At 31.5% G+C, this 72,089-nt stretch overlaps 8 protein-coding genes, 2 long non-coding RNA genes and 1 pseudogene across 13 annotated transcripts; 10 read left to right on the top strand and 1 right to left on the bottom strand.

Annotated features, from left to right (window-relative positions):
• Positions 1–11,388: 11,388 nt before the first annotated feature.
• LOC148614995 (uncharacterized) lies at positions 11,389–12,890 on the top strand. Its single transcript, XM_088589583.1, has 3 exons — positions 11,389–11,549; positions 11,765–12,005; positions 12,233–12,890. Exons 1-3 carry the CDS (start codon positions 11,487–11,489, stop codon positions 12,415–12,417), a joined length of 489 nt encoding a protein of 162 aa, XP_088445709.1. The 5' UTR covers positions 11,389–11,486; the 3' UTR covers positions 12,418–12,890.
• Positions 12,891–15,982: 3,092 nt separating this feature from the next.
• On the bottom strand, positions 15,983–57,035 carry LOC148614996 (uncharacterized). Of its 2 annotated transcripts, none has more exons than XR_015923816.1 (3): positions 56,895–57,035; positions 18,094–18,196; positions 15,983–16,379 (listed from the first exon to the last, which is right to left on the bottom strand). It is a non-coding gene; the product is annotated as an uncharacterized LOC148614996 (long non-coding RNA). The 2 variants fall into 2 exon arrangements; XR_015923817.1 differs by lacking the exon at positions 56,895–57,035 and adding an exon at positions 18,585–19,165.
• On the top strand, positions 21,685–22,723 carry LOC148614997 (uncharacterized). Its single transcript, XM_088589585.1, has 2 exons — positions 21,685–21,843; positions 22,063–22,723. Exons 1-2 carry the CDS (start codon positions 21,781–21,783, stop codon positions 22,420–22,422), a joined length of 423 nt encoding a protein of 140 aa, XP_088445711.1. The 5' UTR covers positions 21,685–21,780; the 3' UTR covers positions 22,423–22,723.
• Positions 24,075–26,773, top strand: LOC148614998 (uncharacterized). The gene is made up of 3 exons (XM_088589586.1): positions 24,075–24,291; positions 24,783–24,987; positions 26,365–26,773. The coding sequence occupies exons 1-3, from the start codon at positions 24,232–24,234 to the stop codon at positions 26,556–26,558; spliced, it is 459 nt and encodes a 152-aa protein (XP_088445712.1). The 5' UTR covers positions 24,075–24,231; the 3' UTR covers positions 26,559–26,773.
• Positions 28,094–56,035, top strand: LOC148614999 (uncharacterized; annotated as a pseudogene). Its single transcript, XR_015923815.1, has 5 exons — positions 28,094–28,221; positions 51,988–52,077; positions 52,412–52,491; positions 53,799–54,063; positions 54,974–56,035. The product of XR_015923815.1 is annotated as an uncharacterized LOC148614999 (transcript).
• LOC148615000 (uncharacterized) lies at positions 29,997–31,076 on the top strand. Its single transcript, XM_088589592.1, has 2 exons — positions 29,997–30,365; positions 30,564–31,076. The coding sequence occupies exons 1-2, from the start codon at positions 30,149–30,151 to the stop codon at positions 30,665–30,667; spliced, it is 321 nt and encodes a 106-aa protein (XP_088445718.1). The 5' UTR covers positions 29,997–30,148; the 3' UTR covers positions 30,668–31,076.
• Positions 32,556–34,236, top strand: LOC148615001 (uncharacterized). Its single transcript, XM_088589593.1, has 2 exons — positions 32,556–32,944; positions 33,154–34,236. Exons 1-2 carry the CDS (start codon positions 32,716–32,718, stop codon positions 33,225–33,227), a joined length of 303 nt encoding a protein of 100 aa, XP_088445719.1. The 5' UTR covers positions 32,556–32,715; the 3' UTR covers positions 33,228–34,236.
• On the top strand, positions 34,996–37,183 carry LOC148615002 (uncharacterized). The gene is made up of 3 exons (XM_088589589.1): positions 34,996–35,272; positions 36,362–36,619; positions 36,819–37,183. Exons 1-3 carry the CDS (start codon positions 35,050–35,052, stop codon positions 36,875–36,877), a joined length of 540 nt encoding a protein of 179 aa, XP_088445715.1. The 5' UTR covers positions 34,996–35,049; the 3' UTR covers positions 36,878–37,183.
• On the top strand, positions 38,645–42,120 carry LOC148615003 (uncharacterized). 2 transcript variants are annotated; one of them, XR_015923814.1, is made up of 3 exons: positions 38,645–38,943; positions 39,145–41,552; positions 41,753–42,120. XR_015923814.1 is itself a non-coding variant. In XM_088589587.1 (2 exons), the coding sequence occupies exons 1-2, from the start codon at positions 41,324–41,326 to the stop codon at positions 41,809–41,811; spliced, it is 288 nt and encodes a 95-aa protein (XP_088445713.1). In that variant the 5' UTR covers positions 41,264–41,323; the 3' UTR covers positions 41,812–42,120. The 2 variants fall into 2 exon arrangements, 1 of the variants encoding a protein (XP_088445713.1); XM_088589587.1 differs by lacking the exon at positions 38,645–38,943 and having other exon boundaries at positions 41,264–41,552.
• On the top strand, positions 43,694–44,573 carry LOC148615004 (uncharacterized). The gene is made up of 2 exons (XR_015923213.1): positions 43,694–44,017; positions 44,209–44,573. It is a non-coding gene; the product is annotated as an uncharacterized LOC148615004 (long non-coding RNA).
• LOC148615005 (uncharacterized) lies at positions 47,683–49,026 on the top strand. The gene is made up of 2 exons (XM_088589590.1): positions 47,683–47,999; positions 48,258–49,026. The coding sequence occupies exons 1-2, from the start codon at positions 47,759–47,761 to the stop codon at positions 48,380–48,382; spliced, it is 366 nt and encodes a 121-aa protein (XP_088445716.1). The 5' UTR covers positions 47,683–47,758; the 3' UTR covers positions 48,383–49,026.
• Positions 57,036–72,089: the final 15,054 nt, after the last annotated feature.

Here is a 72,089-nt window from a genome sequence, read left to right on the forward strand (position 1 = left end):
AAAAACAAAACAAAAAATGTTTCAAGACCCGAATTCCAAAAAGGGATTATCCACGACCAGGAGCACACTCATTTCAATTTTCTTTTTTTTTTCTGAAAGACAATCGGCAGAATTTGTACGTTATTTTTTTCTTCAAAATTTCAAATAAAAATCTTATGAGTAGGGGGTCTAAAGGAGGGTCAGAAGGGTGACCGGAAACATTTTTTAGGCCTAAACGGATGGTCTATAATTAACTACTCCAGTAGTGCTAGAGCTTGCCTGGCAAGCTTTTTACTGACTTGGCTTGGGGTATGAAAGAACGGAATTCCAACCTCTTACATCAATTGTCTAGATATATATAACTAAAGATGCTAAAGAAAAGTCAAATGACAGTGTTGTGTAGTGCTGAATGTACATACACGTTATGTTGGTTCTGAAACCAAATGATACTGGCAGTGCCTCTTGATATATTTTATACGGCTGCAAAACAAGTATACTATTTTTGTCGAAGGAAATATTGTTCAGGCTACAAATGTATGTGACTATTTAAAATTAGATAAACAGTCGTTTGATGCAAGATTTAGTTGGAATATTGATTTTGAAGTGTGAATTTTGAGTCAGTACCGATGGATTTAGCCTTAAAGTCCTTTATATACCGGTATTGTATTTTGGTTTCATAAGAATTTCGAAGGTTTTTCGTTGAGTACATGACTGCAAGTGGGAATTTTTTTCCATTATGCAGTTGTATTCTCCTTTGCTAGAGAACGGTTTAACATTAACTTATGTAAAAACAAAAATATTACAGATGTAAATTCTTAGCAAATCAAGAGTGATTGTTGACTTTTATTTAGGTATGTGTGTGTGTGTGTGTGTGTGTGTGTGTGTGTGTGTGTGTGTGTTAATTTACTTACTTTACTTGCTGACCTATTCCTTCACTCTTATTAGGCTGACTTTATAGCTGATCTGATCAGAAAGAAAGAATATCGTTTGGCTGGATCCTTCAATCCCAGTTTCCGCTATATAGATGACGTATTATCTTTAAACAATCCTAAATTCGGGGATTTGATACATCGCATCTACCCAAAAGAACTTGAGATAAAGAATACTACAGACACTGTAAAGTCGACCTCATATCTTGACCTACATTTAGAAATCGATGGTAAAGGAAAACTATTGACCAAACTTTACGACAAACGTGATGACTTTCCATTCAGAATTGTCAACTTTCCTTTCATCTGTGGCAACATCCCTTCGGCTCCTGCGTATGGAGTGTTCATATCACAACTCATACGTTATGCCAGAGCTTGCCGAAACTACGCAGACTTTTTGTATCTCGCTAGATCTCTAACAAATAGGCTTCTGGAACAGGGTTATGTTGCTACAAGATTGAAGTCATCACTACAGAAGTTTTATGGTCGTCATTATGAACTCGTGGATCGTTATGGTGTATCCATCAGCACCATGAAAACTGATTTATTCAACGGGTCATAGTTTTCCTTTCCTCGTTTGTCTACCCCGGACTTGACCTTTTATGAGCAACTCGGCGGGTGTTTCTAGAAAAGCAGAGGACGCTTATCCTGCCGTTGCACCTGGTCATGCACCCAGTTTTTAGTGGAATCCGAGTTGCTCATTTGATTTTGTTACTTTGTATGTATGATTTTGGTTACTTTAAGTTCTTTGTTTTGTATGTCTGTTTCCCATGTCTGGTCTTTGTCCCTGCATTACATTCGTTTGATTACCGCTATAACCTTGGTTCCCTTGATTACTCTTTGATATAATAGTGTCACCGAAAATAATGCTGACAGCGACGTCATCATCGGCGGCGTCCGTTCGTACGATGATTTAATTGTTATGAAATTTTGATATGATTTTACTAGCTGCTAATTAATGATTGCTCCTATTTATATTTTTAGTTTATGGTCCCTCCTATTCTAAAATTAGGGCCATCCATGTAACTGACAGATACCACACTGTCGGTTTCTGTTAATCTAAAAAAAAAACAAACAAAAAAAAAAACAAAAAACTGAGAGCCCAGAATTTTACCAAGCTAACCTACATAAAGTGAAATGCCTAATCCTTATTAACATGTCATACCAAGTTAAGCTCATTTATTGATATCAGTAGATATTTAGTAGCACATGTTAATATGTATTTATAAACATGTGCATAATTTAATTATTGATTTCAGTAATTGGTGGAGTTTTCTGGACGATGCAAACACGTTCACACTACCGGTGCACCTGGGCCATGCTCTCAGTTTTAAGTGGAATCCGAGTTTCTCATTTTACTTTTGTTTCTTTGTATATATCATTTTAGTTACTTTATGTTCATTGCTGTGTTTGTCTGTTTTCCATGTCTGGTCTTTGTTTCTGAATTACATCCCTTTGATTTCCGCTAGAATCTTAATTCCATTGGTTACTCTATCAAGACAAAACGTATGTATGTTAAAATTTGCTCTTTTGGCAATACCAGTCTGCGTCCATACTTGCCCTTCGGTCAATACCAGTCTGCGTCCATACTTGCCCTTCGGGCAATACCAGTCTGTTTCCACACTTGTTTTTTCATAAATAAAAATAGTGATTGCACATATCTCTCTATTTTACATGTTTATGATCATAATTCATTTCGCCTTAACAATGCTCCGAGTCTTTAATGAATTTAGGGTTGCTTATTTACTTTTGTTTCGTTTTTGTTTTTTTTGTACGTGTTATTTTCGTTATTTCTTGTTCTTTTGGTATTGATGTCTATTTTCCCGGTCTAGTCTTTATCATTGAATTAAATTCTTTTGATTGTCGCTCGAATCTTGATTATCACTATTTTGTTTAAAATCCCTTTGAAATTGTTATACGATAATTTTCAGTCTCACGCCAGTCGAATGAGAAAGAAAATTATCGTATAACTCTTCAACAGACGTGACGTCACGTAGCACTCCTAAGAATAATACTCCCGAAAGGAAATTTTGCAGCGCTTATAAAACTTACATACTTAAGTTAGGAAATTGAAAATAAAAGAAATCTAATAACTTGTACTTCAGCAAAAACAGCGATAAACAGATTATTTGATATTGTTTCAACTCGCGGGGGTTTCTCATGCTCATCTCGTCTCGCAATAAAGCCGCTCGACGAGATAAGAATGAGAAACTTCCCCTCGTTGAAAAAATATTAAATAGTCTAATATTACCTTGATTACTCTTTCATAACCTGTCAATGAAATTGTGTAGTAGTGAGCGAAATTTTCTTTTTTTATTCCAAAATTCATCGAAATAATATTATGATGCGGAATGATGGCTTTCATGCCAAATAAGTAACACCAACCATATTCACCAAAAGCCTTCACATTCTGTACTTATAACGTAGTCATAATTTATTTTACTCGAAACCTAAATATTCAGTTTTAATATTGTATCACGATAATTTGCTTTTAATGTTTCTATAGATCGTAGTGGGATGTTCCATGATAGGAATATTAAACATTAATCACATTATGTAAAAAGAACTCAGAGATTTTAAGGGGATTTTCATGTTTGTTCCATTATTTTGATGGTTTGAATATACGAAATCAACATACCTTTAATTTTGGTAAAAATACCCCTAAAATAGTGATACAAAAAATAAAAAGAAGAACGAACTGAATTTTAATGAGTTGTGCACTGACTTATTACATAACTAAAACGAATGATCCATTATTTGATGTCAGGTTGGTGTCATTAACATTACTATTTCCTACTGTATCTTGTCGCTGCAGTTTGTTATTAAGTAGGTTATGTTTATCGTATGCGGAAAGCCCGTAAAATTTAGTCTCATTATAGTGGGACAAATTTCTGAGGAAAAACATTTAGAAATTCAGTAGTGTATTTGATATATTTATTTAGTCTTGATTTATTTTGAATCTTTGGCCGTGTTTCTTTTTCTTCCTTGAATATTTGGCTTTTATCCGATCACATTTATGTGCGGTTGTATACTGGCACATCACTGCCGGTGCTGTCGTCGTCTGTAGACACGTGGTTTTCCTACGACAACTAGTATTTCTAAAATGGCGTGACACGTTCGAATTGTAAACAAAGGATATTTTTGAATAAAGTAATACCCTGTTCCTACATGCGCAATCATTGTAATAAACGGGTCATTTTTTCATTGTATGCATCGATTGTGATCTTTTACTAATTATAAAAGCAACAAAGTCAATAATAGTTCTTAACAAACGTCTTTATTTTATTACGATCTTAGCGTACTACATAAGCACGCATAAAACTATCAACTAAAAAAGAAAATAATCCAGGGACGAAGATCAGACATAGAAAGCAAACACACACAACAAAGAACATAAACTAACCACAATAATAGATATAAAGTAACAAAAGTAAATGAGCAACTCAGACCCCACTAAAAACTTGGACCATGGATCAGGTGCACTGGTAGGGTTTTGGTACAACACGACTTTGTTTTTGTTTGTTTTTATTTTAAAAAGTATTAGCTATATAACTTAAAGCTGCATTAGCTGCCAAATTTGTTCAGTTTTGATTCTACTGAAATTTGCTGATTCAATGAAATAAGTTTGTAGTAATGCAATTGCAGCAATAAATGTCGATAATACCTACAGAATATTGTGAAAACAACGTTTTTTTTAATCAGAGAAGATCGATAGGTCTGATCTAATTCTTTTTCCGCCATTACTTCCGATCATTGCCGATAGGACATTCACCAGGGTTAAAAATACATTAACCTTTGTAAAAAAAGATAAAATAACGGATACACAGCTAAGCACGTGTCTTGTTTTCATTTCATTTCAACTATTTCTCAATTATTTTTCAAGTAAATAATGATCATATTTGAGTCGCATTATATCACAATACGTAAATTTCAAAATGATCCTTGCGTTATATTCAATCTTTTTTCTTTAACGGCTTGAGCCCGTCGGTCTTCCTTGCCGTTGAATAACCACTTTCCCTTTGCAGTCAGATTTGTTATTAAAGAAGTGACCCTTATAGACATGCCCCTATTAAGGTCACCAGAAGTCACATGCATACGAACTTATCTAGGTCGATTTATTGTCTTGCAAGACAATAAATATATAGGCACCTATTTCATGTATTAAATGCATTTTATTTGTGGATATCAAATGAAATTGTACAAGTAAAGTACAATTTAGTGGTAATAATTAAGTTAAGGCATATTTCAACAGAAATAAAAAATTACGAAAATGACAGCTAATGCATCTTTAAATATTTGTGCATAAATCACCATGCAGTTTCATTAAAAGGTCTATACCAACATAAGTCGGGTTTGATTTTTTTAGTTTGTCGTGCCCATGAAGGCATTAGAGGGCAATAGTCTAGTCTGGTTTCTAGGTAGAAACTAGGATACAAGTCTATGGAGCTCAACCAAATTATACGAATAGATTCTATATCACGGGAAATCCGTTAACGGATAAAAAGGATTATCATGGCTTTAAGAGTAAAGATATTGAAGACAAAAAGTGATCCGAAATACATGTGTTCTTCAACGTTGTTTACTTGTTTTTTTCTAGTGTCTCACTACTAATGTTAAAGTAAATATACATGTATATAGCCTAGTATACACGACTATACAACACAACCTATAGCCTAGCTAGCCGAGTGGTCTAGGGCGATGGACTTTGTGCACACAGATGTCACAGCGGTACAAGTTCGAGTCCCGCGGAGGGAACGATAAAAATTTGACTGTTCTAACATCGACTCCACCGCAATGAAACACGTAAGAGATGGCATGGTGGAATTATACAGGCTAAAAGGATTAAGACATAACATAAAAAAATCAGTTCAACTTTTATACATCTTAAATGTGTTGTTAAAACTCGATTGTCTGAAATTATCCATAACTATCAATTATGTCTTTAAAAGTAAATGTCTGCATTTTGCACAAACACACCTTAAAAATTATTCGATATGAAAGTAAAATCTAATGATAATACATTAAACGGTGTACGTCATGGATACGCCTAGTTTTACCTGAGTTATCAAATCCTTTCAATAAATTTTCCATTCATATCTATCCGGTTATTATCAAGACCATGAGAAAATATCAATGTTTTGAACCTCTATCACCTATTACACAACATCCAACAAGTTAAAAATAAAAACTGTCTTAATATCATAAAGATAACAAAATATAAAACTTTATATATTTATGAGATGTGCGCTGCTTTAATTGTAAAGACCTTGTGATATTGAATATATATAAAAGCATTATAAACATATCAATCAAATATTGCAATGTATGAACGTCAAAATACCAGTTTATTTCTTCTTAAGTAATAATACCACCTACTTTCCAAGGTCACAATATTATTTCTTGGACAAATTTGCATTTGCCATAAAAGTAAATAAGCAACTCGGACTGTGAGCATGGAACAGGTACACCGGTAGGGTAAGCGTCCTATGCTTTTCCAGAAACACCGCCGACTTGCACAAATGTGAGAGCTAAAATAAGAGCTCGATTACTACTTGTGTTTGTATATATTCCTTGTTAATCGTTACTGTGCAATTGTCAAGTATAATACAAATGTAGTTAGCTTTAGCTTGACTATCTTATGTAGTCAAATATAAATGGTTATATACAGGAAAACACCCTTCCATGACTAGATCGAACTGCAACACTTTATGACTTCTTCATATTTAAAACTGTATGAAGACACTGACACTTCTTCAGCTTAAAATACGAACGGGAATAGAGGTTAACAAGGACTAGTTGTGTGAAAAGTACTTCTTATTAAATTAATATAGTTTTGTTAACAGAAGTAATTACATTTATATGTTTAAATTTCTTAATATTGAATATTGAAGTATAATCTCTGACGATAAAGTACAAACTGTTTACTTATTGAGTATACCTAAAACTTAATGTCAATATTGAAAATATTAAGGCTAGTCTACACCATTCCCACGTTACATCATTGTATTAAGTATGAACACGGGGTGCATCAGTGACCCGAAACTTTTCCTTCACTCATGAAAAAGTGACTTGATCACTCGATTTCAAAGTTAAATTTTAAACACAAAAATAAATTATAAAATGAACTAAAGAGTAATCAAGGGAACCAAGGTTAAAACGGTAATAAAAAGAATGCAATCCAGGGACAAAGACCAGACATGGAAAACAGACATACACAACAAAGAACATAAAGTAACTAAAATCATAATACAAAGTAAGAAAAGCAAATGAGCAACTCGGACTCCTCTAAAAGCTGGGAGCATGGAGCGTCGTAAACAACCGCCGAGTTGCTCATAAAAGGTCAAGTCCGGGGTAGAAAAACGAGGAAAAGAAAACTATGACTATAAATCAGTTTTCATGGTGCAGATCGATACACCATAACGATCCACGAGTTCATGATGACGACCATAAAACATCTGTAGTGATGACTTCAATCTTGTAGCAACATAACCCTGTTGTAGAAGCCTATTTGTTAGAGTTCTAGCGTGATACAAAAAGTCTGCGTAGTTCGGCAAGCTCTGGCATCACGTATGAGTTGTGATATGAATACTCCATACGCAGGTGATGAAGGAATGTTGCCACAGAGGAAAGGAAAGTTGACGATTGTAACAACAAACCAAAGTTTCTGGCCACATTCGTAACCGTTGAGCCTGGTGTTAAGTTCATATCACATAATATCCCGTTTGATTTAAGTTAAGACTAGTACGGCCATGGAATAACCATTACACTTATTTAAGTTTCTGTATAATTTGAGAGTTATTACTGTTTTGAAACAATCATTGATTAGAGATGATGCATCTAATGTTTTAATGTAAATATTAATAGATAAGTTTTCGAATAAGTACGTCATTATAAGATAAGATGAAATATTGATCATAATCGGAAGATCCATGTATAGAATATCAAATATATAAATTAGAACTTTAGGGGGAATTTTTTTCTTTATCTATGTTTATTCATGTTTCCATATATTCAATGAGGACAGAGTCATATTATTTGATTAACTCCGAATTTTAATTTGTGGTTGGAATTGGAAGTTTCCAAAGTTTGCAGTCTTCATCCCCTAGCTGTTCTTTGTTTTTCTTGGCTATTTTAAGCCAATTCAAGAATCATGTAAACAAATTCTGTTACAGTACTTAGAAAAAAAACGTTATCCTTGAACGACGTGAACAGCATTTGTATTTTTTGTATTTGTTGAGATTTTTTCCCCACAAAAATGCTATAACTGCGATTATGTTTACCAAAATCGACATTCATAATAATGACCAGCATTTACTTTGGTAAAAGTCATATGCCTATCAAGTTTGAAGTGAAAGAGCATTTTTATGAAAATTGAGCACAGAAAAAAAACCATCTTATTCTAAGCTATCTTTATAAACAAAATAATATGCTCCCGAAGGGAGCGTAAATGGCTATCAACTGGGTTCTGAATACTTATAGCAGAAAAAGCATTAAAATCCGGTTTGAGGCATGTAAAATCGGGAGCTTAAAATCAGTATAATGACAGCTTCATTTTCGTATACTTGGTAAATGTGATTGAGGACCACACCATTTTAGGAAACATAAACTACCTTTGATGATTAAATACCAATAGAATCTGAGCTTTTTCTAAGATAAGGATGATCAAAACATGGCACCCGAATGTGATCGATACCGGACAATTCAACCCAAAGACATTTCGGACCATGACAACCAACCCACTGCTCCTTACCTGGCCCATAGATATTTCAGACCATGACAATAGGAGATTGCATAAGGACAATAAAAACCGAATGCCATCACACATTTACCAATTACAAAAAATCATGACAGGATTTAGGCGTTTGAAGTCATATGTTCTTTCCGGCAGCGTTTCAGGTTCACCTTCCTCATGTTATTTATATGTTGTTTATATATTGGTCATTAAAAAAAACTATATCTTTTTACTATATGTTTATTGATTACATTATTTGTTACATAGATTGTGTCTTTATGAGAGTCTGACGATTACTTTATACTATAAACTATTACATCCACTACCAGATGTCATTATTTGAAATGTCTATACCTTCACACATGTTATTGAGTTGCTCATTTACTATTGTTATTTTGTATGCATTATTTTGGTTATTTTATGTTCTTTGTTGTGTGTGTCTGTTTTCCATGTCTGGTCTTTGTCCCTAGATTACACTCTCTTAATTTCCATAAGAACATTGGTTCTCTTGATTACTCCTTATTCTCAATCTATAATGACCTTGTTGACAAAGTCATACATTGTATACTCAGACACACTACATTTTCTTTCTAAGGTCATGACATCTCATCCTGTTGACATTCAATCCTGGTGTGATAGGATAAGAAAGACTTTACATAACATCTAGTGATTAAACTTTAATATTTCTTTATATTTTTATTACCGGTCATCTTTTGAATCCTTGACATACCGTGGTATCCATAAATTATAGAGTTCCCCTTAATATATTGAAAATGGAAAAGTATAACATATTAAAAGTGTTTACGGTGGTTAAGTAAATTGAGAAAATGGGCTATGTTACTAGACATGAATAAACACTAAGATAATCAAACAGCAAGTTATTTGTAATTTTTTATTCATAAAATATTTGAATGTATAATGAAATTGCTAAATCAAGCCCAGTTCTAATATTTCTTAAAACTGAAAGGCATGTGAAAAAGGTGTTAATACGTGCAACGCACAATACTATTTGTTATTTTTATGTAGTACTGTAAGGCAACCAAACATGAACGGCAACCCACATGAAGAGCTGAATATGAGACCTGAGATCAAGTGACGTCAAGCCCAATTTAACAAAATTAGATTCTAATTGACAACTGAAATTAAAAGACGGGAAAACTGAACTTACTTGAGTGAAATGTTCAATTAAATATAACACATGTACAAATTGTATTTCTGTTTAAAACAATCTGATAGCAATAGCAAAAATGTTGTAGTCGGCATGATAAAAATTACATTGGACAAAATAATGAAACTATCGAAACGGCACTACAATACAGAAATATTTGATGTTCAAGGAACTTTCAACCTTAAATTTAACTTACATAAAAATGTACTACTAATCTTGGAATGAAGACTACATAGAAACACGATAGGGAGATAGCGATGTTCTAAAATTTAAAGATGAAAAAGCTAGAAATTTTGATTTTATCAAAATCAAGTAAATCACTAGTATCTAAAAATAAAGTGCTGGGTTTATTTTTATAATGAATAGTTATTGTAACCCTTCAATTAAGTGATTTAGTAATCGCATTTACGCACATATGAATAATAATATGGTTAATCACTTAAATATGTCACTTATATTTATTTATATCAAATACTTGTAGCCTGCAAGTGTGACTGAGTTTCTCCTGACATACTTACGTTATAGTAATATATACTTAATCACTTAAGGTTAGCATAATCATTGTTTTGTTTTGTTTTGTTTTGTTTTTTTGTTTTTTTTTTTTTTTTGTTGAAATTGGTAGAAACGTGAAGTATGGCACATAGATGTAACACGAGCACTAAAGTACATGAAATCAAAGTCACCCATTTTGTTAGTTTTTATTTTAATTTATCAGAAGCAAGACTAAAGGAGAATGGAAAAACAAAGGCTTCACTCAATATTGTACTACATAATTATGAAACCCTTCAAAGAGTATCAAGTTGTCATTTGACGCGTGCACAGAGAAAAGGTCAAATGCACGACAGAAATGTAGACCATAGTACGGACAGCGAAATACCATTAAACATGTAAGTAGGCTTAACATCGACATACACAACACTTCCATGTATAAAAATTATAACAATGTCCTCTGGAAGAATTATTAAAGGATCATCCAAAATGTTTTAAGTTTTGGAACACCTATAAGTATTAAATTGTTTGAGAAATTTTCTGGATGCAATATATAGACTTCATGAGTTATAAGTTTCAGATATTTTCCTTTATTATTAATGTATAAAATGCATTACTCTTTTATATATCCCGCCTCAGTTTTATCTTTAAATTGGACATATATGAAAAACATTATCACTGTAGTAAGAATAAACATGTCTTAGTAGTGAAATGACATTTGAACTTATGTCTTCTACGTGAAAGTTTGGTAAATGGCCCTTTGACAAAATAGTATTCAGCAAGGAAGAAAGGCAATCAACATTTTATCATGTACACAAGTATAATTGTGTATGATCAGCTTAAAAAGAATGCACAACTAATCTTATTGGATTAAAATAGAAATAACCTGAGGTACATTCTCATAAGAGGAAAAACGTCACCTTTCAACTTTTCTTGGTATCTACAAAGCTAAGATACTAAGATACTACATCCTAGTTAACAATATTACATTTAAGTACAACGTACTTGTAAACTTCTTAGGTGTCAATCTACTATGTTTTGTGCGTGGTGAGACCGGAATTACTCGAGCGATAAATATACTTCACACAATGAATGGTATAAAAGGAGATGGTCGTACCTGATAAGTTTCAGAAGTACGTTTAACTGGATAGGTGAAGTTTATTGTGATATAAAACATTAAGATCAAATCATGGAACAAAATAGTGTTGACGATAGAATTAGTCTGGCTTTAACAACACTTAGAAATGAAATGGTATGTTGACTTAATAAATAATTCAGTTGTATCTAATAGATGTAAAATACAATAGGAATAGAGTAAAATAACTGAAAAGCCTTATCTTATATTTATTTGTTTTACAAAATGAAAGAAAATTAACAAATGGGGTGTAGAATGAAAATGTTTTAATGTAATTGAAAAATAAGATTTGATTTCTTGGAATATTCAGATTTTTTCCATTTATTTTTCAGCTTGAACTCAGAAACCAAGACGTTAAATTGATGAAGCAGCTTTTACAAATTAACAGCACAATAAACAGTTTATCAAAGACCAATACTTATATGGGTCGATCACGGAGAACTATAGTCAATAAAGAGAGACGTTGCATTAGCAGTTGCATGTTACCAATATCACCAATTATTGAGAGTCAGTGTCAGAGACGTCTTAGTGTTCCTATCATTGATACATCTATTTGTTCAGCTAGATCTGAAGGTAAGCTTACTTTTCAAATACTACAATTTTTCTAGATGCAATCATTTCTCCTTTAACAAAAGTTTCTTTTAATCATGTGATCAGTTCCTTGTGTTTGTTTCCCCCTTTATATTTTCATACCAGAAAAATAGAAAACATGACAGCACTAAAATATATAGAATATACTGATAATTTTAAAGCTTCTTCGTATTGATGTTAATAATATCTTTTTCGTTTCTTTTTTTCAGGATCATTGTTCTCCGAACATGAGCTTTCAGAGAGTGATGAAGACATATCTACCCGATCTCCAAATATGTCTAGACGTTCTTCTGTTTTATCAATTAGTGATTGTGATAGTGTAATTTCTGATGAGGACTTATTGAAAACAAACATTAGAGTATGGAAACTTTCACAGTCAGATCTTTCGGTGTGATAATATAACGAGGATATGGGAAAGGTGCAATATCTATAAAGCATGAGGTGATAATCGACGTTCTTCGTAAAGAGTGAACCGTAACTAACTTGAAACGTTCATTGGCAAACGACGTAGCATAAAAAGGACAATGACTTAAGTTGTGTGATTTCGGGTTGACAGAGGATATATGGAATAACACTTAAAACAAACAACCTAAATGCAATAAACAGGGTTACTCAAAAGATATCATATTTAAAAGTGTATTTGTATTGATTACATTGAACGAACTTGTTGACTTCTAAATTTAAAAGAAAATGCATTTATGGACTACAAGATTACATGTAAAAGTCTTAAAGAAGATCAATATGCCATTTTACTGCGATCAATAATTGGCACGAGTCTGTACAACCATGCGTCATTATGTATTCATTAATACCAACTTTTAGCAATTTAACTAATTAAATAAAAAATTGTTTCAATTTGAATATAAACTATTATTTTGCCAAATATGGATTAAGTTTATCCATGCCCTTTTATGTCGGTAATATATTAAGTGATTGACGTATCAGTACGATATACGATATGTTATCTTTTTTTTGATTTACGTTTAGAAATGACTGATGGGATAAGGAAATTGTGTATTTTTGTTTATTTTCAAAGATAAAAAAAATATTTCGAAAGAGATAACAACTTGATTTTCATACAACATATCTTTGTTACTACATTTTATTTGGTCTTTTACCAAAACATAAATTATTTTGTTTACATTAAACAAAAATAGGTATGAACAAAAACAAAACCACAATCCCCAATTAAAAAAGAACAGGTCATTTGAAAGATGTCAAATTGCATTCAAAGTAATTACAGATGGAACAATGTGTGTGCTGTAAATGTGTATCCACTATTTAAAAAAAGACCCATTACGTTGTCTGTACACTCATTCATATAACTAGCCTCTTAGATCCATTAACATGGCTTTTGGTTCTTTAGGATCGACATTTAATGATAGGCGTTTATCACTTATACACACAAAACATCAAACACAAATGCTAATGATAAGGTCTTTGATAGACAGACCTATTACCCTTTACTTTTTACACACCCTTTAGTTCTTTGAAATATATAAATAGTAAACTACATTGAATAATCATTTATTGCGATTTCGAAATTCAACTATTTGTTGTGATCTTAACATTTTCAATGGTTGATAACTTTATAACCAAGTGTAGTTTTATTAGGATCAGAAAAGTTAAAAACTACCAGACATTTTACACATTGTAGTTAATGTTCGGTTTCCACAAGGTCTGGGCGGTTGATATGATGTTTTGAAAGAGCAATCAAGGGAACCAAGAGCAACCAAGAAGTTATTTTATGAAATCTGATGACAAATAAGTAAATAAAATGAAATCCCATTTTTTTCATGTAAAGGAAACAGAGGTTTAATTTTATTTAGCCTGACAGGGTAATGCGGTAATGAATAACGTTTTTGTCGAACGAAGTTTGAAGATATTTGTCGTTGATATTAGCACAAATTTTAAGGTCTTAGGTCACCACGCTGGCAGTAACAAAGTCATATAAGTACAGTACTTAGTAGACTCATAATACCACCCGTCTACTAGCATCAAATCACTCACAAGAGAAGCTTAAAACAATTTAATTATCAATGTTGATATCTGACACATTACCTACAGATATCTTAAAAAGGCAAACTTTAAAAACACTTTGACAGTAAACTTCAGGTTATGAGGTATAAATACTTAAATAATGCAATAAAATCACTGTATTTTTTTCTTCATGTACCACACCTTATACTCATTTTGTCTGATTCTTAGATTCTTAGACGGAGGAGTACTGAATGTTTCGAGTTTTTGATCCTGTAAATCTGTAAAGAGCAATGGTTACTATTTCAATATTACACTATACAAGATGTTATTATTTAACAAAATAAGTGTATTTCATTTCTTCCCCTGGTTAAATGCTATGCTTAATTTAAAAAATAAAGAAGATGTGGAAGGAACTTTTGACAGGACACCCCACAGTCTCCAGTGATAAGCAAAACACATACCATAAAGCAAGCTGTAACATGTCCCAAACTATTCATAAAGGACGAAAATCGACCAATCGATCGAAAAACGTTCAAGGAAAACCACTGGAATACAGATTCCTGGTTTGGGAGAGGCGCATAAAGTATGTGGTGGGGTTAACATGTTTGTGAGCGCTCAGCCCTCCCATTAACCTGTGACAGTGGTAGAAAAACGCAATAATAAAACGAAGGCTGCTTTTGGCAATAGCTTGTCATTGCAGAAAATTTTTTTCAAGATAATTTATCAGCGTTTACACCAAGAAATACATCATCATGTCATAGATTGTTGCAAAGTACTTTTACGAAGATAAAAGAATGACTAAAGTAACAGATGACAGCAAGCTTTTAAAAGGTTGTTTTATATTTCTTCTTGATGTTTTAATACGTACTTTTAGTTGCAAAGATATCTTTGTAATTCTACTAAATACATGTCAAATGTGCTTAGACACAGGGTTATTTATATTGCATTTGTTATTATTCATTTCCTCCTGTTTCCTGCGTTTTTACTCTATCAGGAACACTACTTTTTGAAAAAGCTTCTTTTAACATCCAATTTAAATAAGTACGATAAAAGTACATTAGTTTTCTAGACGGCGGTTTTGATAGGCTTATGTATTATCTATTAAAATTTAAACCCTTGTCTACAAATTAAACAAAATAATCGTGGAAATTCATCTTTGTTTTTATTTCACCCTCAATGTATGACCGACAATCTCGAAATTGGCCAAATTTATGAAAATATAACGCGAAATGTTCCGGAAACAGTATTTTTTTTTTTGCTATAGATTGTCTAAAGTTTCAATCTAACTGAAATTAGACATATTATTGTCCCATTTGGTCACTGCAAGTAGAGTCTAACAACCCTACATTCTACTTTGTGTTCAGATGACATCTTCACAATTCTAAGGTTTTTCCTTTGTATAATGCTTTCAAAATCATGAAAGATGAAATCGGATTGTCTGATCAGAAAGGTCATCAGTACAGAAAGTAAAAGACAGAGTTGTTTAATCATACATGCAATGACTGATATAATTGATGTGTGTTATTTTAATGAAATTGAAACATTGAAACAGTGGCATATTTATTATACCCCCTTAAATTTTCACTACCGTTATGATATATAGACCTAGTGTGATGGAATTGTTATCGCAGATCGGGAATTTTGCAATGATTTTTAGCAATTGTTTTGCAACTGTTAAAATAAGATATGGAACAAATGAATGATTATGTTTTCAAGCAAGTTTGTAAAACAACATTAATGAAATTGTACTTGATATCAATCTGAAGACAGAATAATTGTGACAGAGTAATCAGGGAACTGTCCTTTAGATTCATGATTCTAATATTCATAACCATTGGTTTAATATATATTTAAAATATACTTCATAATTGTTTTAGTGTGTAATAATGAAATTATATTATTTCATATAGTTGTTAATAATCGAAAGAATATGGTGAAAGGCAAAAAAAAAAAATGCACCATTGTATATAAAAAGACAGACTAATCAGATTAATAAGTAAATTTCATTTTGTTTAAAAAAAATAACCACATCAATTTGGTCGATATTCATATAAATGCGTTCGAAACAAAATTTTCGATTTCATTTTAAGAAGTATTTATAAACGTCTGATAATGCGCATTATTGAATGATTTGTATTCAACTTAATTGCAATTTTAGAACTTATTGTGTCGGCTATTAACATGGATGCTTATCAGAACATTGCTGACTGCCACAGAAGCTTCAAAAATGCCGCATCAACTGGTTCACTTGGTTTGTTTGTTTTTCCCATTTCGACGATGACCTATAATTAATCAATGTTATAGTACCCTTTGTCCTCTTTGTAAATATATCATTTTTTCCTTTTTTGACGTCTGCATTTTTGAATTATCAATCATCTGAAATTGAAATTTATGTTTGCTGTAAAATGTTGGTGCAAATTTTAAATTCACTTAAAATGGACAACACTATTGTAAACAGCTAAAGATTAATTACAAAAACAAGAAAAAATGGCATTTTTAATTAAAATCTTAATTTTAATTACAAACATTAAATTAATGCACAGTCGTTACGTTTTGTTTCGTTTCGATTGGTTGCTTTATTTTAATTTTACTCTAGAATCGTTAACCGAGAAAGCTTTCAATGTTTTACTTTATGACTTACTCAAATTGAATCCTAATTTTGTTTTATGCTACCTTTACAGCAAGATTTTAAATTTAATTCTGTGTAGGAATCAACTAGCAATTGGTTTCACGTCATTTTCTAAGAGATTCAATACATCTAGAAAACAACCGGAAAGCTATTTAGATTGATCCTGTGTGAACTGTGCCATATATGTGTTTTGACTGCTTATATTGGAAAAAGTGCGGGAAAGTATCAACAAAATAACAATTGTGACTTGCATAATGATTTATAGATATTAAATCATATAAATGCCGAACGAAATGACGTGCATATTTAATTCAAATTAATGAAACTGATTATCAAAGAAACAATACACATTTATGAAACTCAAAAGCATTTTACTGTTATGATTTATGCGAATATTTAAATGTCAATTTCTAAAACTAAATATGCATATTAAACAATAATTTGAACATTTATTATTGATGTGTCTTGCATACCGGAATGTAGGCGTTCTAATTGATATTCTATTCGCAGAAACTATTTAAGTTTAAAGTGACATTGTACAAGGTATATACTGTACAAATACTTCAATTAAAATTCCAATGCTTTGTATTCGCTCTTATAGAATAACAATTTATTTTTTTAATTTCGTTTATGAACATGATGATATCACTACGAAACACAAAAATGATGACATTTGAAATAAACAGAAAAAGATACAATTATATACAAAAATATCATGCAAACCCATCTTGTCTCCCTTAATTTTAGAAACGATTTAAAATTCAAGGAAATGAGAACCAAATGTTTAGAACACCTTAGTAATCTTGATCATTGTGTTTCTTCATGACATATCTTTTATCAGTACTTCATTACTGTGTCATGCTTTATTCATTGTCTTGTTTAATAGACTCAGAAGATAAATGACGTAAACATGATATCGTGACTCTATAGGAAGAATAAGAAACGCGTGTTCTTTTTGAAGTCTTCCCAAGTGATTGATACCAGCCTGTTTTATATATACCTGATAGTATTTAACAGTTCCTGTAATTTTCGTTAAAGCAGGATTGGTACAAATTTGAAACACCGCTTTACAAATGTCTCCATTAACACATGTCTTCTGTTTTGTTTTATTTTAATTGGTGGTGTAGATGTTTGTACTTGTTTTATTTTATTTGTTTTATGTTTTTTTTTTTGTTTTTTTGTTTTTTTTGTTTTTTTGTTTTTTTGGGTTTTTTTTTTCATCTATCTGTATCATTTGAAACACTTTCTTTCAATGGATTGACAAAAGTAATGTTCAAAGTACGAACAAAATGTGACCGTTGCACGTTACAATGGTCCAATAATGCGGCTGAAATGGTTGTTACGAGTGATTTTAATTAATTCAAAGATAGAATATAATGCCCCAGTCTGTCGTGGTTACATTTGATTAAAAAAAGTGAACAACACATGAAATTCAGACAAGCCATGTCTTTTTTTAATTACCTTATTTTGATAAAATTGCATAAGACACAGTAGGGATATGTTGTTTGATGAAGATCCTCTTAATTAATGTGTAAACGTAACCGATTTTTCGGCTTCTTTAAGCCTGAAACACAAAGAAACTTTAATATTATTTTAGATCTAATTGGTAGTTTATTCCTTAATATCTGTTCAAATTCTTAAAAGAAACATGTTTCAACTTTCTATATTGATTAACATCAAACGTGAAAACGTACATATGCTTATGAAAATGTTTGTCGAACTAATTACAATACTATTTACATGTAGTGATTCATACATTATTCAGATAAATAGTTCGGTATTCAATTGAATATAATGCATGTAAATATTTGGTGTTGGTAAAGAACTTGGTTGTTAGTGTTGTCTCCCTTGTGACTTAAAGGTATAAGAATTTGTCATCAATATGTGGTTTACCGAGAAAGGTTTCTGTAGTACATAGATGATACAAGTACCTATTTGTAGTTGATACTTACTTTTTATATACATACATACATTGTGCTCACAAAGAGTACAGATCAAACTTTCTGTGTTGTTGATAATGTGAATAGAATGCTAGTGAGTTTCGTTGCCCCTACGGTGAAGAATGCATGATTTTTAAAAGAATGGTGGAATTTGTATTTTTATGAAGTGGATGCAACGTGTACTTTACTGAATGTTACGCAGCCGTTTTTATAAACATAGTTGTACATGAAACTTCGTTGTGAAAAGGCAAAATTCCATGAAAATCTGTCTAAACGAATTCTCTTTTGTATTTTATAGTTTGTTCGGTTTGTCAATTAAAAAAAAACATAAGAAAAATATATAGAATGGATAAAATGGTTAGGAAAAATAAAATGAATAAGTGGATTTAAAGAACCTGAATCGATCGCCTGGCTTAATAAACAACATTCTTTTTTGTAAAAGAGGTCAAGTCTTTTTTTTTTTTTTAATATTTTGTTTTTGTTTATTTATAAAAATTCCTAAAAAAACGTCATAAAAGGGCAATAACTCCAACATGGCTTACCACGAACATTTGACCATAGATAGATAACATCATGCTGAACACTTTTCTTTGTCAGTATTTTGGTTTAGGAGATTTATGTGATAAAAAGAAATAAAATTCAAAAATGCAAAACAACGTCGTAAATGGGCAATAACTCCAACATGGTCTAACAAATAAACACAAAAAATTGACCACATTTTACTAAACCTAACGGATTTGGAATTATATACGAAACATTTCTTTCTGACCCCTATGTTCTATCTTTAGTAATTTCGACGGATCAAAATTTCTCAATCAGTTCTGTGCAGGATACCCTAAGAAACATAAACCCTATAATTGATACAGTAGTATCACAACCTTGTAACATGTGCGATCATTATAAAAATGTCGTTTACAAAAAAAAGTGCAAGGTGTTAAAAGAGCAATAAAGGGAACCAAGGTTATAGCGGTAATCAAAAGAAAGTAATCCAGGGACAAAGACCAGACATGGAAAACAGACATACACAACAAAGAACATAAAGTAACTAAAATCATTCATTCAAAGTAACAAAAGCAAATGAGCAACTCGGACTCCACTAAAATCTGGGAGCATGGACCAGGTGCACCGGTAGTGTAAGCGTCCTCTGCGTTTCTATAAACACCCGCCGAGGTGCTCATCAAAATATCAAGTCCGAGGTAGACATACGAGGAATGGAAAATAAAAGAATGTATTTGTGCCCCAAACAAATGATCATCTAATATAAATTTTTAACAGTTCATTCATTTTTATTCGGCCGTTTTTTATCATATTTTGTATTGATCTTCAGTTTCATTATTAAATGGTAATACTATTTTGATTCTAAATTATGTTTAGAATTTATTCTTATAATAAAAAACAATAAAATATCGTATAACATGTTAAGAATGTATATGAATTCATTAAATGTATTCTTATATTAATGACATTTATGTTTTAGTAATAATATGACCCTGTCACCTCATAACATTCGTCAAAACAAATGTATTAATTTCATTCAGTGGTCACGTCGAAGATACTCAATACTTACAAAACATCATAAACAGTAACAATGAAATATGGTATATTTGAGACAACTTTTGACCACTGAAGTGTTATTATTAACCATGCTTAATGACATGTGAAGGACAGAACAATACTAAATGTCTAAAACAGTTATTTTTATACTAATAGTTTTTATTATTTATTTCAAATGCATTTGACATTAATCCTACGAAATGACATGTTTGAGGAAACTTTTTTTTTAAGAAACATGAAATATAATTTGATATATATTTACTTCTTTACATTCGTTTACTTTCTTATGACTATTAATATATAATGAATGTATTTACAAGTTGTTGATTTTTTAAACCACCGTAAAGAATTGCGCCACGAAAAAGAAAAAAAAACAAACCTCTTTTTTTGAAACATTGTCGAAAATTGAAAACGTGAAATCGAAAATTTAAATAGAACGAAAGGGTTTTTTTTAAATTAAAAAATGCTAACATAAACCACAATAAAGAATGCGCCATGAGCCTCTCTTTGTTATGAAACAGTGCCAAAAATTAATAACGGGCAAACAAATCTATATGGAAAACAATATGGAGCCTATTTTATAGTGAATACAAAAAATGCTCATATTTTAGGTATATGCTGAAATCGTCTTTCGGCAAATACCATGCTTTTTTATGACAGATGCCAATCATTCAAAACGTAAAATCGAAAATGACAGGAAGCCTCTGACCATAGGTTCAAAAATGTCCTGTAGTTTCGCGGCCTTTAGTGAACGCGTTAATCAGTTACAGCGCGAAAACGGAAAAAAGCCACAGCGCTTTTTTTAAATACAAAAGTCCTATAACTCAAAATTTATATATGTTGAAATTAGATTTAAATTAAATTTAAATTAAAGGGGTCTTTTAACAATTCAATATGACCAAAGTCTTATTTAAATGGCTCACAGGTTTTCGAGTAATTGTACGAAGTAGTGACGGACAGACGGACTGTTGTATACCTTATTACGTCCGTCAAGGTTGACGGCCATATAAAAACGGATCAAAAGTGTATATCACAAACAGTCTTATTATTGAAAAGGTTTTAAATACATTAAATGAAATATATCAGTTGTGGTTACAATACCAAAAGCACATCAATCTTGAATGAAACTTATTTTGATGGTGCTGTGCTTAAAGCCTTTCTACATAATTGCATATTGATTGAGATGCACGATGCCTGGAGATTAAATACACGGCCTGATTTCTCTCGAATATGTTTAACTTTGAATAACGGCCTTAGACTTGATTTAATATTAAAAAAAAACTTCCAAGCACTATCAAATGCAACAGAACTGGCTAATTTGTACATCGCTACTTGAAAATACCAGAATAAAACGTTTTAACCTTTAGTTGCACTTTTTCACCAAACTCTTACAGCGAATGTCCCTTGCCGAGTAAAAGACAACAGTCTTCTTATAAGACAATAGAAATGAAAAGTGATAGTCTTCGGGGAAACTATTCCTTTTGTTTGAACTGAAAACAATACCATTGCAATATATATAAACAATAAATACCCCATGCAGATTTTGTTAACATTCCAAAAGATATAAATTGGAGAAATTTCTACTTGCTTTTCATACACATCTTATCCTTCTTTGTAGTCGTATCAGAAAGAAGACAAATTTTGAGTGATAACAATGGCATTTGAAATTGCAACAGAAAGAGTCAGCGAAGCTTTGGAAACAGTGAAAAATGACCTGGTAAGTAAAAACGATGTATCCATATTATTTGCATCATTTTTGTTCTCGAAATTTCAATATCATAATTAACTTTGTTTCTCTTGTAAGTTGAAATGGAAGAAGAAAAAGTTACTTGAATTACTTTGATGTGGTAAGATTTTTTTTTCAGAAGTTACATTTGTAATTGAACAACATTTCATCGTGTTGGATGAAATAAAACATTTTTCTTTATTTTTTCAGTTGAAAGTTCAAGAGGAAGATGATCAACTAACAAGACAACTCCTGAACTTGAATGCAACAATCAAACAGCTTACAAATAAAGGGAGGGGAAGAAAGGCTGGCACAAAGTGTTCAAAGATGTTTTGTTCCTGTGGCAAAGTGTATTGTGGAGGGAAACGAATCATTTCAGCATCTGACATGAGAAAAATAGACACACCACTACCACTTTCAAACACATTGGCTGCTTTTCGGCGTCTTTCATTCAGTAGCTCCGGCTCAGAATCTGATATAAATCATTCCGATGATGAAATTTCTGACTGTGATAACGAAGTATATGAAATCATGTCCAAGCAAGATCATGGAGTTTTGGATCATGTATGAGCTTTTAGGAATGACTTCCCATGAGAAGTTGAAATGTCAAACGAGTTTGAGATCACGATTATTAAATCAAATCGAACAATTCGAACAAACTAACTCAATCAATCAGAAAAGCAAAAAAGCAAATGAGTCTTTAAGAAGTGTCACAAAAGAAACACCACACGGAGGAACTATGTGTCAGTTACTTTTAATGAGAGTGTAAAATGAACGCTCATTTGTATAAGTCATATTATACATGGACCTATCAATATACATGTCTGCTGATATTTACGTTACGTATAAATAAAATATACATTTAATTTTAGTTTACGATTGTTTATACATAGCCGTTAGGCCTTTCAAAGAGAACTAAAAATACCCAGTGTATTAAAGCATCTTCTGTAAGAAAAATAAACCAATAACTTAAAAAATCAAACAACAAATAAATATATCCAAAGACTACCACATACAACTTCTGGACGAAAAATAATTATACATCTATATCTAACAATACTTGTGTCTGTATAGGTATAATATTGTAAAATAATGTGCATAAGTACTGGTCGACATTAGTATAGACATTTTTTTCAATCTCTAACATATGACACATAAGAAGATACAAAATGAATGTCAGAATATACATAATTTGTACCATAAAATAAAGGAAATGCCCAATTTCACATGTCTGATATTAAATACCGCGGTTATTGGTCTTAAAATTCCTGTGTGTAATGATGACAACATATGTAGCCTTGTGGTGGTCGTCGCTAATACGACGTTACTACCATAAGGTCGTTCTAGTAGATTATTGATGTGTATATAACTTAATTAACTTTTCATTTTGCTAATTTTCAATGTATTTATTGAACTCTACTAAGACCCTATAATACTACAATATCTTACTATATCTCCTGCAGATATATTGATTTCAGAAAAATTCAATGCTGGGGTCGTGTACGAGTTTTAAACTGTTATATTTAGAACAATCAAAATTAAATACATAATTTGTATTGATCACTATATTTTATCAGAATTAAAATCAAATAACTGCATAAAAAGAAACATTTCTTAATATCGGCACAAACTATAGAAGCGTCAGCAATTGGGTAGTTCAAATACGTCAAAAATCTAAAACATGCCTTTCGATAGTAAAATAAGAATTGGCTTTGCTTTATTTTATATTATATTTTACTGTTGTAACCCAAACATGAATTTAGAGATAATTGTACTACAACATAAGTGTGGTCTTATTAAGTAATAGTAGATGTTGTATTTAAATTGTTTGACATAAGCATACATGTAACAAATATCACGTTGTCTTCAATAATAAGAATAAATGAAATTTCTTATGTCAAATCAAGTATTCCTAATAAACAATTAAGAAGACTTAAAGATATATACAACGTCTCAGAATGTGACGACTCTATTCGCTACACTGCTCCATCGGATTAAATTGATACAGGGAAGATACGTAAACGTATAGAAAGGTCTGAAAATTCCCAACGATGTTAGAACTGTCAAATTTGCGATGCAAATTTTTTGGTCGTTCCCTCCGCGGGAATCGAACTTGTATCGCTGTGACATCTATGGCAACACCGCCTGCACAAAGTCCAGCGCCCTAGACCACCATATACATAGACCTTAGTATCAACAATAAAGAACACGAAGGTGTCATAAATGCTAATCTGAACACCTTTGCAGGAGAGGTAATATGATAAGTGTCGTTGATCGAAGGTCGATAACTTTCAATTTCAATATTAAACACGTGGTAGACCAACGCAAAGGACCTTACTTTACTGGTAATCATTATTAGTTCTAAAGAGAATCTGCAATATGGAAGCAACTTCTACCGAAAGAATGAATCTGGCTATCTCGATGCTTAGGAATGATTTGGTATGATACTTTTTTTTAACTTTGCATTATTGACAAAATATTATCTAAATATACGGAAAAATGTAAAAAAAAAAAAAGGTATGAATGCCATTAATTCATGAAAAACATTGAAGTTATTATTCTAAAATACATATTGTTTTGGCATTAAGTATATGTTTTGATTTAAATTCAAAGTTACACAGCATACTAATGATTACATACCTTTCTAATAGTATTTATTGTGTGTTTGCCCTTATATTAGATACCATGTCTTAAGAACCAACTTTATGGCTCTGGTTTAAACTGTACAAATTATGTTCTTTTGATTTCATTTGAAATATATACTATCAATGCGTACTGGTCTCATGTCAACAGAACATTATAAAATTAACTTATTATTTAAATTTTGAATATGAAGCCGTGAGTTTAAAAATATAGAAGAAATTCTTGGTTTTTCATAATTGTATGAATTTATCATTTTAACCATTACGGTCTTCTTTATTTCCATGCAGACTGAATTGAGAAGCCAGGATATACATTTAATGAAGCAACTTTTCAATATAAACAATGCTATAAGACAGATAACCAAAGATCGGTTGTGTCAGCATGTGAAACCTTGTTTAGGTTACAAAGAACATTTAACTAAACGACAGCTAAGCTTGCCTCAGTATGTTTTACAAGAAAGACAAATTATGGATTCTACCTCTAGCACTGAAGGTTGGTACATGATGCCTATAATTTCATCACGGAAATATATACATCCAGTTTGTTGAAATCTGAACATAATTGTATTTAATAAGTGACATTGTAACGTCCGATAACTTGGTCAGTTAAGGCAAGTTGCGCATATGTATATCCTTTGACAACTGTTTTTGTTCATTGTGAGATTTACGTTGTGCTTATTGGGCTATATCACTATATACAATCTCACAATGAATTAATTTTCCTTGACATAAAGCAGAAATTCTAGTTTGACATAAATTTGAATATAAACCAAAATAAAAGAAAGGAAATAAATGTTATTACAGTACTTGTATGGGGCAAATTTACCATTCTATGGTATATGGGGTGATGGAGAATGAGGAATGGTTGGGTGGGGAATGGGGATGCGGATGGGGATTGTAAATGGGGTGGATGTGAAAATTATGGGGAAATATTTCAAGTAATTTATTGATATGAAAATTTGTCGTAGATTGAGTAAAAATAAAACCTTAAATGTTTAAGAATTTAAAACTACACAATTCAATTTGATAATATATATATATATATATATATATATATATATATATATATATATATATATATATATATATATATATGGGGGATGGTATATGGTATTTATGGGAAGTTTATAGCATTCAAGAGCTGTAGTTTTGCTATTTGAATTTCATAAGGATTACTTGAACCGGTTTTAATGGAAGTGAAAGACCTCAATTATGATAAAACTGTTTTAACATATTAGTCTTTCATTTTAAAAGAACACAACATTAACAAATCAATTCCCTGCATCTCGGTTAAGATTGCACAGTTTTGGGATGTAAACAAATCAGACGTAAAACAAACACAATTAAATAGTTAGTATTTTTATCAATTTGATCATAACTTCAACGCTGATCTGTTGAATGTGGTGTTACTACATATCAACATTATTTATATAGTAATAACTCTCCATTTAAGTTTGAGATAAAGAATGAACCCTTCAAATAATATATCATGGCCGGGTAAATTAATCTTTTTGGTAATAAAATTACAAAAAGCTTTGTTGATCCAGTTAAGGTTATGTTTTGCAGAAAATTATACTTAAGGTAACAAATTACATGCGCCACCGTATTAACAACTCATTCTACTCATTGTACTTTCGAATCATATGATCCATACTTCAACACAGAGATTACCAAATAAGAAGAAACTTCAATTACTAGTGATGACTTTATGACTACGCGTATTACCGTTCAAGGGTGACATTACATCTTATTAATTGTAAGTATCAGTAACGAAAAGCTAAACGTCACTGGCTTCGTTTACCCGCAGTAACAAGACGAAGTGTGGTACGTATATTGAGTTTAATATACGTTTTAATATCATTTACTTCAGAATACTCAGAAGATATAAGTGACTGGTCGGAAACCGACGACGAATTATTCACGAAGTCTGCCTCATCTACAAATTACAACAGTGTGCTCTCAATTATACCACTCACAGACGATGAGAACGAGGAAAGCTCGGATGAAGAAATACTGAAAACGAACATCAAGTTGTGGAAATATTCAAACAATCGTGATAGTTGAGACCTGTCATAGCTTTCCTCTCTAAACGTACACCTTACTGTGTTCAAACTTTAATATATTGAAATACAAACTATGTGAAAAGAATTATAACTCTAAGAAAATTAAATTAATGAACTGGACATGTTTATGTGCCCGCTTTAATATTGACAAGGCTTTTTTGTGTAATTAAGCGCATATTATATACTTATGAAATAAAGAACAGTTACATGATATGATATGATTTTAAAATACTCTCTATTACTGTACCATAATAAATACCATACTATATAAGTATTTGTTAAGGGGTAATCAAGGGAATCAATGTTATAGCGGTCGGTAATCAAAAGAATGTAATCCAGGGACAGACCAGACATGGAAAACAGACACATACAACAAAGAACATAAAGTAACTAAAATCATACATACAAAATAACAAAGTAAATGAGCAACTCGGACTCCCCTAAACACTGGGAGCATGGACCAGGTGCAACTTCAAACTCATCTACAGTATCCCTGTATACATGTATTAGTATGATTAGGTAAAAATTTCATCGAAAACATAATTTGTCAAATCAAGCATTACTTATAGGTGAGTAGTTTGTGTTATTAATATAATTGTTTCCTTCAAATGAAACACGTAGTTTATTTACCTGCCAGGTGTTCAAGTATCTTGTTATCAATAAAAGACCAAGCTTAATATAAAATTTAATTTAATATTTCCGTTAGTGTGTGTGTATACCCTTAATGTACCTTTGGATGTTATAATATTTCGTAATACTACTGAAATTCTGTAAAGCTTTTCATTACAAAACATTACTAAATGCAAGAAGGGGTTACTATCGTAGCCGGTTCATATTTAATATTTTAAAATTAGCAGTCACTGCGTTTCCTTAAGAACGCGCCAAACAAGCTATATATTTCGTCTCGAAAACATGTGATATTTGCAGAAGGACTAAAATTACAACAAAAACAAAAACATTCAACATTTTTTACAACTATAGTGGTCAAATAACTTTTATAAAATTCCAAAATTCATATAAAAAGATTGATTATTGGTGTTCAATGCCCAAGCAGCAATATTTTAGCTATATCGAACATGAACATGAAACGCATGAAAAAATGAACATGAAATGATGAAAGAAAAATAGAATGGGACACAAGGATAATAGGGTTGACGTGTTTCGATTGGCACTAGAACTTGGGAAAAGTAATTATTATCAGGAAATTTAGCCTCCTGTGCCGAAGCCAAGGCTCCTTTTCCTGTCGAATACAATAGCAGGGTTCTTTAGCGTTCGAGGAACTTGGCATATTTTCCAAACACTTTGCACCTCTATGGTTTGCGGTCAGGTTCCGTATTATACCCGCAGCATGCACATTGCCAGCGTTTCCAACAAATAATAATTATACAATTGCATGTAGTTCAATCTATCCTTGTAAACGGCATAGATTAGTCAAATTACAAAACCCACAAACTGTTCATAGTCAGGTATATAAATAAAATAAACTTACTCAGATTTTGAAAAAAAATACACACTTTAAACCTTTTCTCTTCCTTTATAATGTACGGAGTTTAAATCTTGGCTTTCATGATACTGGACCATCTTGTCGATATTCTAGATAGGACTTTGTATTATTTTTTCTTTGTTGATATGGACTTTTAGCGATTCCCTTTGTGCTATAATTGGTAAGTTTGCTCTTGCCATTTCAAAAAATATTCGCATTACATGGGTTGTGCGTTATTGCGCTGGTGATGTGAATACATAAATATATCGTGAAAATCTGACGGTGTTGGATTTTTATTGACAGATATATACCTCTGTATTCAAATTATCATTTTGTCATAAAATATTTAAAAGTATGCTAGTTCACAGACTTGTACTATAGAAACACTGTCGTGTAAGGTTGCAATAGACATTGCCCTAACGTTAGATGGTTGAAGACCTTTTTAAAACTAATTTAACAAAAAATTAGAACTTGAAAACAAATTACACACACATAGCTCAAGAAATAAAACAAATATATAATGATTTATTATATCGCTCCACTTTAAATATAATAACAATTTCCATTTGTTATTGATATCCACTGAACCTTTGATATTCATAAGTAAGATTTGTCCTGTTAATATAGACTTAAATGGACGTCATTAGTATAAGCTTTAGGATAGTTTGAAATGAAATTAAGTAATAAATACCATAAACAGCAATAAACATCTAAGTGTTTACAAAAGACCCCTTATACCCATTTGTGTTTTTTTTTTCTGGTTGTACGTGCCATAGGTCCACACCATTAACGTATTATATGTATTGACATTATGTTTCCACCCTGCATATAATTATACCAGACAGACCAAGAAGTCAAGGCAAAACAAAGTAGTTCGAATAGTGTAAATAACCGCAACACAAATAGTTCAGTTTGTGGACAGAGTAGACCCTTTTCCTCTTTCGAAATGTTCGTTTACATGTTTATACTTGAGAAAAAAAAACTCTAAACAATATCAGACATTAAACGATATATCGATTATGCCATGAAAATCGTCATAATGTTTGTTAGGATTTGTTATTGACAAGTATTGTAGAATCGGGTGAAATTGTTTAAAGTCTTTAGGAGAATGTCGCATTTAAATTTCTTAAATTTGTCTGTTACTATAACTGTAATTTATTTTTAACTACACTCGTTGCCGTTAAGGCCTCTTACATGTCTGACCATAGGTTCTTTCCGAAACTAACATAAGCATAGTATATTGTATATTGCCACCGCATTATTTTATAAGATTATTATCTCAAGTTTTGCACCATATAAAATATAGTAATATTTTCCAAGTATTTACTGCAGTATTGCATTAATGAAAAAAAAATGATTTAATGGTATCATAATCTATACTGATCGTGTCCTTTATGATTAATATTTTATTAACTTAGTACCAACGACGAAATACCCCGGTACATTTTAAATTATTATTATTATTATTATTATTTGTTTTTACTCTCCTCATCATAATGCAGTACCTGTAAAAATTATGATACATGGCTAAAATTGCATATCTCATAGTGCAGTATTATTCAATTACCTAAAAATGATCTTTGTCAAGTCATGTTGCCCTTAAGGGGTCTATTCATTATGACACGATCACACTCTGTGTTTATATCATTTGCTACACTAATTGATAAATATTATATCATACCTATCCTTGGGGGTAAGAAACGGTCACATTGCAGTTATTATACCATTAAATAAACATTAAATAAGGTGTGCGTCAGTACAGAGCATTTCCGTAAACCTGAACTTTTTAAACAAGGCGTATTTGTTCTATGCTATTGTTTACGTTTAAAATCACCGACTTTGAACTTTCATTATGCATCGGTGCAAATTGCTATGGGGGTAAACGAAACAATGTTGCTCCTGTAGGACTGTGAAATTGATAGTCTCTCCGGTGGTATATGTAAGTGGTGACATATTTGTAATTCAATAATTTCACTGTATGAGAATGCCCCTCACGAACCTATTGTTCGAGAACTTATTTAAAGAGGCTTTTTCTTACGTTTTATCAATACACATAAAACTTTTAAAGGTATTAGTTGGAGAAATTAAATTCATAAATATAAACCACTATGACTAGTGAAACTGACAGAATGAACAACGCTCTTGCTACATTAAGGTCAGGGCTGACTGAGATCAGACAACAGGATGTTCAATTGATGAGGCAATTGATGAATATAAGCAGCAGTATCCAACAGCTTACAAAGGAACAGAAATATACAAAAAGAAGCAAAAAGACTAGTATAAAAGATATAATTAGAATATCGACTTTAGGGAAAATTGATGAAGGTATGTATTAAAACCAGTCAAGTATTGAAGCATTTAACGATGATGATTTAACTGTTTGAAAACAATACATTGCATCGTATATATTAAATGAAAATATAAATATTTACTTTTAGCTTATTGTACATTTGTGTTGCCTTTCTGCATTAGCGTTATATGTGTACAAGTTCAAGGCATTTATTTTTACGTTTTCTATTTTAGATGTTTCAAGCTCTTCATCAGAAAGCGACTATGAAAGTGATTCAAGTTCAGATGTTGATATATTTAGGACTAATGTAAAGCTATGGAAATATTCCCATGCATGAAACATGTAAGATTGTTTAGAAAACGAACCGGAAGATACCAACCTACTTTGGTTGACCCTAAGTTATAGCGCAGAAGTAATGAGACCATCGTACTTTGTGGTGTGCTGTATTTTTCACTGCCATTGACAGTATAACAAGATACAACAAAGTATTGCAACCATAATAAGACTACAACTACTGCTACTATGTGCAATATATATAGAGGATGGTGCTTTTTATATGGATGACGTTTACTGTTCTGTGAAGCTGTTACAATACCCGAATTTTGAAATAATAAGGATTTAATTCAGCTTATGTATAAGATAAGTGCTTGTGGTGCTATACAAAATAAATCAACGCGGAGCCAAGTTGCTTTTTGTATGAAGTTTTTACAAATATTAATATTTTATTAAAATATTGTATTAAACTACTAATGTCGTTTTGTAATTTCTAAAACAACGGAAGCATATCGATCAATGCGCATATTATATACACTACTATTTGAAACTGCAAATGCATGTACCGTTATAAATGTATGTTTATTTTACACCAGCCAGTATACTTAAAAAAAAAGTCTGTAAAAAATAATTCCAATTGAAAAATCTCTGGAAATATTCCATATAACTAACTTGAAGTGACTATTAGGTTAACATCAAATAGTTCACTTAAACAATTGGCGAAGGTTGCTTATACAAAAAACCAGCTTGTAAAGATTTGTCATGGTGTTTGACCTCAACACTATATAGAAGTGGAAAGGGACTAATTTGATCATCCGAGTAATCATTCAAGAATTCAAGCTTTCATTTTGTTATAGACATTATCACAAACTTTCGATAACAGAGTTCCATTAGATAATAGATGTCTTCACAACCGTCACCGTTGTGGACCGAATGACCAATACTCTCGTTTCATAGTCTCCGAAAACTAAGACGTTTCACACCTGGCAGTCGCCAATGAATAGAAAAATCATCTGCCAAATTTTGAGTTTTAAAACATTGTTGAAAAGTAGTTTAAATGCGTTCCAAGAGAAATCTGGGGACCAAACATAAGAATACAATAAAAGGATAAAGACAAGACAGGGAAAACAAAAACACACAACAAAGAATACGGAATAGTAAAAAAAAAAACACGTTAAAAACAAAAGTTAATGAGCAAATCGGACTCCATCAAAAACTTGGAGCATCGACAAGGTGTACCGGTAGGGTAAGCGTTCTCTGTTTTTCTAGCTACAACCACAGAATTGCTAAAATAAAAACGGGGTAGACGAAATACGCAGGAAACTATGACACGGTGAACAAATTTTTTTATCGTGTTGTAATTGGATACACAATAACCATCCACGAGTCGTGATGACGACCATAAAAGTTCTGTAGTGATGATTTCAATCTTGTAGCAACATAATCTTGTTCCAGGAGTCAAAAATACTAAAAATCTGATTACATGTTCGGATTCTCAAAATATTAGAATATCAGGTTTATTAGTACATATATGATACAACCTTGCAAGTGAACAAATTATACAATATTCAATATTAACCCGTTTTCATTAGCAATGTCAAATATGTATTCGTTAAGTAAATATTCGAAATATATAGAACGAAAAAATAAAAAAAAACGAACATAAGGAAAGCAATTTTGATGTACGAGACTAAAAATGTGTAAATTGGTACTGGCCAAAATGACGACTTTCTATTTAAAAACCAAATCAAACTCAATCCTAAGAAAAAACAATTGTTCGCAAATCTTGATAGTAATCTAACTGAATGAACCAATTTGTTGAATGCAACGATTATTTTCGTAAATTGACAGATACACAGAAATATGTAACAGTGTTTACATAAAAAGACAATTACAAAGCGAAGAGTAAACTTCCCATTGGCCTATGAAATTGATATTTCAAGTGGTGGTCTCTCACAGGGAGAATGAAATTTTATCAACCCTGTAATTTTTAATAATGCCCATGCAGTTCGTATCTGTACAATAGTATATAAGGCAGCATATTTAAAATATAACCAAACTGCAAATATTTCTCTGAACGTCAACTCGATAGAAAACAAAAATTACTGAAAAATGACAACCTCCTGCGCTGTAAACAGAATGAATAATGCTCTTGCTGTACTAAGATCAGAGTTGAGAGAGATTAGAAGCCATGACATGACCATGATGAAACAGTTGATGACAATGAACAACAGCGTTCACGAACTGACAAAGAGACAAAGGCGAAGCAAATCATCAAAGAACAAGAAAACATCTTTTAAAGATTTAAAGAGAGCTCCAATGATGAAACAAATTGATGAAGGTACATATCCGTATTTTCTTTTTCTTTAGTATATAATTATGCAATTAACAATCAAACTATGAATTGTTATCTATCGATCTGGTATAAACACTTTCAATTGTCCACTTGTCTACTTTTTTGCCTTTTTTTGTAAATATTCCAAACAAACATTTTGTTAGTTATTGTTTTTTTTAAACAGAAAACTTAACATGAATTATTTTATTTTACAGAATCATGCAGCTCATCATCAGAAAGCGAATATGACAGTGACTCAAGCTCATGTTATTCCGTGTTGGAACACTAAAAATGCGTTTTACCGCAGAATATACAAGTGCAGAGTCAACCTGTACGAATTAAACAATATGCTTGGACATTAACATTCTAGTCAAATATTATCTATGGAGATTATAGTGCATTTATAGAAGAGTTGGTGCTAGTAACTTTTTATTCAAGACGGCGATTCAAAATCTTTTAGGATATTGACTTTCAAGGACTACAATTGTAAACAAACGTTAGAAGTATGGCCACTTTTGTCTGTATTTTAAATTGACACTTTTATTTACTTTTTACTGGTAATAAGTTGTTATTGTATTTATAAATGTTGAATAAACTTTTGAAAACAAAATATTGTCAGACTTAAATGTTTTCAAGGCATCAATCACTCCGAATAAAAACTCTACAATTCCAAATAATCAAAAATACTGTGAAACTTACAACTAAGATAATGATCAACGGGTGTGGAAAATGATACAAAAATGTGTCACAAAGTTAAACATTGAAAATGTGAACATCTGAAATGTCCGATATTAAAAAAAAGATGTTGTAATTTTTCCTGGTCGTTCTAAGAAATTAGTTTCGTTCTAAATAATATATAAATCAAAAGAACATGATGAGTTCTATACAGAATTCAAAGAACTGGAATATTTTTTATCATCATGACCTCAAACAGAACATCTAAAATCTAATTGTCTTTTACGTTGAAAGATTAAAAAGAGTTTATTAAAGTTTAATGAGATCATAAGCAAATCATAATATCAAATTTGATACACCACATGTGGTAATTAAAAAAAACGTTTCGGATCTTTGAAAGCTTTGTTTCGTTGTTTGTATACCATAAATAGGTTTTTGCAGGAGAATATCTTTCACGGAACATGCCATTAAGGGCATATTGAAGTTGATTTCATGTTTTCCTTTCTTTGTTGTTTGCATGTAAAAATACAATGTAGATCCATACTGTTCTAATGTTTTGTAGTAAACAAATGCCATGATAAAATGTTATATTTTTTAGTAAATTAAACTACATCACTGACACATGTAGCGTTTTATTATTCTTTTTTTTTGGGATAATAATTTTCTCAATTTTATGGTAATAAAGAGTGATCGTTCTGCATTGCGTAAAAAAATTATAAAATATAGAGAAGGTATGGTCGACAAAATGATCACTATTACACAGTTAACTTGTGTCGATGAGATGCCAGGTTAAGATCTGAACATATATAAAAAGTGTGATATGTCTTACAGATAATGGGAATGAAGATATCAAACAGCCAGTTATTTTATTTGTATATATCTGTTTTCCTTTTTTTTTCTTTTGGTTTGTGTTTTTTTTTTTAATTTTGTTTAGTTTATTACAATGATCCAATGATTCAGTATGTCCATCTGACACTTGAATTTGTAAATTTATTGAACAAAATAGAAAATGCAACCCAAGACATTTTACAAAAGTATGTATAATAGATCCAATCAAGGCGAGGAAATGCCATCTATGTTTTAAATATACAATTCAGTAGTTCAATCTCATAAATAGACGCTAAACCAAATGAACTGTTTTATTGAAGGTAATAATTATTTCCGTAAGTTGATACATTCACTAAAATATATAACATATGTTTACTTATAAAACTAAATACAGAGGGTACAGTAGACTCTCATTGGCCTATGAAATTGATACTTCCAGTGGAGGTCTCTCACTAGGAAAATAAAATTCTATCAACCCTGTAATTTTTACACAGCCCCTTAAATTCCATGTAAGTACGATATTATTTAAGGCGATGTCTTGCGAATATAATCATACTGCTTATATTCTTCTGAAAGACAACTTTATAGACAAAACAAATTATTGAATAATGGCAACTTACAGAGTCATAGACAGAATGAATAATGATCTTACTGTATTGCGATCAGCGTTGAGAGAGATCAGAAGCCATGACATGACCATGATGAAACAATTGATGACAATGAACAACAGCGTTGGGGAATTGACACACACACGGAGCAAATCATCAATGAAAACGAAATCAACACTGAAAGAGTTAATGAGAGCCCCATTGATAAAACAAATTTATGAAGGTAAATATTGGTTCATCCTTAAATAAATTTAAATTTATTCCAATGTGTAAATGGCATTTCATTTACGATGTAGTAAAATGAAAGGGGAAAAAATCTATGAATGAAGTCGAATTAACTTTTATTTAAACGCAGGCATACTAATATAATGCATTCAAAAATGATTATGTTTCAATAAAAATATCATTGGAGTGTACTTGTTTTTTTTTAGAATTGTCCAGTTCTGAATCTGAAAGTGAATATGTTAGTGACGCATGCTCATGCGGATAGAACTTATTACCAAATAAATCATTCTGAATACATTTTAATTACTCTCAGCAGACTAGTCATTGCAACAGCATGAAAACTGTTTACATGTCTTCCGTTGTTTTACAGTTGTTAAATATGAATAAAATGTTAATCAGAAAAGTTCATTGTCTTTCATATTGTCCTGCTAATTTAATTGTATTTGAATAGAAACACCTCAAACAAACCTAAAACGAACTGTGGGTAACAAGAAGTTAATAGTCTTAATAATACAGTTATATTCCAAGATCATTGTGAAAGGTATCTATAAAGTATGGGAACAGATATACTAATTGCAAATAAAACAAATTTCCATCGTTATTATTCAAACTGCATGTGTAATGTTGAGAGGGGGGTCGGAATGAGATATTTATTTGAAATGTTTGTTTTTGTTTATATCAATTAATAAAATAGAATATAAATGTTTAGGAGTTAATTAATAACTTCGCGGGTATTTTTTATCGCCCTGTTCTGCCCAACGACAATTAATGCTCCGCGAAAATTATTACGTTTTCAGTAAAAGAACTGTTCTGTCACAATCTTTCATATGTCATAAAGTTTATTTCCGTAAACTAATACCATTGATGGTTCAAGTTTGTCCATTGTAAATGCATTAAAGAAAAAACTCATAAATACATCTCATTGGCCCTTGAAATTGATATTAGTAGTGGTGGTCTGTCCCAGTGAGAACGAAACTCGATCACCTTTAAAAAAATAGTGATCCAGCCCAATGCAGATCTATTGTCTCAGAGAGAATATAAACCCGAAGTGTCGATAGCATTGTCAAACTTCTTATTTTCTTCACAGCCTTCATACGAAAAGAAATTATAGACAAAAATGGCAACTTACAGCACTGTAGACAGAATGAACAATGCTCTTGCTGCATTGAGATCAGAGTTAAAGAGATCAGAAGCCATGATATGACCATGATGAAACAGTTAATGACAATGAACAACAGTGTTCAAGAATTGACCACGAAACACAGACGGAGTAAATCATCAAAGAACAAGAAATCTGCACTAAAAGATGTAATGAGAGCTACAGCAATGACACAAATCAATGAAGGTAAATATCGACTTTGATTTATATTCAAATAACAAAATTGTATTTCTAAATATGAAACTTTAAACAATTTGCAAACATTTCATATGATAATTTGGAATATAAAATTAAGGATGTATGTCAATACAAAAACAAACGTATTTCCTTTAACATAACCTTTACACCAGATCGATAAATGAATTACTTTATTTGCTTATTTCAGAATCTGCCAGTTCGTCATCAGAAAGTGAATATGAAAGTGACTCAAGCTCAAGTGAATAGAAACCTTTACGAAAGATGGCAAAAATTGTGATTTAGGCTCTCTAGTCATTACAGAAACAAGATACCGTGGTGTATTGCATGGAACAGTTTTACTTTCTAGTCATAGACTCTTTAAAGTAACTGCCGAGGATTTGTGCAATAATACAACATTTGGTGCTGATTGACTCTATTTGAGAAAGATCAAAACCAATTTCTGGAGAAATATGTATAAAGAATCGACGTCGGAGACTAACCGATACGAGTACTGAAACATGTTTTACTTTGTTATATTTACTATTGTTGAATATGAATAAAACTTCGAAATAATCACTCGTTTCGTTAATATTCACTATGCAATTAACAAAATGAGGCTAAAATAAATAAACTAGATATTAGATACAAAGGTCAAAGGTCTCCTTATCACCAATGTAACCATTTAAAAAGTACATTTCGTTTTTAAGACAGATTCCCAAACTGATGTATATAAGCTAATGAGTCGTCACAAATCCCGTTTGCAAGACATATTGTAAAAAAACAGCTACCATAAAAAATGAAACATTAAAACTGGCTCTAAATGTAGGAGAAGACACTTCGCCATTTCAGCACATGTCAATATGTATTAACACATTTCAGTACTCGGCAAAAATCTCTATCAAAACTCTTAAACAATACATTTTTATGGCGTAAAGAATATCTAAGCTGAAATACAAACCTCTGTATGTGGCAATTATAAAGCTAATCGTTACAGAATTATTTTGATGGAACCATGAACACATTGTAATATACATACCATTCTAGATCGGGAACGTATTTGTGACGTATGGAAAAAGTAAAACATACTTTTGTATGTGTTTAACATAACAGATTATATCTTATTTTGTTAAATAATTTTATTGAGTCCAAAATCCAAATAGTTTAATGATAACTAAGGTATAATTAGATGACAATATACTCTTATTATTTCATATCCATCTGCATTTACACAACAAGACCTCCAATCAAGAAACTTGAAAATACTTATGGTAAAATGTTGCTTAAAATGCTTTGTTACTTTTCGATACATACATAAATTTTAATTGGTTTTAATCTATTTGAACTCCACCTTATTATATAAACGATAGATTTTAAATTGTAAACTTTATTTTAAGTTTGTCAATATATGTGATTGCTCGGTAATTTTGACACATGATAAGTTCGCTATATTCAACAGTGAAAACTATATATATATGCAAAATATTTTATGTTTTTAATTTAAAAAATCGACATAATATACAAAATCTACTACACTATTGTCAGTATGTGTATACAGAATGTCCCGGTAATTATTACTCTTGTGCACTTTGCTAATGTTAACACTCAAAGCATGCCAATATAAAATACATTTAGTTTTGAACAAAAACATCCAAAATCGAATGCATAACATGGTAATAATATATCTTTTTAAACTGACCAACGTACAAGAATGTTTATTTTTCAATATTAATATTGAGAAATTTCCTTTTTACACCAATCATACAAACGGGTATTGAACCCTCTTAACTTTATTTAAAGTCAATTTACTTCAAATCTTAAGGTTTCTTTCCGTAAACAAATGCCACCGATGTATCAAATTTTACTTTTGTATTGAAGACTTTTGTCAAAATGTTTAACAGAAATTTTCTATTGGCCTATTAAAGTGATAGTTGTAGTGGTGGTCTCTCCCAGGGCGAACGAAATTCGATCAACTTGAAAATGATTAAACCCTAAGTATTTCTTTTGTGTCTGGAGAGTATAAAAGTGGATTTGACGATAGCTTTGCCATATGACGAATATACTTCTAACCAGTAACAACATTCAGAAATAAGATAAAATACAAACAATGGCAACCTCCTGTGCTTTAGACAGAATGAACAATGCTCTTGCTGCATTAAGATCAGAGTTGAGGGAGATCAGAAGCCATGACATGACAATGATGAAACAGTTGATGACGATGAACAACAGTGTTCAAGAACTGACCAAGAAACACAGACGGAGTAAATCATCAAAGAACAAGAAATCTACACTGAAAGACTTAATGAGAACTCCAACGATGAAGCAAATCGATGAAGGTAAATATTGTCTTTGATTTATATTCAAATAACAAACTTTTATTTTTTAATCTGAGATCTTAAACGTTTGCCAACGTTTCATACGATAGTTTGGAATATAAGATAAAGGATATATGTCAATGCAAAAATAAATCTATTGTAATAAACATTGACATTCTTACCAGATCGAAAACTAAATATTACTTTATTTGCTTATTTCAGAATCTGCCAGTTCTTCATCCGAAAGTGAATATGAAAGTGACTCCAGCTCAAGCGAATAGAAATGGATCAAGAAAATGGAAAAAGTGTTGAAGGCTAACCAGTCATTATAGAACCAAGAATACCGTGGTGTATTGCATGGAACAAAAAACTTTCTAGTCATAGACTTTATAAAGTAGCTGCCGAAGATATGTGCAATAATACAACATTTGGTGCTGATTGACTCTATTTCAGAAAGCTCAAAACCAATTCCTGGAGAAACATTTATTGAGAATCGACGTCGGAGACTTGCTGATACGAGTACTGGAACATTATTAATTTTGTTATATTTACTATTGTTGAATATGAATAAAACTTTGAAGAAATCACTCGTCTCGTTCATATCCACTTTGTTCTTTTCTTCAAAATGAGGCTTAGACAAATAAAAAAAAACCTGTTGGTTGCAAGATGTTAATATTCATGTTAATGCAGTTATTTCCAATACTATTGTACAAGGTATCTAACAAGCAATGGAAACATATATACTAATTACAAATAAAAACAAGTTTCTATTGTTATTGAAACATATCCAAGCTGTTTGCATTGATAGCATTATTTCCTTCCCCGTGTTTTTTTCAGGCACTTTGGGTTTGTATTACCACAAGACATTCCTCGGTACAATAAGCTTCTCAGTTGGATAAAAAGTTAAGTAAAAAAAAAACCTTTTCAACAAAAACATTTAAAAAAATGATGATTATGTATTTTTATTGACATGTTAATATCCAAGGGTTGTCTTGTTTATTTGTTTGTTTATATGTTTGATTTAGTATCATTAAAAATCGTGTTACTGGCCATTGTGGGGGGTTGTGGCTAACTTTTAATATTGTAATACAAACCTCTGCATGTGGCAATTTAAATGTGAAAGTATTTATCATACGGAACAGTGAACATATTTTTAGGTACCTACCAGTTAGGTTGAATATTTGTAGTTAAATAGAGCAACGAAAGTATTTGTACATGCCAGACTATTTCTGTGTTTCCTGTCAGAAAGACATGATATGAATGAGCAAAACATCCTCATATTTGCTGTCACTCTAGACCTACAGCAGATATCTTCTCATTCTTTATTGTGTACATATATCCACATCATCATTACAAATACAAATACGAACCACCACCACTCCCCCTCCCCCCCCCCCAAAAAAAAAAAAACAAAAACAAAAACAAAAACAAAACAAAACAAAACAAAAATCCACATGTGTTTTGGTATACGAACTAATTAATCAAAACATTAGATTTTCCCTAAGTGTTACACGTGCATTTGGGATAATTTGCAATTTAATAACTACAGTCTATTGACAGTCGTTTGCCATTAAATTCAAACTGACGCAAAGAATCAAGGCTAAGTCCTTTGACAGAGTAAGCTTTCCATTCTATTGTATATATATCTGGGAAATTTAGGATAGGGTATACGTATGATACGGGGAACATGACAATCTTTGTGGGAAGGCGTTTGAAATGAAATGACCTTGCAATAACTTGAAATCTATGTCTTTTTTTCATTTGATTAAATCGAACTTTGCAAAGCAATTTTAATAATGATAAAATATAATGATAGTAAAAGCAATAGGTTGCCATTGGGAATCGGGAATAGGAAAGGTACATAATATAGCTTACACCATAGCAAGAGCTGGAGCTTAAGATCCATCAGAATAATTAGAGTGTTAATATGTAAACACTTTTTTCAAATTCTTTCACACTACTCGATACATTTCAACTTACTGCTTCATTTTGTAACATGAAGAGCAGAACGGAAAAAAAATAATATAGAAAAATGTAGACACCGATCATAAAATAAGCAACTAATACAAATAAAGGAAGTGTTCTGTCACAATCTTTCACATATCTTAAAGTTTATTTCCGTAAACTAATACAATTGATGGATCAAGTTTGTCTATGGTAAATGTTTTAGAGAAATCCTTAGATGTATAAAATCTCATAAAAACCTCCTATCGGCCTTTGAAATCGATATTAGTAGTGGTGGTCTCACACAGGGAGACCGAAATTCGATCACCTTTGAAAAACAGTGATCAAGCCCCATGCAGATCTATTGTCTCAGAGAGTATATAAACCCTAAGTATCAATAGCATTTCAAACTGCTTATTTAATTCACAGTCTTCATCAGAAAAGAAATTATAGAAAAATGGCAACTTACAGCGCTGTAGACAGAATGAACAATGCTCTTGCTGCATTGAGATCAGAGTTAAGAGAGATCAGAAGCCATGACATGACAATGATGAAACAGTTGATGACGATGAACAACAGTGTTCAAGAACTGACCAAGAATCACAGACGGAGTAAATCATCAAAGAACAAGAAATCTACACTGAAAGACTTAATGAGAACTCCAACGATGAAACAAATCGATGAAGGTAAATATTGCTCTTGCTCTATTTTCAAATAACAAAATTTTATTTCTTAAACTGAAACATTTAACGATTGCAATACGTTTCATATGATAGTTTTGGAATTTAAAAGAGGAATATTTCAATGCAAAAACAAATTTATTGTAATAAACATTGACATTCTCACCAGATCGAAAACTAAATATTACTTTATTTGCTTATTTCAGAATCTGCCTGTTCTTCATCAGAAAGTGAATATGAAAGTGATTCAAGCTCAAATGAATAGAAACTTTATGAAAGATGACAAAAGCTGACATTGAGGCTAACTAGTCATTATAGAAACAAGATACCGTTGTGTATTGCATGGAACATTTTTACATTCTAGTCATAGACTCTTTAAAGAAACTGCCGAGGATTTGTGCAAGTATAGAACATTTGGTGCTGATTGACTCTATTTGAAAAAAACTTAAACCAATGTCTGGAGAAACATTTATTGAGAATCGACGTCGGAGACTAACCGATACGAGTATTGGAACATTTTTTTACTTTGTTATATTTACTATTGTTGAATACAAATAAAACTTTGAAATAATCACTCGTTTTGTTAATATTCACTATACAATTTACCAAATGAGGCTAAAATAAATAAATAAAAGAAAACAGATATTTGATACACAGGTACAAAAATCTCCTTATATCAAATGATACCATTTTAAAACTACATTCCGTTTTCTTTAGACAGATTCACAAACTGATGTGTCTAAGCTAATGAATCGTCACAAAACCCGTTTGCAAGAAAGTATTATTGTAACAAAATACTGCTACCATGAGACATGAAATTGTACAACATTCTAAAGTAGATTAAACATATGATATAATACACTTGTAGAACGTTTTTTTTTTATATGTTTTTGAATAAGAGTTAGTTACATTAAAGCTGGCCCGGAAACTCTATACGTAGGAGAAGACAAATTGCCATTTCAGCACATGTCAATATATGTAAACACATTTCAGTAGTCGGAATTGCTGGGAAAATTCTCTTTTCTGTATCAATAAAAACACTAAAACATTACATTTATGTTGCTATGGCGTAAAGAACACCTAAGCTGAAATACAAAGCTCTACATGGGACAATCATAACGCTAATCGTTACAGATTTTATTTGATGGAACCATGAACACATTGTAATATACATACCATTCTAGATCGGGAATGTATTTGTGACGTATGTGAAAAGTCAAACACAATTTTGTCTGTGTTTAACATAACGAATTATACCTTATTTTGTAAAAAAAATTTTTGAGTCCAATATCCAAGTATTGTGTTGATAAATAAGTTAAAATCAAATGACAATATATTCTTATTATTTCATGTTTCTGTATTTACACAAATATACCTCAAAACAAGAAACTTGTAAAATACGTATGGTGAAACGTTACTGAAAATGCTTTGTTACTTTTCGATACATAAATAAATTTTAATTAATTTTTTATCGACTTTCACTGAACCTTAACATATAAACGATAGATTTTAAATTGTAAACTTTATTTTAAGTTTGTCAATATATGTGATGGCTAGGTAATTTTGACACGTGATAAGTTCGCTATATTCAACAATCAAAACATCCATCTCCATGCAAAAGAATTTATTGTTTAATTTAAAAAATCAATGTAATTTAAAAATCTACTACAATATTGTCATTATATGTATATAGAATTTCCAGGTAATTCTTACATTTGTCCACTTCGCTACTGTTAAGACTAACAGCATGTCAATATAAAATACATTTAGTTTTGTTCAAAAACATCCACAATCGAATACACAACATGATAATAATATATTATTTTCAACTGGCCCACGTTCAAAAATGTTTATTTTTCAACATTAATATTGAGAAAATTCGATCATACATCCACCATACAAAACGGGTATTGAACACTCTTAACTTTGTTTAAAGTCAATTTACTTCAAATCTTAAGGTTTCATTCCGTAAACAAATACCACCGAGGTATCAAATTTTACTTTTGAATTGGAGGCTTTTCTAAAAATGTACAAAAACTTCCTATTGGCCATAAACTGATAGTTGCACAGGTGGTCTCTCCCAGGGCGAACGAAATTCGATCAACTTGAAAATAATCAAACCCTAAGTATCTTTTTTTTTTGTGTCTGGAGAGTATAAAAATGGACTTGACGATAGCTTTGCCATATGACGAATATACTTCTAACCAGTAACAACATTCAGAAATAAGATATAACACAAACAATGGCAACCTCCTGTGCTTTAGACAGAATGAACAATGCTCTTGCTGCATTGAGATCAGAGTTGAGAGAGATCAGAAGCCATGACATGACAATGATGAAACAGTTGATGACGATGAACAACAGTGTTCAAGAACTGACCAAGAAACACAGACGGAGTAAATCATCAAAAAACAAGAAATCTACACTGAAAGACTTAATGAGAACTCCAACAATGAAACAAATCGATGAAGGTAAATATTGCTCTTGCAATAAAGTAAATTTGATTTATAAAACTGAAGCATTGGACGATTGTAATACGTTTAATATGATAGTTTTGGAATTTAAAAGAGGAATATTTCAATGCAAAAACAAATTTATTGTAATAAACATTGACATTCTCACCAGATCGAAAACTAAATATTACTTTATTTGCTTATTTCAGAATCTGCCTGTTCTTCATCAGAAAGTGAATATGAAAGTGATTCAAGCTCAAATGAATAGAAACTTTATGAAAGATGACAAAAGCTGACATTGAGGCTAACTAGTCATTATAGAAACAAGATACCGTTGTGTATTGCATGGAACATTTTTACATTCTAGTCATAGACTTTATACAGTAACTACCGATGATATGTGCAATAAGAAAACATTTGGTGCTGACTGACTCTATTTGAAAAAGCTTGAACCAATTCTGGAGAAATATTTATAGAGAATCGACGTCGGAGACTATCCGATACCAGTACTGGAACATTTTTTAATTTGTTATATTTACTATTGTTGAATACAAATAAAACTTTGAAGAAATCACTCATGTCGTTAATGTTCATAAAAACAATCATTCTTAGTAAAACAAACTAGATATTTGATACGAAGGTAAAAAAAATCTCCTTGTAAATGGAAACCATATTAAGAAAATATTCCTGTTTTAGACATTTTTCCAAACTGATGCAGCTTTTATTGGATGAAACCACAACCGCATTGTTTTATACATATCATTCTTGATTCGGATGTGTTTGTAACGTACATGAAAGGCAAAACATGATTTCATCCGTGTTTAACAAAATGTCTATGACATTTCTCTATTAATTTAACGCAAAAGTAGTATCCAGTAACTTTGAATTAACTTCATGGGTGAGGTTCATTTTTTATTCAGTGCTGAAATACGAAGCACAACGTATAGCAATTTAATGATTTTGAACTCTGAACAAATACATACAATATTAACTGGAGGTCTTGTCATATATACATTAAAAGCAAAAAATGTTAACTCTTAGTCTTTGCTTTCCGAAATGTTAAATAATTGAACAAAATAGGTAGCATTTTAATCCTTCATATTTTTGACAATCCTTCTGAAAAGAGGAAACTCCTTGAAGCACGCATACAACATAATGATATTTGCAATATATGTATATGACTCTAAGAGGGGAAAACATGTCATTCAAATTCCTGCATTGTATAATTATTGGTATCCTGCTACCTTAAAATGTATTTCATACCCAGTTTAATTTTGTACCAATAAACTATAACCAGCCAGGTTCTTGATAAAAAAAAATAAATTATATACAAGAAGTACTTAAACCCAACAATTATCGAAACAGAAAGCCAAATCCAGTAAGTTATATCATGTCATCTACATTATTGTAGCCTCATGTTTAACACAGGGGACGAAGTTTCGGTATTTTAGCGGATTCGAATATCATGTTAGGGCAAATTCTGGTAAAAATATTTTATTTATTGTTCGTGGTCAGACATTCTGATTGTTGGGCAGTAGATAGATGGTGGAGACGCCTCTGATGTATTAAACCACAATTCTATTTTTAAGGGAAATCTGGATTCACGTAACAAAACAAGTATTCCAAGAATGCTAATCCAAATGACGGTATTAAATGACGAACTATACTCGAATTCACTTCAGCCTGTTTTTTTAGATTAATGTTTTTTATTACTCAAACGTTCCTTTAAAAAAAAACTTGCCATGTTATTTATGTCGCTGGAAATTATGGTATTTCAGCTCTTCAATTGTGAGATAAAAGGGAACATTTCAAAATATCCATAGAAACAAGATGGCAGATAAACAATACGTGCCGTGCAAAATTCTCGTAGACAAAATAAATATGGAAATATTTCGATCTTGGAGGTAAGAACGAGAAATAATTGTATGAAAGTTGTAGTACAGAACGACATGAATTAAATGGCATTTTTTAAAGGAACTTATGAGTAACTTAAAAGATAATTAAAAAAAAACTGCAAACAGGCTGAGGTGAATTCGAGTATACATATTATGTCTTACATGAATTCTACAAATTTGAAGAAAAAAAAAATCCAGCCGTATCAATTAAGTTGAGTCAACAAAGTGTCACTATTTTATTCAATGCAAGAAACGATCTAAGTCACATAACTCTTGTTAAATTGGCTCATCGTTCTGTCCTGTGGTTTTTAAAGAATTGTACCCTCAGGATACGTTTGAAGGATGCAAACCATAACTATATATCTCCGTCGCGTTTCTAGTTTTAAAATTGCATAAACAAGCGCTGCTACATATACGTAATAAATATATTTCACAAAATATGAGGCAGAGTGCAAAAGAATACATGTACACTACATGGAATTAGATCTCGAAGTTAAAGTTGTTTTTGTTTCACTTTGAAAACACATTTATATCCAGTGGTTACTTGTATTATTTAGTGAACACTAAGAGATACCCGAGACAATATATTACCATAAAGCAAGCCCCAAAAATGAAGTAGGTTGGTTTATGATTAACATATGTAAATATGAAAATAATTCAATCAATATTCGTCATTTGTTACATGTAAATTGACAAAATATCGCTTACATGGATCAATCTTATATCAAAGACTTGACATTTTCAATCATCGTAAAAAAATAATACACACATACAAATTAATGCAAAGAAAAACAACTCAGACCCAGATTAAGAAACTTAATTTTCATTGAACGGAAAGATGCATGGGTAATATTGACAATTCATGAGCAAATCTACCTCAGTATTCTTCATACAATTAATTTGAGTATAGCTTGCAGATTGCTATGTCATTCATCAGTATATAAGGGTTTGGCCAAGTATTGCATAGTTGTAAAGATTACAGATAACGTTCCCGTATCTGTATATTATGATTCACATAGGCATGTTATGTATACATTTTAAAGTAAATGATGTCTTGATATAAAACAGTGTATACAATATGTCTCGTAATAATGCATTCAAGCATCCTATTTTATCCAAAACTGCAGGATATGTAGATTTTTTAAAGAGTAACATGCAAACATTTTACTTTATTTTCAAAATAAACTGCATATGTTGTACATAATGATTAATCAATTTAAAAAAAGATAAGTACATTTAATAGATCAATGTATAATGCTGAATGCTATGATTGACTTTATAATAATGCTACCTCATTAAGTCTTTTTTAAATGATGCACCGTACACCACTAACGAATCAAAGTAATAATAATTCATATGTCAATAAAGAGAAAGTGATAATAGTGACATCAAAGAAAAACTATGGGTATTATATTCCCTTCAAATAAATTTTTACTAATTGTTTTCTTTGAATCTCTATTATCAATTATTAATATTGATAAAAGTGTACTTTTATGAATTTTACAAAGATTGTTATAATGTTAAGTATATTCCTCTTATGGAATTTTAAAAGATAAAATCCCCTTGAACATACCTGGTATTATAACAACAGAAACTATCAGTCATCAATTTGGAAGGATTTTGTACTTTAATGATGTTGATTACAAGCTGATTATTTAAGACAAATTTAACGGTATTCAAAACCTGTTTTCAATGCCTAATTCTAAGTTAAATCATGTGATTTAGAAACTTATAGATATATAACATATAGTTTGAATAGCCTTTGTTCTACTTAGGTATATAAACGGTTAATCTGCTTACCCTGTTAGAAACGACACGCAATTGAAATAACGCTCAGGACAAAGTTAGACTTCTAACGACTGCTATGGCTAACGACAATGCAACACAGAGAGTCAATAGTGCTCTTGCGGTGCTGAGAAATGAGCTTGATGAGATGAGAAACCAGGACGTACAACTAATGAAACAGTTGTTAAACATCAATAGCAGCATTCAGCAACTCAGTAAAAGAAATACACACTCCAGGAGAGTTAGAGTTTCCAACAAGAGACGCCGACCTATGTTATCCCAGGTCTTTAGTGAACAGCGATTGAGCAAGATCGATGAATGTAAGTGACGTGACTAAACTATTGTGCAACTAATTATTTATTTTAATCAATAATTAGGTAACGTGTTGTTTTAGATAAGGGACTTTGTCTCATTTTATTCCTTATTTTAAAATTTAGGTAGGAAAACGCACAAAATAGTAAGTGTATACTTTGCTTGTATACAATATAAAGTACTGAAATAATAGAAATTTAGGCAATAGTCATAAAACGGAATGTCTATATCACGAGGAGAGTAATACATTCTCTTGTCTTTTTCAGTTACCAGCAGTTCATCGGATAGCGATGGTGATAATGACATCGATGAATGTAATGACAAAGGACTATTTAGAACGAACGTAAAGTTGTGGAAATATTCACAGAACAGTGATAGTGATAGTGACTAAGCAACTCCTTCTCCGACAAGAATTCGAACGGAATTCGCTTTTCCTCGACAAAGTATTTTTACTGCTTGAACATTTTGACTTATCGTGACATTTTCGACGCTGTCGCAGTCATACCAAAGACGATTTCACATCCGAAATCACTGAAGTTCATTCATTGATGTCAGAGGAGATTTGTATCAACTAGACAACTAGTTCTGCAAACTTTAACATGAACAAGACGTATTTATCTTGTATAATAAACATTCATCGAAAGCTGATCATGGAAAGGCAGACACATACAGATAGACAGAGACATTTTATTTGATATATACAAAAAGATCAATTCACTATTAATTCAAATTAGTTTCAAAATTTATCAAACATTTGGAAGTTCCAAAATACATATATAATTATATTACCTTTCAGTTTCTTTTTCAAAATTTATTTTATAAGTTTATCAAATAATTGTGAACTAACGTTCATTGATTGTTAAGTATTTGAAATTGCCGGCTCATTTGATGTTCTTTACAGAAAAAGAAATACCTCTAAGCTGTTTATAAAAGACAGTCGTGACAAAGAATTAGTCTTTCGTGGATTACATATCTCTTGAGCATTTTGTACTTGTTTTTATACAATTGTTACAGAAAATAAACTTTAAAACTCCATTTCTGTTTTTACTTGAAGATTTAAATAAATAATTTGTTAATACAGACCGCGTGAGAATGAAAGTAAAAGGACAAAGTAGTGTGGGGTTAAACAAATGTCATATGGCTTATGTATTACCTTTTCAATATTGTATTGGCTCCAAATACATGTTTCATTTTTTATAAAACGATTATAGTTACGTTTATGTTAAGCGCATCTTTTAACATACAATAATTAACTGATCTTCAATAACATCTAGCTTTTAATGGGTATTATTTAGGTATATATTTTTTTTGGTATTTATAAAACAAAATTCTATTGACCGGATAATTGCATAGAGAATGATTGAAGATCATGGTTTACATGGGGTTCATGCTACTACATTTCGTTGTGCATGAAATAATTTAGTTATTCATTGATACTTGAAAAGGAAGATATTCGCACTTAACTGTTTCTCTGTTTAGTATAGCAAACGGGATGGGACTATAACTCATTTACGTACTAAAATTGAATAGAAGTTTATAAATATCGCACTTTTGCAACATAAAGGGAATATCGACATAAATTAAGCATCAAAAGAATCCCGCAAGAAAACCCGAATGTCCAATCATTTATATTGCATCATTTCTTTTTATAATCATCTATTTTTCATATTTTGTAACTACTACTGCCTACTTTTACATCGTTGTTCAAATGTCTAAAATAAATTACTTATCCTGAATATTATTGTACATGTAAATAAGAAACAAAGCAACATTGTCATCATCGTCGTATTTAAAGTCTGACAAGAACATACAAAAGACTCGTATTCATACACATTTTTGTGTAGACAAAGCAACATTATTCATTACAAATAATCAACATCCGGGTTAAGTATTGAATACATATTAAAGAACCAAAGAACCATTCAAAAAATAATGCAAATATTTTGCAAAAATATATTTTATTTTAGGTGTGTATCATCTATCTTATATTCTTTGTACATTTTGAACAGATTTAGAAATGTTACTTTATTAGCATTTGCAAAGTTTAACATTTGATGTTTCACTTCGGCCAGTATGACGTGCTTGTAAGGATGACATAAAAAACGGTAAATTAAAAAAAAAAACAATATTTTTATTCACATTTTTGTACAAACTGAACATAAGAAACAAATGGGCAAAATTACAGATTGTGATGATTTATCAGTATCATTGTACTGGACAAATATGGATGGTACATGTACGTAGGATGACTTGGTGTTTTTTACCTATTCAACATCGGGAGAATTTGTCTCTTTTTACCTATTTAACATTATGAAATAAAAATAGTAATACTAATATGAAATATGAAAATAAATGGATCTTTTAATTATTATTATGTACAGTTATGTTCCCGATGTAAGTTGTCTGGGTATATCCTCTCCTCTCGTCTGGTGTCATTTGCCCTTGACGAGGTTCGTAAGGCCGAAAACTTTGGACCTAATTTAAATACAAAAAAAAAACATTATAATAAAGCAAATTTCAAGTTGATTTTAAGGGTGTTTCAAGAAGTTACCTCTCACCAGCAGCATTAGAATCTTACTTTTAGGACGACATATAAATGTGGCTACTTTTTACTTATTTGTTAAGAAATAAAAACAAAGTTATTATACAGAGGTCATTTGTGTTATTAGTGCAAAAGCTCGATCATAAAATTTTAAAGGGAATGAATGAAAATAGTGCAATGAAATACCCGAAATGCCTATCCAATTTGATGTTTATGTTAGAATGTTCTTTTCATTACATGCAGTGGCTTAAAGCGGTATATGTCTGAAATACTAAATGTGGAAATGTATTTTGTCTATTAATATTGTGCTGTGGGAACTCTGTATTATTATGAGAAAATACTGTTAACTGAAGAAAAAATGTCTCATGATTATATGTAAAGGTTGGTCTTAAAACTGACGCCATGAGAAAAAATAATTTATTACAATGGTACTAAGAAGAAAATTTGCACTGTATAGTATACCTTAAATGATGTATATACTTTGCCACATTTAAAGTAATTTATCATTTTAATCTTTCCCTTTAACAGATTGACACAAGGTGTTGAAATAATCCTTTGTATCTTTACTGAGGATGAATAATCTTTGGCCTTTTATCATATTTCAAAACATTACATTTGTCAACAACAAGTCTTTGTAGATTTAAAACCCACCATTAGTGAACTCAAGATATTATCACATGTAATACGAAGGGGAATTACTCTAAGATGATCCTGACAGGAAAACAGATATATATGGTTTATTTTATGTATGTATGTTAACACAAAATGAAGCGAATACACAAAAATGGACCTTTGCTCTTCCAAAGAACAAAAAATAAAGGTACAAATATTGTTTCAAGTCCTTGAAACATGAATGAAACAATTCGAAAATTGCGTCTATTGTATCTAAACTTGAGTAAAACGTTGATTTCGTGTGAAAATGTAGACAATAAACAACTAGAACCTTGGTTTAAATATCATTAGGTATATCACACATCTTTTTCTGACTGCGCTTTGTCGAGTATTTTATTCTAAATGCTTGGGTGCACTTTAGTAAAAAAAAACAATCGTAAGGTAGGAAAATGTTGCTATATATTTCTGATGACAACGAATTTCATTTTACATGATAAAAATAAGTAACAGTTAATAGATTAGGAAACAAAATGGCAAGTATATAATTTTGAGTGAAATCCATATGTATTTTGCAATAGTATTACCGCTATAACCTTGGTTCCCTTGATTACTCTTTCTATAAGAATGACCCAATTTAGGCTATATGACTGCATACAAGTTGACCTTTATTGTTTTTTAAATAGCTCACTTAACGAAGAATTTAATGATTGTCAGCAAAATAAAAACCAATTAATGAATTCCTCTTAATCATTAATATCATTTTACGTCAACACATAATCTTGATAATTATTGCAATTTTTCTAAAGATTTTAATTTTCAATTTGTAATTGCTATCTATTTAGATTCTGTTAAAGCCACCTGGAGTAAATAGAAATGAAAACCACCGACGTGTTAGTTTTGGCAGATTTAAACACAGTTGTAGCCCTTGAAGGGTAATTATTTGTTTAAACTTTGTCATGACTAACAAGGGCATTTTACAAACCTACATATTTCTCTGTCCTTATCTATTGTCAATATTATGTTTATTTCACGTTCAAAGGCATTAACACTTATTAATTCTAATACTCTATTGAAATATTGGGTTTAGGTATTCTAGATTTCTTTCGAATAAAAGTTAAATTTTCCTGTTCATTTAATTTGTGGAATGGAGGTCACTAACTCATTAAATAATAAACATATCTTTTGAAGCATTTTTCTTTCTTTTTTGTATATTACAAAATGTAAATATCGTCGTTTGCAACGAATTGTTTTACTATTTAACTTTAGTAGAAATGCCGAAAATGGAAGACCTTCTACATGCTTCTGTCAAAATGGACACAACTCTGGAGTCTATCAAGTCTGATCTGGTATGATTATAAACTATGATAGTTATTGATAGACATTAAAAACAGGACATTAGTTTCACTGATGTTAAGAAACGCATCAGTTTTTAACTGTTCTTTCTATTTTTACATAAATTGTGTAGTTCCAAAAAAAAATAATTGTGTCGGACAACAAATATTAGATAGTTCTCACCTGAAATATTAACAAAAACACATTTTTGTATTAAAGTAATTAAAAAAAACAACAATAACCTACGTGTACTTTCTCATTTACTTTTGTTACTTTGTATGTATGATTTTAATTACTTTATGTTCTTTGTTGTGTATGTCTGTTTTCCATGTCTGGTCTTTGTCCCTGGATTACATTCTTTTGATTTGATTACCGCTATAACCTTGGTTCCTTAGATTACTCTTTAACTGTTTTTCCATCGTTATGTTATGCTCAGTTTTTTATAATATTTTTTTTTTATTACATTTATAGTTATTGTTTTGATTTTGTTTAGTTTTTTTTATATAAAATAAACATTTTTGATAACTGAAGCGTCAAAGTAAAAAAAAAACTAAATGTTCCAACGCAATGTTTTATTAGCCTATACATTGTAAGCATACAGTTGGAATTGTTTTCAGTAGGAGACTTTTAAAAATTCAGGCAGGAGGTGATTTATGCTATCATGCCCAAATGCACGTTTATTTCTTATTGAGAAACAATTTCATGACCAGTCATATCTTTTTAGTTAGTTGTGGCTCTTTTGAAATAAAAATCATATATACTCCAAGTCACCTCAGATTGTTTGCGGTTTTTTGCGTTTATTTGTGTACTTCAATTGTGAGATAATAGGAAACATTTCAAAATATCCATAGAAACAAGATGGCGGATACACAATACATTCAGTGCAAAATTCTCGTAGGAAAAATAAATTTTGAATTTTTTCAATCTCGGAGGTAAGAACGAAAAATAATTGTTAGAGAATCGTAGTACAAAACGACATGAATAAAATGGCAAGTTTTTGAAAGGAACCGTCGAGTAATTACAAAAATAAACGCAAAAAAAACGCAAACAATCTGAGGTGACTTGGAGTATAGATTGTACATAATACAGGCACGTAGCAAAATTTGGCTGGTTTATATGAAGAGTTAAGGTATGATTTTAAATAATTCTTAAAAAAAAAAGAAAAAAATATATTTGAATGTTGAAACGACTTTTGATTCGTTTCTGTTCAATTATTCTGCATCATGAATCACCTCTGTATAGACATGTACATAAAAACATCATATTAAACTCTTTTGATGGGTGTGAGTATGCATTTAAATCATGTTTTTTTTCTTTAAAGGTACTACTTCGCCAAAAAGATATACAAATCTTGAAACAATTGATCAAAATCAGCGAAACTATCCAGCAGATTTCTAAACGTCAAATATAACAGCGGCCATTATTCAATGCAAAGGGATATCTTTGTCACGTTTTGATGTTTGTCAATCCATCCTCAATGTCTGTTAAAGTAGAAACTCCAATGATACGACAACAGAGTGTTCCTACATACTGTCATATGAAAGGTTTAAACCATAATTATGCAGATTCTTCGTCTAGTACTGACGGTGAGTAAGAAATAGGCACTTAACATATAACGTTAAAGTCACATCTAAAAGTGTAATCAAAGAAACCAAGGTTATAGCTGTAATCAAAAAGTAACCGAGGGACAAAGACCAGACATAAGCGTCCTCTGCTTTTCTAGAAACACCCGCCGAGTTGCTCATAAAACGTCAAGTCCCGGGTAGACGAAAGAGGAAATGAAACGTAAAAGTAACGAATTTAACATCTTTAATATTTTTCTACGACATTAGCAATATTATGGATTAATATGAAACACAGATTGTTCCAATGTTTAATCTGGAGTTTAAACAATGTTTTCATTTTCCAGTCTTTTTTATGCAAAACTATTTTCGACAATAATCAATTCAAAACTACCAATTTCGTTTAATCTATAAATACACAAATCAGTTATGTTTAAAATGTTTTATATCGACCCTTCACAACTTTTTGTCTTGGGGAGGTTAAGTATTGTTCATGAATTGTGATGAAAAGCACCGTAAAACTTAATGTACATTCAAGATTATCATTGCTTTTTTCCACATATGATACTATTTTTACGCAACTGACATCTTGGTTTAACAAGTTTCACGAGTAAAAAAAAACTTATAACTACTACTAAAATTGAAAGTAGATAACGATCGAAAGTTAAAAGAACAGACATGGTAAAAAGCAACAAATGTGTCCTCGTATAACCTTTGTAAAAATTGTAGATGTTAGAACATTAGTTCGTATATTAGTATCGCAGAGTGCAATAGATAACCAACTTTGTATAGCTTTGTTAATCCTTCTTCTGTCATTTATACTGCGTGGTCAATAATGTGGTAGCTCCCCTATGAAGTATTTAAAAGAAATATCTCTATAAAGTGACGCTCATTGGTTTGTAATTCATGAGTATAGAATTAACTGTATTTGTAGATTTTGAAAACGTCCTTACTAACGACGATTCAATTCACAGTTTCTGCAGCACCGAATTACAACAAATGGATAAACATTCAATAAACCGACAGTTATCACTTCCTGTTTCACACTCTAGAACAAAGTCATTATCAAACACATGTCTAACAAGCCATCCGGAACATATGCAAGAGACCGACGGCCAGTTAGAAAATATTTTACTGAAAAATGTAAAATTATGGAAACAATTGCAATCTTCAGACAATGATTCTGTGTTTCTAGATGAGAACTAAGTGACTGAGTAAGGTATTAATATATAAAGTGGTTTTAGAAGGGAACATTTTTAAAGAAAAGTTACCGACGACAGACAATGACGACAGACAACGACGACAACGACGTACGCCAAGCGATAGCAATAGCTAATAAAACATGAACTTTTGAAATTTCAGCGAATATCTTGATAACTTTATTAGATAGAAAATACTTTCATTTGATGATTTGTTCTTATGATAAAACCTTCAACCGTATTCATTGAATCAAATTAGTAGGATGACTCTATCTTAGGGTTGTAGCTCTTAAGGGGCTAACATTGAATCATGTGAGGAATTTGGGTTCCTGGCATCCTCTATAGTTATACAATCTAAAACGTTTCAAATTTACATACATTTCAATTGCATTTGGGGCAAATTTGGTATTATATCGCCATGTGATTTGTACTTGCAAAGAATCAAATTTTTTGAAATTAATATAATCAAACCTCCAGATAGAAAGACAACGTTACCGCTGGACAGAAAGAACAAACACTTCATAGGTAGATGTACACGAAGACAGTTCATTTGTGGTACAGGTTTACGATTGTCCAGTTTTCCCTCTATTTTGCCATATTGACGTAAATGAGTTCATCACTTACATCTTATGTTCCAGAAATAATGCTGCTACTAGATTTCTTTCATTATTGTCATGACAAAACTCCTGTCACATTTTCTAATATAATAATCTTTTATTTCGGAAATATAGAAAAGACTAGAATTACTGCATAATAAATTATGTAAGGCAAAAATAAACAATCATACATAATGCAAATTTGTCGACCTTAAAGTATTATATTTCTTGATGAAGGAATCAAGGCAACCACTATCTAACAGAAATCAAAAGAATATAATCCAGCGATAAAGACCAGATATGGAAAACAGGCACACACAACAAAGAACATAAAATAACCAAAAACTATACGCACAAATCAACAAAAGTAAATGATGCATTATCCTATTACTCCACCTGGGGCACACAACCCAGGTGCTGTGTTGGCAGAGTGCCCTAGCCCCGGATTGGGTTCTAGGCACAATTTATTTGCCTTTTTTGACAAGCTTTATGCAGCTGCGGGCCCACTCGTTGGACACCCGGAGCCGCACGGGCTGACTTCAATGTACCAAGAATATATTAAATGGTTGATGCAGAACAAAAATATACCTCTGATAATCATGTTATTTCCGGTCGGCTAAAGAAAACGAAGTTAAATAGTAATGACTTTGGTGAACAGTTCTTCAACGTACATTATATTATTAATGTATGGCCATTTCCATATTGGCCCTGTAACATACCCGAGGTATTAATAATGGCCAAGGATGAGTGTAATGGACCGAGGGAACGCTGATGGCCATTACAGCTATCCGAGGCCATTATTTATACCAAGGGCATGTTACAGGGCCAATATGGAAAAGGCTATGCATTGATGCTTTTATTAACCAACTTTATTTTAGGACATAGTCAGAATCTATTATCAATACATATGATTTCACACTAATTAACAATAAGTTCATATCTCGATGAATCAAATGTTTATGAAAATTTATCATGAAGGTTTTGTTGTCTTTTCCAATAACCCCCCCCCCCCACACTAAAACAATCGTAAATTTATAGACAAGTTCAAGATTAAACATACCTAATAATTCCTATGGAGAAATTGCGATCACCAACCAAAAATGAGGATTCACGAGCTAATCAATCACGTTTCCAGTCGCCCGATACCCGAGATATCCATAATTTACGGAATATTTGGGTTGTTTCCGTCATCGTTCCTAGGTTTATTGATACTGTCCTAGTAAGTGAGCCGGGAAATTTAAAATAAAACAAACAAATAATTTGGCAATTTTTCAAGTAAAAACCGTGTTTTTAAGTGCATTTTGATCTCGAATCAAGGTCTTTTCAAATGTCGTGGGAACTCTTTTGACAGAACGCACAAGGTAGGTGAGTGAAGAGAGAAAATAAATGTACTTTTAAGATTAATTTCAACACCTGGATTTATGCCAAAACGATGAGATTTGATCTGCACATTTCGTGTTTGTAAATCACTTAAACACGAAAGTCGTATTTTTTTGTATGGAAAAGTATGAGCTCCCGCTTCAAGATTTAATTTTTGTTGCCTCTTTAAATATTTCCCCAAAATCGTAAATTTAAAGCTCAGGATTAAACATACCCAATAATTCAATATACGTAGTCCCAGTACCATCTTTCAGCGACTTTAAATATCCTTATCTAATTAATTGAATTATTAGGTCACACTTAATTAAAGTTGTCCCTTTTTAAAGAAATGTAAGCCATTTTGATTTAGTTCATAATGGTCCCGTATTGATGCCCTGTTTGAAAATCGAAATACATGGCTGTGATTGCGTAATGGCCGGCTGTAGGAATTTTCGATTCGTAAAGGATGGGTATTTCTATACATATTGTAGTAAGTTGGTTAATAAATAATCATAATTCATGCTTTATCAAAACCATGATGTAATGAAACGAAGTGCATTAAGCCCCATTAAACACTCTTCAAAATATATCATGCTGTACCATAATGAGAATTTACACAGCCCCAATTTACACTCCATCCCATCATGTTAATTCGTAGTTAACTGGTAAAAGGCGGCGTTGAGAAGATATATTGTCGTCTTAAAAAAACAATGATTGTAATGAAACAGAGTAGATCCAGCTCAACGAAGGTTATAGGGGTTTCGAACACCTTTTGATTACAGAAATTGTCATTGAAAACAAAAATGCAGAATATGATATCCCTGTATACAATCTACTTGATGACAATGCAATATATTAACAGTTCCTAACCCAGTAGTGACCACCTATTTATTACATTTATTTCAAAATTTAAATAGGCTTCCCATTTGGAACGCCAGAAATATCAGTTTCAGTTTGCTTTCTATATTGCAAAGTGAGGAATCGTACTTCTTATTGGGCACAGGGTTACGCTATCGTAACTAAGACCTTACTTCAATTCACGTACTACATTTCGTTCTGTGAATAAAATAGTGCTCTAATTTTATTCACTTTTAAAAAAAAGTAAGAAAACTATATATTTTCCAGTTTCTTTTACTATAATTGTCCATAATAACGCTGTTTTAATATCGATTTTTAAGTTAATCTTATACGAAAGAGTAATCAAGGGAACCAAGGTTATAGCGGTAATCAAAAGAATGTAATCCAGGGACAAAGACCAGATATGGAAAACAGACATACAAAACAAATAACATAAAGTAATTAAAATCATACATACAAAGTAACAAAAGCAAATGAGCAACTCGGACTCCACTAAAAACTAGGACCATGGACCAGGTGCACCGGTAGGGTAAGCGTCCTCTGCTTTTCTAGAAACACCGGCCGAGTTGTTCATAAAAAGTCAAGTCCGGGGTAGACAAACGAGGAAAGGAAAACTATGACCCGTTGAATAAATCCGTTTTCATGGTGCAGATGAATACACCATAACGATCCACGAGTTCATGATGACGACCATAAAACTTCCATAGTGATGACTTCAATCTTGTAGCAACATGACCCTGTTCCAGAAGCCTATTTGTTAGAGTTCTAACGCGATACAAACAGTACGTAGTTTCGGCAAGTTCTGGCATAACGTATGACTTGTGATATGAACACTCCATACGCAGGTGCCGAAGGGATGTTGCCACAGATGAAAGGAAAGTTGACAATTCTGAATGAAAAGTCATCACGTTTGTCGTAAAGTTTGGTCAATAGTTTTCCTTTACCATCGATTTCTAAGAGTAGGTCAAGATATGAGGTTGACTTCACAGTGTCTGTAGTATCCGTTATCTCAAGTTCTTTCGGGTAGATGCGATGTATCAAACCCCCGAAATTAGGATTGTTTAAAGATAATACGTCATCTATATAGCGGAAACTGAGATTGAAGGATCTAGCCAAACGATATTCTTTCTTTCTGATCAGATCAGATATAAAGTACGAACATATGTATCTCGAAAATCATCCCCATCTTCTGTAGCAAAAGAGAGTTCTTTGCAATTTGGAATTTGCTTCAACATAATGATATTAAATGCACTTAAAGATATTTCTTATTTTGATTCATTAAACACATACCTTTAGCATATTTCAACTATGTGTTGTACCGAAAAGAAACGAATTATTTTACTATTAAACTTTAGTAGAAATGTCGAAAATTGATGATCTTCTACATGCTTCCGTCAAAATGGACACAACTCTGGAGTCCATTAAGTCTGACCTTGTATGATTATAAACTATGATAGTTATAGATTGAAATTAACGACAGGATTTTAGTTTGGTACAAATATCTCAAGTTTATAAAACTGTTGAGAAACGCATCAGGCTTATAACTTGTTTTATTTCAGCAAAAATTGCATCTTTCCGAAAAAAAATTATGTCGGACAACAAATGTTACATTATTCTCATCCGAAGCATAAAAAAGCATAAATATGTTATATATATATATAAACCATAAATACACTGATTCCTCGTCCAGTATAGACTGTAAGAAAAAATAGGTGCTTAACGTTTAAAGTTAAAGGCATGTCTAAAAATAACGAATATTTTTTTTTATATTTTTCTTAGACATTAGCAAAATTTTGAATTAATTTTAAAATACTTATTGTTCCAATGTTCATTCTGGATTTCAAACAATACTTTCAGTTTCCAGTCTTTTTTCTGCATAACAACTATCGTCAAATATTAATTCAAAACCAACAATTTCGCCAAACCTGTAGAAACATAAATCAGTTACTTTCAAATGTTTTATATCGACACTTAACAACTTTCAATTTGAAATTAAAGAATGTTTACTGCATAGTTACTACGTTTTTGTTGGTTTTATGGATTGTACACGAATTGTGATGAAAAACACCCTAAAACCTAATGTACATTCAAGATTAACACGAAAAAAATGACTTTCACACATATGATACTATTTATATGCAACTAACATCTTGGTTTAACAGGTTTCATGAGAAAAAAATCATAACCGCTTTAGGTGCAGCTAAAATTGAAGGTAAACGACGTTCGTTCCAAAAGTTAAAAGAACAGACATGGTGAAACGCGACAATTGCACCAACGTATAACCTTTATAAAAATTGTTAATATTAGAACATTAGTTCGTATACTAGTAATCACTGTTATCGCAGAGTGCAATAGACTTTGTATAGCTTCGTTAAACCTTCTACTGTCATTTATACTGCGTGTTCAATAATGTGGTAACTTCTCTAGGGAGTATTTAAAGAAAATATCTTTACCGGTGCACCTGGTCCATGCTCCAAGTTTTTAGTGGAGTCCGAGTTGCTAATTTGCTTTTGTTACCTTGTATGTATGATTTTAGTTACTTTATGTTCTTTGTTGTGTATGTCTATTTTCCGTGTCTGGTCTTTGTCCTTGGATTACACTCTTTTGATTACTGCTATAACTTTAATTCCCTTGATTACTCTTTATATAGTGACTTTCAGTGGTTTGTAATGCATGAGTATAGAATTTACTATATTTGTAGATTTTGAAAACTTCCTTACTAATGACTATTCAATTAAAAGTTTCTGCTGCACCGAATAACAATCAATAAACCGACAGTTATCACTTCCTGTTTCAAACTCTTGACCAAAATCATTATCAAACACATTTAAAAAGATGTTCTCATTACTTTACGTAGTCACCGTGATCCTTAGGATATCTACCTCCAGAATTGTGCCGATTATGTAGACAACCATAAAATATGGCCGCTGATCTATTTTTACACCACAAGGGGCGTGTCACCAGTTTCTATTTTTTTTTAAATTCTAAAAAAACTATTGAAAAACAAAAGAAAAACAATTGAGACTATATCTTCAGCCTCGAGAGAACTACAGCAGTCTCTGTTAACTCAAAGTTGTCTGATGAATCCTTGTTAGAGTTATTGCCTTTGAAAGGCAAAATATGTCATTTTTTGCAGTTTTCAGTAAATATTTTAAAGACTAAAATAGATAGAAAAAACTTTCAGCTAATCAAATTATTCTCTTGATAAAGCCTACGGAAGTGTTCATTGGGTCAAAGTTCTGAGACTCTTTTCTTGTTGCCATTGAACGGAAAAACCACACTCTTATAAGTCTGAGCAAATATCTTGAAAACTATATTAGATAGAAAGATACTGTCGATAGATGAAAAGATTCTTATGATAAGACCTTCAACAGTCTTCATTAAACCAATGTTGTAAGGCAAACATTGAACCATGTGAGGGATTCGGGCCCTTGACAGCCTCTCTAGTTATACAATCTTAAAAGTTACAAATTAAACCATATACATTCCAATTGCAATTGGGGCAAATTTGGGATTATACCGTCATGCGATTTGTACTTGCAATGACAAACTTTCAAATTTTCGAAATTAAACAATATCGTCAAAGCTCCGGATAGGATGACGTTACAGCTGGACAGAAATAACGAACATAAAGATCTTTCACTTGTGTGCACTCTTATGGTTGTCCAGTTGTCTCTATATTTTGCTATATTGGTAAAAAAGGGTATGTATTGATTACTAACAACATATGTTCTTGAAATGATTTTGTTCCTATATTTCTTTTATTATTGTCATAACAAAACTGCTGTCCCATTTTTTGATATAATAATCGTTTATTTCAAAACTAAGAAAAGACTAGAATAAATGCATAATACAAAAATCATATATATTGCAAATTTGTAATCAATATGTAAGTTCTATACATGGAAATGATCTAACCTTAAAATATTATTTTACATGATAAAAAATCAAACCATCCCTTGCCAATTTTTTTAAGCGAAAACAATGGCAAATTCACAAGTTAAAACAGCCACTATGATTAACATAAACAGATTTAGTGCTTAGGCTTTCTCAATACAAAAATACAAATCATATGTGACAAATGGGTAAAGACAGGCAAAGAAAAAGTCGCAGTGCATAAATAATACATGTAAACTTTTGAAAAGAAAAAAAAGGAACAAACGAACCCAACTTCTAAATCCAGAGTTGCACATGGGTGATCTTGCTACTTGAAACACGATTTCATTGATTTTTTACAACATTCACTAATGGCTGAGATGTTTATTAATTTTTAGTCATACTGGCCTATGTTGCATTAGACGCAGGATTTTGTTGGTGTCTGATATGATTGATGGAGTAATCAAGGGAACCACGATTCTAACGGAAATCAAAAACATATAATCCAAGGACAAATATCAGACATTGAAAATAGACACACACAACAAAGAACATAATATAACCAAAATGATACGTACAAATCAGCAAGAGTAGAATATGCATTTCACTAAAACTCATGTACTTTAGCTGCGTCTTTATACTTATGTTTATATCATATTTTCATTGTGAACTCGATTTGTCATGGCGATTTCAGTTAAATATTTTAATTATTTTTTCAAATTGAATATAATGTCTTAATAGACAGTTTCATTAAAGCTCGTCGTAACCATTACATAATTACATAATATCTAATTTATCTGTTATGATAATCAGATGAGCTTTTATCAATACATGGAAATAATGTAAATTTGGTTAAAATGCTAAAAATAAAAATTAAGAAATTAGGCTTTATAAACGACTCAATTCTTTCCTATTTTAAGTAGCTTTCGTATTGTAGATGCTTCTATATCAGATCAAAACAAGTTAAATTGAGTTACCTTAATACTATAACAGAAAATTGTAGTTAACGTAAATATCTAAAAGGATAATGTACGTCTTTATCTTAGTAGATGAATTAAATCTATAACAATGGCGATGACTTTCAACTCCACATCGTCAAATTTTATCTCACATGCAAAAGAATTGTTCCAGAATAGTCAACATAACTTTTTTTTTTAAATAAACCCCTATTAAAAACCAAGAATTATCGTGAAAAGGGTTAATCCCCGACGATTTTGTAATATGATACGCATAATTATAACTTCAAAGAAAACAATGAAACAACAATGTCGGGGATTCACAATAACAAAGCTTAGATGCAGTCCATGATGCAAATCTTGATATAGCATTAGTGATATTTTCACCAGAGAGTTATATCAAAGAGCGGATGGTAATTTAATTCCCAACACAAAAAGAAGTGTGGCATCACAAAATACTTTGATTTTATGAAAGAGATTGAATTTTATCTTCTATAGTTTCTTGTAAACTGAAAAAACTATACTAGTAGAATGGTAGTTCTTACAATCAAAAAGTCTTAAAGTTAATATGTATTTGTATAATGATCAATATTTAAAGTTTTTAAGTCATTTCCTATTTTAAAATTTGGTCCAAACCAGTTTTAAATGTTTCACAATTTAGCGGTCAGAAGGTGTATGATAATAATTTGGTAGTGCGGTTATCAAGTTTGTGAGCGTTGTTCACAGTGCTTCTAGTTTGATTGAATGATTGATTGATTATTTGGGTTTAACGCCCGAGCAGCAATATTTCAGCTATATTCAGGCGATGAACATGAAATTATGATGATGAAATGAAAAAAAAGATGGGACACAAGGATAATAGGGTCGACTGATTTTGATTGCCACAAGAAAAACGGGAGTGATGGGTAGGGTCGGGCAATTTAGCTTCCGGTGGCGGAGCGCAAAGGTTTCTACTCCTATCCAATATGACAGCTGAGTTCTGTTCCAACACGGTGCAGCACTATGGTTTTCGGTCACGTTTTCTGTATTATAACCTGACAACCCTAGCATGCATGTAACACGCCAGTGGTACCCCCATTCCACCACCTGGGGCACACATCCCAGTTGCTCTGTAGGCAGAGTGCCTAGCCCCCGGCTAGATTTCTGAGCACTATTTAGTCGCCATCTACGACAAGCTTAGCGCTTCTGCAGGCTTATTTTTTTATGTATTTTTTTTGACACCCGGACCTGCACGTGGTGCTTCTAGTATATAGTATATTGTTCTTGTACTATAACATGTAATCCGTACTTAAGGATTCATAACGGAATCATGTTATAATATTGCAGGGAAACATAAATCATGCTTTTGGGCTTTGTCCACAAAACAAATGTGTATTTTTGCTATAAACAAAGGAAAAAAAATAGGATGTAAGTTCAATCAAAAGAAGTATTATCCATGTTTAACAGATATGTTCTTCGTACCTGACGTAACGTAAATAAGTGTAGATAATCAACTACCATATACGTCACTAATTCTCTCTGAGACAGTCATAAAATGTCAACTTAAATTAAATGTAAGCTTTACTAAACTTTCAGTTAAAATGCCAGTTTATCTTAATTTTGTTTACTGATTAAGTTTAATTTTGGTGGTCAACATGATTTTTTTACAAAATTAAACAAAATGTTATATACGTCTCTACATGTAATTCAATCATCAATAATTGAATTCCAAAAAAGCTTATCACTGACAGTTTTGTGGTTTAAGATGTCGTGCCTATATTTAAGAGATAACTGTATTGTGATTGAAGATCTTTGATACAACAGTGTTTGGTAAATTGTGTTAACTGAAAATACCTTTACAATGCGTCTATTCAAATGGAAACTTACAATTACACCTGTAATAAAAATGCTAAAAATAAATTCGCACATGCATTAATAAAGTAACGACCTGATTACAGGGTGCTGCTCAATAAAAGACAACGTTACAACTAATGTTGCATTGAAAACGTTTATAACACAGTAAAGATCCACTGAAGTTAAATTTGTGTAGGTATTTCATGGTGTATTATACTCTTCGCATATTTAATGATACAAAATCTATTTTCGACAGAATGGTTTGTATAACAGTTAATACATATTCTATCTTACGCCACAAGGATTTACATTAAAAAAGATATTATTTGAAAATTTAATTTCCTGTGGTTGCCATGAATTTCACCTTCGATAATTTGAGTTTACGTCGTATTAATAAAGATATCTTAGTTACCTAATGGTTTCACTAAACACCCATAGACAGAGATAAATATTAAGAGTTGAATATCTTGACATTGTACTTTAAGCAATTGTTTTATGCATTTTACGCTTGTATCTTGAATGATAAAAGAACCAGCCTGCAGCCTGAAAAAAATAAAAACACCAGCACAGGTTTAGTCAACTACATTGTATATGATGTGGTTGCATTGAGTATTGCACTGAATTGTCTACTTCATAAAACTGCACGATAAAATGTTCTTTCTTATTGAAAAAGTAATCAAGGGAACCAAGATTCTACCGAAAATCAAAAGAATGTTATCCAAGGACAAAGAGCAGACATGGAAAACAGACTCACACAACACATAACATGAAATAACCACAATAATACGTACAAATCAACAAAAGTAAACAAGCGGCTCGGACTACATTCACAACTCGGAATATGCACCAGGTGCTCCCATAGGGTAAGTCTCATCTGCTTTTCTAGAAACAACCACCGAGCTGCTCATAACAATATCAAGTCCAGGGTAGACGAAAGAGGAAAGAAAACCTATGGTACTTTAAAAAAATCATCTTTCATTGTGCAGATGAATACACCGTAACTACACAAAAGTTCATTATGACGACCATTAAACTTCTGTAGTTACGACTTCAAACTTGTAGCAACACAACGCTGTTCCAGAGGCCTAATTGTAAGAAGTTTAGCGGGGTACAAACTGTCTGTGTAGTTACAGGAAGCTTTGGCATGACGTATGAGTTGTGACATGGAACCTCCATAGGCAGGTGCTGAAGGGATGAAAGGAAAAATGACAATACGGAATGAAATGTCACCGCGTTTGTCGTATAGTTTGGTCAATAGTTATTCTTTATCATCAATCACTAAGAGTATTGTCTGTAGTATCCTTTACTTCAAGTTCTTTGGGGTAGATGCAATGTATAAAATCCCCGTAACTAGCATTTTTTAACGATAATACGTCATCTATATAGCAGAAATTGAGATCAGTAATTACAGAATATTACGTTACTTTTTCGATGACTACAAAGATTACAAGTCACTACCTAATAGATTAACTGCACTGTTTTGATCAAAGATGATGTGATCAGTGAGTAGAATGTGCTTTTAACTCTTGGAAGAGTAAATAAGGGAACCAAGATTCTTTAGATCAAAAGAATGCAATCCAGAGACAAAGACCAGACATGGAAAACAGACATATACAACAAAGAACATAAAGTAACTTAGATAATACATACACAAAAAACAATAGTTAATGGGCAACTCGGACTCCACTGGAAAAGGGAGCATGGACCAGGTCCACCGGTAGGGTAACCGTCCTCTGCTTTTTTTTTAGAAACAGCCACCGAGTTGTTCATAAAAAGTCAAGTCCGGGTTGGACGAAAGAGGAAAGGAAAGTCATAAATATACATCTTTATTAAATAATTCGAACTGTAGTTTTAATAAATCAATTACATGTCCTTTTCCCTCAAAGTCAGTTGATTAACATCATTAAATTGTGAAGGGTTCGTTGCATGCATTCGCTAGGAAAATAGGAAGAAAACTCTAAACATTTCGTATAAAACATATCTTCTTTTACTTATCAAACAGCAATTAATAGTTTTAATTAAAATCGTAAAAAGGGTCAACTTTTTACTAGTCGATACTAAAATGGATACAATTTAGTCTATTTCTGTCGATGCATATATGAAATGTTTTGAATATTATTTATTCTATTGCATGTAATTCCATATCGAAAAGCTTTTTTCAACAAGCTGCTTATAATAATATGAAGAATGGAAAGGAATACATATTCAGGAACACGCAGCATAATTTATTGTTTTATGTCAGAACATAATACAAACGTTTGATAGTTTCCAAACTAAATAGAGTAAAGCTATCTTCATCGTAAAAAAATGTGCATGCACGTATTTCTGCGACTTTCATTCAAATAACACTCTTCTTGGAATTATCATAAATCTTGTATCAAAAGCAGTGCAAGAAGGGATTTCTACCTGGTATTAAATTCAGACACTAACAAAAAACCAATAATATCTTACAGTCTTATAGAGGACGAAGTCCTCGTAAAGACTATCAAGACAAATTTTGTTTTAAGAGAACTGTCGTTCGGTGTTGAATATTCGAATACAAATGCCCTACCCATGTAAAAATGAGTACAAATCTATCCCCTCCACGAATTATTTCTTATAGAAACCAAATGCTCTTCAATACCATTCCGTGTAAGAATCAGGCAATGGGTGGGACATCATATTTCTCAATTTGGTCTTTTTTGCCTCAAATATATTCAATACATCTAGAAAACAACTGAACAGCTATTTAAATTTATCCTGAAGCATCTGTAACCTGGATGTTTTGTGACTGCTTACATTAGGAAAAAGTGCGGAAAAAATTTCTCAACTTTTTCCATAGTGCATTTCAACTAAATTTGACTTATCAATATCTTGAAAAGACAAACTTTACAAACACTTTGATGATTTTTTTCTGATGGTTATCGGGTATAAATACTTGGTTAATGCAAATTGTAGAAATAAGAGGATGCCTTGATTAAAAAGATTAACACAATGATAAATCAAAATAGACAATCTAAATAAAATAAATAGCAGTAAGATTACCGGAGTTTAGGCTTTAAGATGACAATGTTTTTAGTTGTAACTCAGTCTCCGTTTACAGCAATGTTATCATCACCAGTCTACACTTTTAATAAACTCCATGAAGCGGCAGACGTTTGTTTCCTCTTACTAACCACTGCAAACAGGCCTTTCTAAATTCTCCGGCATTATTTAAATCATATGGCACTTGAAAATCAGATAACGCTGCGTAAAATCATTCACTTTTTCCCGACTTTGCAAGATTCTTGCATTTTCTGATAGAGATGGTTCCAGCGTCTTTAGTTAATTTCGAAAGTCAGACGCTGTTCAGAGCATGACACTTAAGTTAAGTCCAAAAATTTGTGTTGAAGGTGTTGAGGCAACGCATATGGAAGATAAAGCAGTATGTGGAATCTACCATGGGACAATAAGATTTTACAACAGGAGTGACTGGCTGCATCAGTTTACTGTTGACAAAACTCATCCATTAAGTTGTTTTAATCTTATTCTATCCCTAGAGGATGTTTTTTTTTTTTGGGGGGGGGGGAGGATTCATATATTTTAACAGTTTTTTTCTTTGCGACAACTTAAATGGGATTGATTTAAGCACAAAAGCAGGTTTGTTAGGTTTGGTCGAAATCGGATGATGAGATGCCGCCTTCGTTTTCAATGACAGTCAATCCCAACAGTTTAAGATGTAGACAGCCAGAAACTTTACCTTACAAGAACGGTTTTGTTGAATTTCGTGCACTATTCCTTGAGTAAAATAGTTTTAACGTCAAATAAATAATTTAACTTTTGTAATATTTGACGACATATTACTGAGAACGAAAGCGGAATAATTTTCGTTAACGGTTGATCTAGCAAAGCGCATATCATCAATATAACCGTTTAAGAAAAGGCATTTGAAACAATTTTGAAATTCATATGTCTGTAAATTATATTCGTATAGAGCAATTTTAAAGTCTTTAATCTATATGCATGTATGCTATTTCGATTACTCATTCAATAAAAACATATCCCTGTGCCAATCGATCATTCATGTTGCCTGTAATATCTTTATGTTCATAATTCAAGTTAACTGAAAATCCTAAATTAGAATTCTACAAAATATAATATATCTACTTTGATTGCATACCATTGCTCTAGTTTCAATGCGTTGTAACACGTCTACACGTCTGTGTTAAAGCAGATATTGACAATGTATATCGCTACAAAAAAAGAATAGAATTATATTCCGCTTAACGACTGTATGACAGTGTGCATGCAAATTATCTATCAAAGGACATCGACGTGGTTACCACTCTTCAGTAGCTATTTCTTACTAAATTATAAAATTTATTCAGGAATAACTAACTAAATCTAGTGTAAGGACATCAATTATAAATTTGATGTTGAGCATTATATTTTTCGGCATAAAATGTGCTTCATAAAAAAAACTTCATTTTAAATTGTCACTATATAGAAGTTGTGACGATTGGTTTCCCAGTGTTGATTTATTTTTATTGTTTGTTTTGTATTCAACTAATGAAATAAATAGATAAAATTAACTGTTTAGAACATTTTTGATTTTATTATTATTATCATTTTTTTAAATTTTTTTTTGCATTCTCTTTTTATGTTTGGGTAATGAAACAAAAATAAGAACAATGGTGCAATAATTGGATATGTGCATAATATTAAAAACGTTTCGAAATCGGTGTAAGATACAAAACCTGAACAATGAAATCGAAAGCATTAAATTTCAGACTTTTTTTAGTGTCACATGTACTATTTTCTTCATCAATGTGCAGTTACCGTTATTCTGTTATATTTGGAACATACCTTCAATCAAGAACAGCTTCAATAGTAGGTAAAGCCAGATCTCTATTAATTTGTGCAAGTATGTGCGCTGCAGACGACACTTGCTGTTCTGGTAGTTATAACAATAGTACGGAACATTGTTGGGTTGATAAATGTTGTTACCCGAAAACTGGTATAGATGAGAATAAAACTTCAGTTGTAATTCTAGGAGTTCCAAAAATATTAGGTAAGTCCGCATTTAACCCTTCCAAACATACGGAAGCCTTTGAGTGCCATGTTATTTACTTTTTATAATTTGTTATTCCAAATCACTGACTTGATATAAACGGTTACTAATTTGATATAACAAGTTTTTATTTTGATATCATAAGTAAATAATTTGATATAACAAGTTTTTATTTTGATATCATAAGTAAATAATTTGATATAACAAGTTTTTATTTTGATATCATAAGTGAATAATTTGATAAAGGAGTAAGTCATTTGACTTATATGTCATTATAGGGTTATTGCAAGAATACTACGGAATATTACCCCGAGTAAAATAAAATATTGCAGGAGTTTACGAGTGCAATAAACAATATACGAGGACTAATATTCCCCAGTATTCTTGCAGTAATTTTCAGTAAGTCTTGCTTAAAATGAACTTTTTGTCACGGATACCGTCAAAAATGTTAACCATATTTGCACAAGTGCTATATGAAAAGCTTTTGCACGCTGATGTTGCATTGCTTCCAATGGTAAAATTATGTTGATATATGGTAAACGAGTATAATAATTTGATACCTTAAGTTACCGAATTAGTTTAAAATTAATAAAATATTTAATAAATTACTTATTTATTTTACAAAAAAATCACAATAGGCATGTGACATACGTTGGGTCGCATGTATCACCACAAAACGAATACTTTTAGAAAACTGTATTTGACCGTTTCGTCTGCTAAATTTATGCGCATTTATGATAGTGGTGTTCGATCGTTTATTTATGACAACTTGTCCACTTTTTATTGTCACTCGAATTGTTTTATTAATATAATAGTAAGGACAGTTAGCGGACAAGTTGACATAATTTATTTTTGCTGTTTTAAGCAATCTCCATTGTCTATACACCCCGTTCCTTAGAAAAAGGACAATCTGCCATTGGTCGCTTTAGGTCACCTGGTACAAATTCCCAACATATATAAACGCGAAAGAGCAAGGCAGAGAGCTGAAAGTATCTTCGGCGGCAATTTACAAATCCATAATTTTTGCCAGAAATCTTTCCTGACATTACGTGAGGAAATTATACTAAATATGGATTTTACTTAAATAAATGAAGATAATATTTTCGTACGTCCGCCGCTAATATTATTCTCTATTTATGCGGGAAGTCTAACGGAATAATAAAACCGCTTCATGAAAGCACGGTGCTCAAATGTCTCCTCTACCACGTCAAATGTTTTGAAGTTAACAACAAAGGACCTATCTTATGAGCAGTATCTGGATTATCAGAAAACATTGGGAATCCATAATCACAATAAAACAAAGGAACGCATACCAAATCCAATCTCACGGGACAAAGACTAATACAAGAAAACTCTATTGGATATATTTACACAGAAGTAAAACCCATAAAAATAACCCATAAAAATAGAAATTACAAATACAACTGTTTAAATTGAACAGTTATAAGGATGTGACACTACATGTTCTACATGTACATTACGGTAGACCCCCAGCAGGTATTACGGACAGGATACCGGCGGGTGGCTTGCAATACATTTTCAAAAAATAGGTAAATAAAGCATGCTTGTGAAATGAACAAATAATATCTATCGCAATGTCTTTTGAAAATCGCAAATTTTAACTGCGTTGGTTCCTAACATTTGAGTTACATAAGAGAAGCAAATCTTTCTTTTATGTCTATGTAAAGAATGCCATGGTCAGATTTGTGTTCCTGCTGTACGATTATATTTTCTTTTCTAATCATGCGTACATATTTATATTTTTATGGAAATATAACAAAACGTTTGAGCGCGTAAGAAATTTCATTTTTGAAATATGTTTACTAAATTTCACAATGTGCGATGCATGGGATCGCAATCCACTTTTGTGCAAGATTTTATGATATTCTTATTGTTTTGAGAGACACGTATAAACTTCGTACGCAATGAGTTTGACTTTAAAACTGGGAAAAAAATAAGTTATGTTTTCCCCGGACACATGCTACATTACAAATGTAAACTAGGCTTAAACTAGACTCTATAATGTAGAAAGAACTAAACATTTTGTAGTTACAAAAGATAAATCGGTTCGCTATATTGTGTATAAGTTTATGGCACGAAAATACAAGTTGTATCTTTTTTTTCTAGAGATTATAGCATCAAGACCAGAATGCAATTTGGGTGCGCTAATCAGCTTGCGCTTGTTATCCTGATAAGGCAAGTTTATCGCCCACGCGATGTTTTGGTTACTGATATTTGATACGAATTTGTAATTGAAATCAAGAACACTGTCTTCGACATTTTTTATGTCCATTTTGAAGATGAAGTCTTAATTGTTTTCGCTTCTGTTTTGATAGTGAATATC

This window comes from Perna viridis, chromosome 6 (genome assembly GCF_037379345.1).
Source record: "Perna viridis isolate PV_CMFRI_1.1 ecotype Kerala chromosome 6, ASM3737934v1, whole genome shotgun sequence".
NCBI lineage: Eukaryota > Metazoa > Mollusca > Bivalvia > Mytilida > Mytilidae > Perna > Perna viridis.

Coding starts and splice junctions, on each gene's coding strand:
- LOC148614995 (XM_088589583.1), top strand. CDS start 11,487: ATGGAACAAAATAGTGTTGACGATAGAATTAGTCTGGCTTTAACAACA. Junction 11,550..11,764: donor CAACACTTAGAAATGAAATG/GTATGTTGACTT, acceptor TTTATTTTTCAG/CTTGAACTCAGAAACCAAGA. Junction 12,006..12,232: donor TTGTTCAGCTAGATCTGAAG/GTAAGCTTACTT, acceptor TCTTTTTTTCAG/GATCATTGTTCTCCGAACAT.
- LOC148614997 (XM_088589585.1), top strand. CDS start 21,781: ATGGCATTTGAAATTGCAACAGAAAGAGTCAGCGAAGCTTTGGAAACA. Junction 21,844..22,062: donor AAACAGTGAAAAATGACCTG/GTAAGTAAAAAC, acceptor TTATTTTTTCAG/TTGAAAGTTCAAGAGGAAGA.
- LOC148614998 (XM_088589586.1), top strand. CDS start 24,232: ATGGAAGCAACTTCTACCGAAAGAATGAATCTGGCTATCTCGATGCTT. Junction 24,292..24,782: donor CGATGCTTAGGAATGATTTG/GTATGATACTTT, acceptor ATTTCCATGCAG/ACTGAATTGAGAAGCCAGGA. Junction 24,988..26,364: donor TTCTACCTCTAGCACTGAAG/GTTGGTACATGA, acceptor CATTTACTTCAG/AATACTCAGAAGATATAAGT.
- LOC148615000 (XM_088589592.1), top strand. CDS start 30,149: ATGACTAGTGAAACTGACAGAATGAACAACGCTCTTGCTACATTAAGG. Junction 30,366..30,563: donor TTTAGGGAAAATTGATGAAG/GTATGTATTAAA, acceptor TTTCTATTTTAG/ATGTTTCAAGCTCTTCATCA.
- LOC148615001 (XM_088589593.1), top strand. CDS start 32,716: ATGACAACCTCCTGCGCTGTAAACAGAATGAATAATGCTCTTGCTGTA. Junction 32,945..33,153: donor GATGAAACAAATTGATGAAG/GTACATATCCGT, acceptor TTTATTTTACAG/AATCATGCAGCTCATCATCA.
- LOC148615002 (XM_088589589.1), top strand. CDS start 35,050: ATGGCAACTTACAGAGTCATAGACAGAATGAATAATGATCTTACTGTA. Junction 35,273..36,361: donor GATAAAACAAATTTATGAAG/GTAAATATTGGT, acceptor TTTTCTTCACAG/CCTTCATACGAAAAGAAATT. Junction 36,620..36,818: donor AATGACACAAATCAATGAAG/GTAAATATCGAC, acceptor TGCTTATTTCAG/AATCTGCCAGTTCGTCATCA.
- LOC148615003 (XM_088589587.1), top strand. CDS start 41,324: ATGGCAACTTACAGCGCTGTAGACAGAATGAACAATGCTCTTGCTGCA. Junction 41,553..41,752: donor GATGAAACAAATCGATGAAG/GTAAATATTGCT, acceptor TGCTTATTTCAG/AATCTGCCTGTTCTTCATCA.
- LOC148615005 (XM_088589590.1), top strand. CDS start 47,759: ATGGCTAACGACAATGCAACACAGAGAGTCAATAGTGCTCTTGCGGTG. Junction 48,000..48,257: donor ATTGAGCAAGATCGATGAAT/GTAAGTGACGTG, acceptor TGTCTTTTTCAG/TTACCAGCAGTTCATCGGAT.